Source organism: Bufo gargarizans, chromosome 8 (genome assembly GCF_014858855.1).
Source record: "Bufo gargarizans isolate SCDJY-AF-19 chromosome 8, ASM1485885v1, whole genome shotgun sequence".
In the NCBI taxonomy this organism is placed as follows: Eukaryota; Metazoa; Chordata; class Amphibia; order Anura; family Bufonidae; genus Bufo; species Bufo gargarizans.
The window spans coordinates 121,694,630-121,766,718 of NC_058087.1; positions in this window are offsets into that span (position 1 = coordinate 121,694,630).

The window sequence follows — 72,089 nt, forward strand, 5'->3', positions numbered from 1 at the left end:
TTGCAGCGTGCAAAGGGTACTACCACAGGGTCCTCCCAAAGTGTTATAACGCATATCCCAGGTTAGGAATGCCAGAGTGGTGTAATGGCCTATAATGTCTCTATAGGTGGTGGTAATTGTGTCAATGGTGTCTCCTACCTGGATACGGCTGGACTCCTGGCTCCTGGCTCACTTGCAATAAATTGAGTGTAGTGATAGTAGGAGTAATAGAGGAATTTTGCAGCAGAAATCATGTCTAGACCTTTAGATGAAATTCAAACTTTTCTTTACTGAGGGTAACTTGAATCCAAACAGAATACAGCTTTGGTCCCAGCAGGTTTTGGCAATGGTTGGCAGGAATAAATCTTCTGCACTATAAATCTGGATCTTGCAAGATAAGACGTCTGCTTAGTAGCTCTGAAACTGTGGCAGGAATTTATCTTCGGCTTTGAACTGTAACTTCTGACTAGTTGAGGAGGAATATGGCTTCTCCTAGGTCTCTGGACTTTTCTCACAGATATATTCTCGAAGAATGCTTTCATCCTGGAACTCTGGAGGTTGTCTGCTTTCTTCTCATCTAGCTGAGGCTGACGGTTCTCAGGCTGGGGAGGTGATCAATGTCTCAGTCAAGACAATATCTTGCAATTCTTCCCTATATAGGGAATCTCCTTACACAAAGACCCTACCCCTAGCAGGGGGTGGGCTACACTGACTCTAACTTCCTTCTTCTCCCATGTTGCAGGATGTGGGAACAGTCCACTCCTCCACAGAGGGGGAGCTGAGCTGGAATAATTCATTCCAGCCTAGATATACTAAACTAAGACTTGTACCTTACCAATGCATTGCTGCCACCTGCTGATCAACCTGGAAAATTGCAGGAGATGACAATGTAAAAGCTCTTAACAGATAGTAGCAGGATAGAGGCGTGTAGTAACACAACTCTGGGGTGTTACAGAAGGTAACAAAGACAACAATAAATTCTAAACACCAGATTTTTTCTTTAATACTGCTGCTTAAATGGAAACCAAGTGGTGATATTTCACATACCATCGCCTCTTTAACACAAACCTCGTTTACACCAACATTTCTCTACAACAGGCAGGTTTTTTTCCACCACTGCACTATTAACAGTAGCATTATTCCCATTAGGGATCCAGACATCAGACGCTGGATGAACCATTTGCGTGCTGGCAACACCCGCCAGCAGCTTAAGCAAACCAGACATTAAGACAGACTCAGACAAGGACGACACATAAAAGTTCTCACCATCCGCAGCTCCCTCCTGCACAGACCCAGAGGCAGAGGATGTTGCCGGCATAGCTCTTCTATGGGGGCCTGTAGATGGCTCAACCACAGAATGTAGGAACCTCTCAACAGGCTGCACCAACAGCTCTTCCCCTGCTTCTACTCCCATTCCAGCATCCTGACTGTCAGCTTCTTTTTCTTCCTGGTCACGTTGCTCCCACGTTGCTCCCTGCCGAAACCAGCCCTTCCCGTCCTGGCAGGCCGGCCGTTCTGTAACCCCACCTCGCTGCTTCTGGAGGACCTGCTCCACCAATTTCTTCCAGCAGGTGTCGCGGGTCACCTCCCCATGTGCCAGCTCTGCTCCGCTGGCACCACGCCTCAGGAGGAGAAGTATATGCGCTCCTAGCTCTTTTGGCTCTTTTGCAAGGGAGCGCAGCCAACGCCTCCTCCCTCCGCTGACAGGTGGCTGGCTGTTCATTGCGCACATCCGGCACGCCAAATCTTCCTTCCTCCGGCTCTTTCTCGGATGGCAGCGGCTGATCCAAGCACCGCTGCAAACCAGTCTTCTCTGCCGGCAACCTCCACCTTCTCCATTAGCTGGCGCAGCAGGACAACCATGTCGCAGGTCCAGCGATGCTCCTCTTCTTCTTGTAACTGGCTACGATCCTCAGAGGAACCTGCAATATAAAGGTGACAGGCTTCCCGCCACAAACATAACAACAAATCCCAGGGCTGTATTACTCCTCTAGCAACTGCCAGAAACCAATCAGAATTTTATTTCCAGACTCCAGTATTGACAGCCAAACTGGATCTAACCGGTTACCTCATAACCATAGCCAACTACAGGTAATTCTGAAAACTTTAAAAGAGCAGGAAAAAGAGGGGCAGAAAGCAACACCATAGCCCGATACATATATACATGTACATATATACAGTGTCACCCCCCCCCCCCCCTTGACTTTTTTTGTATTTTGGTGCCCACAACTTTGAGATTTTTTTTTTTTACAAGTAGGACAAAATAACAGAAAAAGTAAATGTGCATAACTATTCACCCCCTAAAGTCAATACTTTGTAAAGTCACCTTTGCGTTATCACAGCTCCAAGTCGCTTTGGATAAGTCTCTATGAGCTTGCCACATCTTTCCACTGGGATTTTTGCCCCTGGGGATCATCAAAGATTTTGATATTTTTTTTATAACCTAACCCTGACTTGTGCTTCTCAACAACATTGTCCCTTACTTGTTTGGAGAGTTCCTTGGTCTTCATGGCAGTGTTTGGTTAGTGATGCATCTTGCTTAGCTGTTGCAGCCATTGGGGCCTTTCAAAAAAGGTGTGTACAGTTTCTAATAAAAAGTATGTGAACCCTTTGGAATGATATGGATTTCTGCACAAATTGGTCATAAAATGTGATCTGATCTTCATCTAAGTCACAACAATAGACAATCACAGTCTGCTTAAACTAATAACACAAAGAATTAAATGTTACCATGTTTTTATTGAACACACCATGTAAACATTCACAGTGCAGGTGGAAAAAATATGTGAACCCTTGGATTTAATAACAGGTTGAACCTCCTTTGGCAGCAATAACTTCAACCAAACGTTTCCTGTAATTCAGATCAGACGTGCACAACATACAGGAGAAATTCTTAACCATTCCTCTTTACAGAACTGTTTCAGTTCAGCAATATTCTTGGGATGTTTTGTGTGAATCGCTTTCTTGAGGGCATGCCACAGCATCTCAATCGGGTTGAGGTCAGGACTCTGACTGGGCCACTTCAGAAGGCGTATTTTCTTCTGTTTAAGCCATTCTGTTGTTGATTTACTTCTATGCTTTGGGTCGTTGTCCTGTTGCAACACCCATCTTATGTTGAGCTTCAGCTGGTGGACAGATTGCCTTAAGTTCTCCTGCAAAATGTCTTGATAAACTTGGGAATTCATTTTTCCTTTGATAGCAATCCGTCCAGGCCCTGACGCAGCAAATCAGCCACAAACCATACCACCACTTCACAGTTGGGATGAGGTTTTGATGTTGGTGTGCTGTGCCTCTTTTTCTCCACACATAGTGTTGTGTGTTTCTTCCAAACAACTCAACTTTGCCTTCACCTGTCCATGGAATATTTTGCCAGTACTGCTGTGGAACATCCGGGTGCTCTTGTGCAAACTGTAAACGTGCAGCAATGTTTTTTTTGACAGCAGTGGCTTCCTCTGTGGTATCCTTCCATAAAATCCATTCTTGTTTAGTGTTTTACATATCATAGATTCGCTAACAGTGATGTTAGCATATGCCAGAGACTTTTGTAAGTCTTTAGCTGACACTCTAGGATTCTTCTTCACTTCATTGAGCAGTCTGCGCTGTGCTCTTGCAGTCATCTTTACAGGACGGCCACTCCTAGGGAGAGTAGCAGCAGTGCTGAACTTTCTCCATTTATAGACAATTTGTCTTACCGTGGACTGATGAACAGCAAGGTTTTTGGAGATACTTTTATAACCCTTTCCAGCTTTATGCAAGTCAACAATCGTAGGTCTTTTGAGAGCTCTTTTGTATGAGGCATCATTCACATCAGGCAATGCTTCTTGTGAAAAGCAATCCCAGAACTGGTGTGTGTTTTTTTTATAGGGCAGGGCAGCTGTAACCAACACCTCCAATCTCATCTCACTGATTGAACTCCAGTTGTCTGACACCTCTCTCCAATTAGCTGTTGGAGATGTCATTAGTCTAGGGGTTCACATACTTTTTCCACCTGCACTGTGAATGTTTGCATGGTGTGCTCAATGAAAACATGGTAACATTTAATTCTTTGTGTGTTATTAGTTTAAGCAGACTGTGATTGTCTACTGTTGGGACTTAGATGAAGATCAGATCACATTTTATGACCAATACTTTTTCTTGCAACTGTATATGTAATGACAGACCATGTGACACTTAGGTTGCACACAGGTGGACATAATTTCACTAATTAGGTGACTTCTGCTAGATAATTGGTTGCACCAGAGGAGCTTTGTATGCTTCCTAACAAAGGGGGTGAATACATATGCACATGAAAGATTTCTGTTTTCTATTTCTAAACAATTGTATTATTTATATATTTTTCTCATTTCACTTCACCAACTTAGACTATTGTGTTCTGATCCATCACATACAATTCAGATTAACAAAACAGTGAACTTAAGGCTGTAATCTAACAAAACACAAAAGAAGTCAAGGGGGGTGAATACTTTTGCAAGGCACTGTATATGGTGCCTGTGACCTCATGAATCCCCCAAGCTAAACGCTCTGGGGGATTATTCATTCACATCTTTGAGAAATTGCGGAAAAACATTCCCTTGCAGAAGGTGATAAACAGAAGGTCTTTAGCGATTAGCAAATAGGCTCCTTGGCATATGTTAAATAAAAAGTCTCCAGTAAAACTGAAAGAAAAAGCCTGCAGCATCACATAAGGGTCACAGATACAATGTATTTTGGCAGAAAGATAAGGCAGAATCAAAACTAAGAAGTCAATTTGTGAATCCGTTCTGGAGAATCCCATTTTATGTAAATGAACCAGTATTACACTGACAGATTGTTGGCCAGATTATTGTTGACAAGCATTCGTAGTAATGATGCGCGGCAGGGGTCATATTCAAATTTGTGATATTTAGCGAATTTGGATATATTAGTTATTTTTGATTTTTTTTTTCTACGTGAAAATTGGCAAGGTAACGATCGCGTAATATGCGAATATTGTGCGCTTAATACAGGCGTGGGTCAAAAACGAATATATAGCACTATAGAATATAGTGCTATATATTTGTTTTTAGAATATTCGTCATTTTTTCCATCTGAACACATGATTCCTCTCTGCTTCTTGCTTGTGGGCCAATGAGTCATTGGCCCATAAGCAACCTAAGCAGGGAGGAATCATGAAAAAAATTATGAAATTCTAAAAAACGAATATGTAGCACTATATTTAATATAGTGCTATATATGCATAATGACGAATATTTGTCATTGTTTTTCATCTGAACACAATTACTCCCTGCTTCTTGCTTGTGGGTCAATTAGTCATTGGCCCACAAGCAACTTAAGCAGAGAGGAATCATGACTTCAGATGGAAAAAAATGCTGAATATTCTAAAAAAGAATATATAGCACTATATTGAATATATATAGTGCTATATATAGAATATAGTGCTAAATATTTGTTTTTTAGACTATTTGTAATTTTTGTAATTTGTAAAAATCTGAAGTCATGATTCCTCCCTGCTTAAATTGCTTGTGGGCCAATGACTCATTGCCCACAAGCAAGAAGCAGGAAGGAATCATGTTCAAATGGAAAAAAATGACGAATATTCGTCATTACGAATATATAGCACTATATTCTAAATATTCACAAATTCTCGAAGTCCCGATATTCGAGATTAAAATTCGCTATTCTAATATTTGCGCTCAACACTACCGATCACCTGATGAATGAGTAAACACTCATTCATCAGGCAATCTAGATTTTTAAGCATGCTGTCTAATCATTAGTTGTTTGTCGGCAGCAAATCGTCATTATTGGGATGAGCGATGGCATTAACCATCTCCCCTCCCCATACTTTGGAGGAGATCGCTGCATGTAATGGTAGCGGTCTCCTCCACTAATGAGCTGACGATTCCTGGGAAGAAATGCTTCATCTGCCGGATCTTTTAATGTAATACATCCCTTACACTGTAGATTTCTGTGTATTAGTTACATAACATTTTAATAGGAGTTTTTTTTATCTCATCAGTGGCATCGCATACAGAAGTGGGTATCGTCACTATTGGCTAGGTTAAAGAAGGAGGATAACTGTATGCATGTGTCTGTCTTCAATTTAACATTCATAGAAAATTCCATGTACATGTACTTTTCATGTAATTATATTACTTTTTATCAACTGCATGACACTGGCTTAATCTCCCTGCACTGACGTGCACTTAAAGGGGTCTTAATCTGCTGCTTTTTTACACCACAACCCCAACACCTGCCTTCCTACAGCTCACTACCCCAACACCTGCCTTCCTACAGCTCACTACCCCAACACCTGCCTTCCTATTTGTGCCCTTTCTGCCAATCTCTGTCTATGCTTATCTGACTTGCTGCCAGCACTGACCACTGGCCGGTAGCCTCTATATTTGCTTATTCCCTGCACTTCTCTGTTAGTTACTGAGCACAGGGAAGCGAGAGAACAGAATTGTCAGCACTTAGCAGTGACACTAAGTACAGTATGTGTTCCTATTGCCAATGCTAATCACTGACAGTGCCATTCTTCTCTCTCCTCTCAGTAACTATCAGGGAAGAGAGAGCAGAACAAGACTACCAGTGCGTAGTGCTGACAATAAGAGTACTATGTTCCTGTAATCTACTGTGAGCCCTGAGCACTGGCATTCTCATTCTGCTTTCTCATCCCTGTTAGTTACAGAGTGCAAGGAGGAGAGAGAAGAACAGGACTGCCAGTGCTAATTCTGACTATGGGTATACATGAACATAGTACACTTACTGTCATTGTTATGCTCTGGCAATTTCACACTTTTCTCTCTTCCCTGCACTCAGTAGATAACAGATAAGCACAGGGATAAGATAAATGTTCAGGGCTGCAAGTGGTCAGCACTGGCAGCAAGTCATATAGTCAGGGACACATGCAGAAAAGGCACATGTAGAGAGACAGGGGGTTAGGTAGGGAGGTAAGAGGCAGGCTGAGAAGCATGTCTCTGCATGTTCCACATATTCATATTCAACTGTCACTACCAGAGCTTTGAGACGTTCTCACAGCTCTGTTTCTCCACCCCTGTGATGATGTCACTACTAGAGCTTGGAGGAGTTCCCTCTGCCCTGTTTCTCCGCCCCTGTGATGAGGTCTTTATTTTCTGTTTCCTTCCTCCCAGCTGTCTCTCCTGTGTTTGTTTTCACTGCAGCCGCAACTCCTTCAGTTAAGTGTTCAAACATTGTGTGTTTCTGTTTCTTTGCTGACTGGATCCGAGGCGACCCCGGTTCCGTCCATATACTGAGCAGGGCACCGGTGGCCGTGCCCCTTCCACTATTGTAGGGGTTTCAGTGGTCATCAGCCTAAGGTACACGGGCATGTCTCGATCCACCATATGGATCCGGACATGTGCATAGCAGCTTAGGGAGAGCTTTTAGGGTCTGACAGGGGTCACCCTTTATCCTCCCTAGTTTGGGTCCGGTCAGTCGCTATTCACTGTGTGTTGCTCACTTACAGCCGTGACATCAACACTCAATAGAAGATGGACTCTCCTTAGCAATGCTCACTTAGAGTTTTGCTAAGAAAACTCTTCTTACCCCGTTTTATAGTAAAAAAGAAACACATTTCACTAATAAGGTTTATTATAAAAATGCTTAACATCCCTGTCCCTACACAATATTAAAATAATCCAAAATGACAGTTACATTTTTCAGGGATATTGATGAATTGAGACCTTGCTGATCAGCTGTTTGAAGGGGTCGTGATGCTCAGACAAGCTCTACAGCCTCTTCATAATATACCAAGCACTCCGAGCCTGACTGTATATGTCTTTTAAGACTCATTTCTCTGCTTTTAAAGTCAATGTCCATCTTTTAATGACCCACATGTTGTCAAAATCCATTGTGTATACCATGGCAGAAACCCTGGAGCTAAGCCTCACATGGACAGATTTAAGTGGTCCTGGTTTTTAACCACTGGGCCACTAACTGCAGTGCTACCTACTGTTGAAAACAATGGGAGGCAGACACCACGTGAATACTGCCTTAATTTTGGGTCTGTGTCCACGCCAAAATTCTGGGGACAAAATCCTCCAGGATACATACACATACTGTATGCGCTTTGGATTTTCTTCAGCAAAATTTCCCATGTCAATCTACCCTTGAAGAAGTTTTCCCACTTCAGACATTTTCAGATCTCAGATATCATTTGAATGAACAAACTGAGTCCCCCTTGTTCAGCAAACCAAAACAGCAGCATATAGGAGTGTACATGTAGCATATAGTTGGGGGCCACATTGCCAGACTGAACCAATGACAAGGTCCGAAAATAAAGTTTAAAAGGGTCTTAAAAACTGAAATACTGTATTTATGCCTTATTGAACACACAGTATATACCATTAATGTGTAGTTAGAGTTCCAGGACTCTCATCTAATGGAAGAAATATATGAAAGACGCATCTTAGTATAGACATACATGTCTGTTACCAGATGGATGGAGGCCTCACATAATGGTATCAAAGGCTGCAGGTTGTGCACCCCGATAGAGGAGGACAGTGTATGTGAGGGAGCTGAGAAATTCTGCAGTATCCATGAAGCACAACTGCTCCTTACTAATACTTCTGGTCTCATCAGTGACTGTTGTGTTCATTTGAAGGATAATTTTATACAGTATCTAAAACTGAATTTAAAGTGTTTTGTGTATTCATTATGTACAACTTTTGGACTCCAATGTAAAAAATTTTACCGCACCCAAACATGTGGTATTTATAATATAGATGTATTCTCTGCATGTGGCAGAGGAACCTCCTCAGGCACCAGTACCCAGGTAAAAAACTGATACTTCTGCAACCTCTATAGCTACATTTCTAGAAGATTACAGTCACATCTTCTCCCCTTACTTTAATGGTCATAAAGAGGGATGAGCGAACTCGAACTGTATAGTTCGGGTTCGTACCGAATTTTGGGGTGTCCGTGACACGGACCCGAACCCGGACATTTTCTTAAAAGTCCGGGTTCGGGTTCGGTGTTCGTCGCTTTCTTGGCGCTTTTGTGACGCTTTCTTGGCGCTTTTTGAAAGGCTGCAAAGCAGCCAATCAACAAGCGTCATACTACTTGCCCCAAGAGGCCGTCACAGCCATGCCTACTATTGGCATGGCTGTGATTGGCCAGAGCACCATGTGACCCAGCCTCTATTTAAGCTGGAGTCACATAGCGCCGCCCGTCACTCTGCTCTGATTAGCGTAGGGAGAGGTTGCGGCTGCGACAGTAGGGCGAGATTAGGCAGATTAACTCCTCCAAAGGACTTGATTAATCGATCGATCTGCAGCTGTGCATCATTGAGCTGCTGAAATTCAATTGCTCACTGTTTTTAGGCTGCCCAGACCGTTTGTCAGTCACTTTTTTCTGGGGTGATCGGCGGCCATTTGTGTCTTGTGGTGCGCCAGCAAGCTGCGACCAAGTGCATTTAACCCTCAATGGTGTTGTTGTTTTTTGGCTAAAGCCTACATCAGGGTGAAGCTGTCACACCAAGTGCATTTAACCAGCAATAGTCTGTTTATTTTTTGGCCATATACTACATCAGGGGCAAGCTGCGCCTGTCACCAAGTGCATTTAACCCTCAATGGTGTGGTTGTTTTTTGGCTAAAGCCTACATCAGGGTGAAGCTGTCACACCAAGTGCATTTAACCAGCAATAGTCTGTTTATTTTTTGGCCATATACTACATCAGGGGCAAGCTGCGCCCGTCACCAAGTGCATTTAACCCTCAGTAGTGTGGTTGGTCAAGCTATCACACCAAGTGCATTTAACCAGCAATAGTCTGTTCATTTTTTGGCATATACTAAATCAGGCTCAAGCTGCGCCCGTCACCAAGTGCATTTAACCAGCAATAGTCTGTTCATTTTTTGGCCATATACTACATCAGGGGCAAACTGCGCCTGTCACCAAGTGCATTTAACCCTCAGTAGTGTGGTTGGTCAAGCTGTGACACCAAGTGCATTTAACCAGCAATAGTCTGTTCATTTTTTGGCCATATACTACATCAGGGGCAAGCTGCGCCCGTCACCAAGTGCATTTAACCCTCAGTAGTGTGGTTGGTCAAGCTGTCACACCAAGTGCATTTAACCAGCAATAGTCTGTTCATTTTTTGGCCATATACTACATCAGGGGCAAGCTGCGCCTGTCACCAAGTGCATTTAACCCTCAATGGTGTGGTTGTTTTTTGGCTAAAGCCTACATCAGGGTGAAGCTGTCACACCAAGTGCATTTAACCAGCAATAGTCTGTTCATTTTTTGGCCATATACTAAATCAGGGGCAAGCTGCGCCCGTCACCAAGTGCATTTAACCAGCAATAGTCTGTTCATTTTTTGGCCATATACTACATCAGGGGCAAGCTGCGCCCGTCACCAAGTGCATTTAACCCTCAGTAGTGTGGTTGGTCAAGCTGTCACACCAAGTGCATTTAACCAGCAATAGTCTGTTCATTTTTTGGCCATATACTAAATCAGGGGCAAGCTGCGCCCGTCACCAAGTGCATTTAACCAGCAATAGTCTGTTCATTTTTTGGCCATATACTACATCAGGGGCAAGCTGCGCCCGTCACCAAGTGCATTTAACCCTCAGTAGTGTGGTTGGTCAAGCTGTCACACCAAGTGCATTTAACCAGCAATAGTCTGTTCATTTTTTGGCCATATACTAAATCAGGGTCAAGCTGCGCCCGTCACCAAGTGCATTTAACCAGCAATAGTCTGTTCATTTTTTGGCCATATACTACATCAGGGGCAAGCTGCGCCCGTCACCAAGTGCATTTAACCCTCAGTAGTGTGGTTGGTCAAGCTGTCACACCAAGTGCACTTAACCAGCAATAGTGTAGTTATTTTTTGGCCATATCCCAGTCTAATTCTGTCACTAAATCCATACCGGTCACCCAGCGCCTAAATACTAGGCCTCAAATCTATATCCCGCTAAATCTGTCGTTACCGCTGTACTGTTGTGGCTGGGCAAGTTATTTAGTGTCCGTCAAAGCACATTTTTTGTTCAGGGTTGAAATACAATTCCCAATTTAGCAATTTCATAATTTAGTGGTTTCTGCTATATCAGAGCTATTTGAAATCTATCCCTAAAACGGTATATAATATTCAAGGTGCACATAGGGTCATTCAGAATAACTTCACACACACGCTACTGTGCATTTCCAAGTCTAATTCTGTTAGTAAATCCATACCGGTCACCCAGCGCCTAAATATTAGGCCTCAAATTTATATCCCGCTAAATCTCTCGTTACCGCTGTACTGTTGTGGCTGGGAAAGTTATTTAGTGTCCGTCAAAGCACATTTTTTGTTCTGGGTTGAAATACAATTCCCAATTTAGCAATTTCATAATTTAGTGGTTTCTGCTATATCAGAGCTATTTGAAATCTATCCCTAAAAGGGTATATAATATTTAAGGTGCACATAGGGTCATTCAGAATAACTTCACACACACGCTACTGTGCATTTCCAAGTCTAATTCTGTTAGTAAATCCATACCGGTCACCCAGCGCCTAAATACTAGGCCTCAAATTTATATCCCGCTAAATCTCTTGTTACCGTTGTCCTGTTGTGGATGGGAAAGTTATTTAGTGTCCGTCAAAGCACATTTTTTGTTCTGGGTTGAAATACAATTCCCAATTTAGCAATTTCATAATTTAGTGGTTTCTGCTATATCAGAGCTATTTGAAATCTATCCCTAAAAGGGTATATAATATTCAAGGTGCACATAGGGTCATTCAGAATAACTTCACACACACGCTACTGTGCATTTCCAAGTCTAATTCTGTGAGTAAATCCATACCGGTCACCCAGCGCCTAAATACTAGGCCTCAAATTTATATCCCGCTAAATCTCTCGTTACCGCTGTCCTGTTGTGGATGGGAAAGTTATTTAGTGTCCGTCAAAGCACATTTTTTGTTCTGGGTTGAAATACAATTCCCAATTTAGCAATTTCATAATTTAGTGGTTTCTGCTATATCAGAGCTATTTGAAATCTATCCCTAAAAGGGTATATAATATTCAAGGTGCACATAGGGTCATTCAGAATAACTTCACACACACGCTACTGTGCATTTCCAAGTCTAATTCTGTCACTAAATCCATACCGGTCACCCAGCGCTTAAATACTAGGCCTCAAATTTATATCCCGCTAAATCTCTCGTTACCGCTGTCCTGTTGTGGATGGGAAAGTTATTTAGTGTCCGTCAAAGCACATTTTTTGTTCTGGGTTGAAATACAATTCCCAATTTAGCAATTTTATAATTTAGTGGTTTCTGCTATATCAGAGCTATTTGAAATCTATCCCTAAAAGGGTATATAATATTCAAGGTGCACATAGGGTCATTCAGAATAACTTCACACACAGGCTACTGTGCATTTCCAAGTCTAATTCTGTGAGTAAATCCATACCGGTCACCCAGCGCCTAAATACTAGGCCTCAAATTTATATCCCGCTAAATCTCTCGTTACCGCTGTCCTGTTGTGGATGGGAAAGTTATTTAGTGTCCGTCAAAGCACATTTTTTGTTCTGGGTTGAAATACAATTCCCAATTTAGCAATTTCATAATTTAGTGGTTTCTGCTATATCAGAGCTATTTGAAATCTATCCCTAAAAGGGTATATAATATTCAAGGTGCACATAGGGTCATTCAGAATAACTTCACACACACGCTACTGTGCATTTCCAAGTCTAATTCTGTGAGTAAATCCATACCGGTCACCCAGCGCCTAAATACTAGGCCTCAAATTTATATCCCGCTAAATCTCTCGTTACCGCTGTCCTGTTGTGGATGGGAAAGTTATTTAGTGTCCGTCAAAGCACATTTTTTGTTCTGGGTTGAAATACAATTCCCAATTTAGCAATTTCATAATTTAGTGGTTTCTGCTATATCAGAGCTATTTGAAATCTATCCCTAAAAGGGTATATAATATTCAAGGTGCACATAGGGTCATTCAGAATAACTTCACACACACGCTACTGTGCATTTCCAAGTCTAATTCTGTGAGTAAATCCATACCGGTCACCCAGCGCCTAAATACTAGGCCTCAAATTTATATCCCGCTAAATCTCTCGTTACCGCTGTCCTGTTGTGGATGGGAAAGTTATTTAGTGTCCGTCAAAGCACATTTTTTGTTCTGGGTTGAAATACAATTCCCAATTTAGCAATTTCATAATTTAGTGGTTTCTGCTATATCAGAGCTATTTGAAATCTATCCCTAAAAGGGTATATAATATTCAAGGTGCACATAGGGTCATTCAGAATAACTTCACACACACGCTACTGTGCATTTCCAAGTCTAATTCTGTCACTAAATCCATACCGGTCACCCAGCGCCTAAATACTAGGCCTCAAATTTATATCCCGCTGAATTTGAATACAATACATTGGGCCAAATAATATTTTTGTTGTTGTGGTGAACCATAACAATGAGGAAAACATCTAGTAAGGGACGCGGACGTGGACATGGTCGTGGTGGTGTTAGTGGACCCTCTGGTGCTGGGAGAGGACGTGGCCGTTCTGCCACATCCACACGTCCTAGTGTACCAACTACCTCAGGTCCCAGTAGCCGCCAGAATTTACAGCGATATATGGTGGGGCCCAATGCAGTTCTAAGGATGGTAAGGCCTGAGCAGGTACAGGCATTAGTCAATTGGGTGGCCGACAGTGGATCCAGCACGTTCACATTATCTCCCACCCAGTCTTCTGCAGAAAGCGCACAGATGGCGCCTGAAAACCAACCCCATCAGTCTGTCACATCACCCCCATGCATACCAGGGAAACTGTCTCAGCCTCAAGTTATGCAGCAGTCTCTTATGCTGTTTGAAGACTCCGCTGGCAGGGTTTCCCAAGGGCATCCACCTAGCCCTTCCCCAGCGGTGAAAGACATAGAATGCACTGACGCACAACCACTTATGTTTCCTGATGATGAGGACATGGAAATACCACCTCAGCACGTCTCTGATGACGACGAAACACAGGTGCCAACTGCTGCGTCTTTCTGCACTGTGCAGACTGAACAGGAGGTCAGGGATCAAGACTGGGTGGAAGACGATGCAGGGGACGATGAGGTCCTAGACCCCACATGGAATGAAGGTCGTGCCACTGACTTTCACAGTTCGGAGGAAGAGGCAGTGGTGAGACCGAGCCAACAGCGTAGCAAAAGAGGGAGCAGTGGGCAAAAGCAGAACACCCGCCGCCAAGAGACTCCGCCTGCTACTGACCGCCGCCATCTGGGACCGAGCACCCCAAAGGCAGCTTCAAGGAGTTCCCTGGCATGGCACTTCTGCAAACAATGTGCTGACGACAAGACCCGAGTGGTTTGCACGCTGTGCCATCAGAGCCTGAAGCGAGGCATTAACGTTCTGAACCTGAGCACAACCTGCATGACCAGGCACCTGCATGCAAAGCATGAACTGCAGTGGAGTAAACACCTTAAAACCAAGGAAGTCACTCAGGCTCCCCCTGCTACCTCTTCTGCTGCTGCCGCCTCGGCCTATTCTGCTGCTGCCGCCTCGGCCTCTTCCTCCGCCTCTGGAGGAACGTTGGCACCTGCCGCCCAGCAAACAGGGGATGTACCACCAACACCACCACCACCACCTCCGTCACCAAGCGTCTCAACCATGTCACACGCCAGCGTTCAGCTCTCCATCTCACAAACATTTGAGAGAAAGCGTAAATTCCCACCTAGCCACCCTCGATCCCTGGCCCTGAATGCCAGCATTTCTAAACTACTGGCCTATGAAATGCTGTCATTTAGGCTGGTGGACACAGACAGCTTCAAACAGCTCATGTCGCTTGCTGTCCCACAGTATGTTGTTCCCAACCGCCACTACTTCTCCAAGAGAGCCGTGCCTTCCCTGCACAACCAAGTATCCGATAAAATCAAGTGTGCACTGCGCAACGCCATCTGTAGCAAGGTCCACCTAACCACAGATACGTGGACCAGTAAGCACGGCCAGGGACGCTATATCTCCCTAACTGCACACTGGGTAAATGTAGTGGCAGCTGGGCCCCAGGCGGAGAGCTGTTTGGCGCACGTCCTTCCGCCGCCAAGGATCGCAGGGCAACATTCTTTGCCTCCTGTTGCCACCTCCTCCTTCTCGGCTTCCTCCTCCTCTTCTTCCACCTGCTCATCCAGTCAGCCACACACCTTCACCACCAACTTCAGCACAGCCCGGGGTAAACGTCAGCAGGCCATTCTGAAACTCATATGTTTGGGGGACAGGCCCCACACCGCACAGGAGTTGTGGCGGGGTATAGACCAACAGACCGACGAGTGGTTGCTGCCGGTGAGCCTCAAGCCCGGCCTGGTGGTGTGTGATAATGGGCGAAATCTCGTTGCAGCTCTGGGACTAGCCAATTTGACGCACATCCCTTGCTTGGCGCATGTGCTGAATTTGGTGGTGCAGAAGTTCATTCACAACTACCCCGACATGTCAGAGCTGCTGCATAAAGTGCGGGCCGTCTGTTCGCGCTTCCGGCGTTCACATCCTGCTGCTGCTCGCCTGTCTGCGCTACAGCGTAACTTCGGCCTTCTTGCTCACCGCCTCAAATGCGACGTGCCCACCAGGTGGAACTCCACCTTGCACATGCTGGACAGACTGTGCGAGCAGCAGCAGGCCATAGTGGAGTTTCAGCTGCAGCACGCACGGGTCAGTCGCACTACAGAACAGCACCACTTCACCACCAATGACTGGGCCTCCATGCGAGACCTGTGTGCCCTGTTGCGCTGTTTCGAGTACTCCACCAACATGGCCAGTGGCGATGACGCCGTTATCAGCGTTACAATACCACTTCTATGTCTCCTTGAGAAAACACTTAGGGCGATGATGGAAGAGGAGGTGGCCCAGGAGGAGGAGGAGGAAGAGGGGTCATTTTTAGCACTTTCAGGCCAGTCTCTTTGAAGTGACTCAGAGGGAGGTTTTTGGCAACAGCAGAGGCCAGGTACAAATGTGGCCAGACAGGGCCCACTACTGGAGGACGAGGAGGAGGAGGATGAGGAGGAGGAGGTGGAGGAGGATGAGGATGAAGCATGGTCACAGCGGGGTGGCACCCAACGCAGCTCGGGTCCATCACTGGTGCGTGGCTGGGGGGAAAGGCAGGACGATGACGATACGCCTCCCACAGAGGACAGCTTGTCCTTACCCCTGGGCAGCCTGGCACACATGAGCGACTACATGCTGCAGTGCCTGCGCAACGACAGCAGAGTTGCCCACATTTTAACCTGTGCGGACTACTGGGTTGCCACCCTGCTGGATCCACGCTACAAAGACAATGTGCCCACCTTACTTCCTGCACTGGAGCGTGATAGGAAGATGCGCGAGTACAAGCGCACGTTGGTAGACGCGCTACTGAGAGTATTCCCAAATGTCACAGGGGAACAAGTGGAAGCCCAAGGCCAAGGCAGAGGAGGAGCAAGAGGTCGCCAAGGCAGCTGTGTCACGGCCAGCTCCTCTGAGGGCAGGGTTAGCATGGCAGAGATGTGGAAAAGTTTTGTCAACACGCCACAGCTAACTGCACCACCACCTGATACGCAACGTGTTAGCAGGAGGCAACATTTCACTAACATGGTGGAACAGTACGTGTGCACACCCCTCCACGTACTGACTGATGGTTCGGCCCCATTCAACTTCTGGGTCTCTAAATTGTCCACGTGGCCAGAGCTAGCCTTTTATGCCTTGGAGGTGCTGGCCTGCCCGGCAGCCAGCGTTTTGTCTGAACGTGTATTCAGCACGGCAGGGGGCGTCATTACAGACAAACGCAGCCGCCTGTCTACAGCCAATATGGACAAGCTGACGTTCATAAAAATGAACCAGGCATGGATCCCACAGGACCTGTCCGTCCCTTGTCCAGATTAGACATTAACTACCTCCCCTTAACCATATATTATTGGACTCCAGGGCACTTCCTCATTCAATCCTATTTTTATTTTCATTTTACCATTATATTGCGAGGCTACCCAAAGTTGAATGAACCTCTCCTCTGTCTGGGTGCCAGGGCCTAAATATATGCCAATGGACTGTTCCAATGTTGGGTGACGTGAAGCCTGATTCTCTGCTATGACATGCAGACTAATTCTCTGCTGACATGAAGCCAGATCCTCTGTTACGGGACCTCTCTCCTCTGCCTGGGTGCTGGGCCTAAATATATGCCAATGGACTGTTGCAGTGGTGGCTGACGTGAAGCCTCATTCTCTGCTATGACATGCAGACTAATTCTCTGCTGACATGAAGCCAGATTGTCTGTTACGGGACCTCTCTCCTCTGCCTGGGTGCTGGGCCTAAATATATGCCAATGGACTGTTGCAGTGGTGGCTGACGTGAAGCCTCATTCTCTGCTATGACATGCAGACTAATTCTCTGCTGACATGAAGCCAGATTGTCTGTTACGGGACCTCTCTCCTCTGCCTGGGTGCTGGGCCTAAATTTATGACAATGGACTGTTGCAGTGGTGGGTGACGTGAAGCCTGATTCTCTGCTATGACATGCAGACTGATTCTCTGCTGACATGAAGCCAGATTGTCTGTTACGGGACCTCTCTCCTCTGCCTGGGTGCTGGGCCTAAATTTATGACAATGGACTGTTGCAGTGGTGGCTGACGTGAAGCCTCATTCTCTGCTATGACATGCAGACTAATTCTCTGCTGACATGAAGCCAGATTGTCTGTTACGGAACCTCTCTCCTCTGCCTGGGTGCTAGGCCTAAATTTATGACAATGGACTGTTGCAGTGGTGGGTGACGTGAAGCCTGATTCTCTGCTATGACATGCAGACTGATTCTCTGCTGACATGAAGCCAGATTGTCTGTTACGGGACCTCTCTCCTCTGCCTGGGTGCTGGGCCTAAATTTATGACAATGGACTGTTGCAGTGGTGGCTGACGTGAAGCCTGATTCTCTGCTATGACATGCAGACTGATTCTCTGCTGACATGAAGCCAGATCCTCTGTTACGGGACCTCTCTCCTCTGCCTGGGTGCTGGGCCTAAATTTATGAAAATGGACTGTTGCAGTGGTGGGTGACGTGAAGCCTCATTCTCTGCTATGACATGAAGACTGATTCTCTGCTGACATGAAGCCAGATTGTCTGTTACGGGACCTCTCTCCTCTGCCTGGGTGCTGGGCCTAAATTTATGACAATGGACTGTTGCAGTGGTGGCTGACGTGAAGCCTCATTCTCTGCTATGACATGCAGACTGATTCTCTGCTGACATGAAGCCAGATCCTCTGTTACGGGACCTCTCTTCTCTGCCTGGGTGCTGGGCCTAAATTTATGAAAATGGACTGTTGCAGTGGTGGGTGACGTGAAGCCTGATTCTCTGCTATGACATGAAGACTGATTCTCTGCTGACATGAAGCCAGATTCTCTGTTACGGGACCTCTCTCCTCTGCCTGGGTGCTGGGCCTAAATTTATGACTATGGACTGTTGCAGTGGTGGCTGACGTGAAGCCTGATTCTCTGCTATGACATGCAGACTGATTCTCTGCTGACATGAAGCCAGATCCTCTGTTACGGGACCTCTCTCCTCTGCCTGGGTGCTGGGCCTAAATTTATGAAAATGGACTGTTGCAGTGGTGGGTGACGTGAAGCCTGATTCTCTGCTATGACATGAAGACTGATTCTCTGCTGACATGAAGCCAGATTGTCTGTTACGGGACCTCTCTCCTCTGCCTGGGTGCCGGGGCCTAAATATCTGAGAATGGACTGTTCCAGTGGTGGGTGACGGGAAGCCAGATTCTCTGCTATGGGACCTCTCTCTAATTGATTTTGGTTAATTTTTATTTATTTAATTTTTATTTTAATTCATTTCCCTATCCACATTTGTTTGCAGGGGATTTACCTACATGTTGCTGCCTTTTGCAGCCCTCTAGCCCTTTCCTGGGCTGTTTTACAGCCGTTTTAGTGCCGAAAAGTTCGGGTCCCCATTGACTTCAATGGGGTTCGGGTTCGGGACGAAGTTCGGATCGGGTTCGGGATCCGAACCCGAACATTTCCGGGAAGTTCGGCCGAACTTCTCGAACCCGAACATCCAGGTGTTCGCTCAACTCTAGTCATAAATAGAGATGAGCGGATCGAATCCCACAAATTTCCTCGTGCTTCGTGTAAGAAAATCGATTTAACCTGAAATAGTGTAAAAAACTAAAAAAATCATACTTATCTCCTCTATCTGCTCGCGACGGGCCACCATCTTGATTGAAGATCTTGGCCGAAATCCTGTGTGTGGTGACTTATGATGTCAGCACGTCGGCCCGACGTGATGACGTAATCTCACGCCGCGCAAGATTTCGTGCCAGATCTTCAAGCACGATGGTGGCGGCCTGCCCGTTGCAAGCAAATGGAGTTGGTAAGTTTGATTAAATTTTTTTGTATGTTAAAAACAGTGTAAAATTACACTCAGATGCTGCAATCATGTATGAACATGGCATCTGAAGGGTACCATAATGGGGCAGCACTATTGCAGCTCCCTGTCATCGCATTCATTACTTTAAAAAATAAAGTGCTTCGTGACAAAGTAATTTGTTACGAAGCAATTTTTTTATTTTTTTATTCGGCGAATCAGCCGAAACTAACTTTTAAGAAATTTGCTCATCTCTAATTATGTGCAACTTTTGGACCCCAATGTAAATTTTTTTTACCGGGTCCAAACATGTTGTATTTATAATATAGATGTATTCTCTGCATGTGGCAGAGGAACCTCCTCAGGCACCAGTACCCAGGTGCAACTGATACTTCTGCAACCTCCATAGCTACATCTCTAGAAGATTACAGTCACATCTTCTCCCCTTACTTCAATGGTCATAAATCCTGCAAGCAAAGTCATACATATTTTTTTCACGTAATATTAATTTCTGAGAGTTATCCATGTGCTTTGCATTATTGCCAATTACTACAGTTTACACATGAGAGGAAAAAAGTACTAATTATTATCTAAATTGTAAAACGAAAGGCTTGAGAGATGACGGAAGAACGAGATCTGTAGCATAAGCGTTTTCCAAGCAGTCTGCCACACTGTAATCTAGCCACCTGCTCTATCTGCGGCATAAATTAGTTGTCTCAGGAGAGCCAAGGCTGCCGATTGGTCTATCTTGTTTCTATGACAACCATTTCCTCTCAGCTATATGATTTACACAGCATTTTACAGCTCATCGGAGATTCTGTAGGCACAAACACACAGTGATATCCTCTGGGATATCAATACTTAATATCAGATTATTTACTGAGATAAAACTATATATGTCTAATGTGAACTAAAAATGACTACAGCCAGCAGAGTGCTTAGGAAGAAATCACGACCGACTACCTGTGATAAGCAATGTTTATATGAGGATAACATAATGGGGCATGGGCTGAAAATACAAACAATGGACACATAAAAGATGTCCGCTTTATAAAACGTTAACAGTTTTATGGAGAAGGATTAAGACGCAAATAAATCTATCATTGTAAATCGCCTGCATGGGTCAGACACCAGCAGCTCTACTAAGTAGCAAAAGAAACATATTCATTCAAATAAAAGGATGTAGCATGGGATATAATTGACGATTGATTGTCGAATCATAAAAGTATTCTGTAATGTCATATAATGCTTAAAGGTGTTGTCTCACTTCAGTACATGGCATTTATCATCTAGAGAAAGTTAATACAAGGCACTTACTAATGTATTGTGATTGTCCATATTGCCTCCTTTGCTGGCTGGATTCATTTTTCCATCACATTATGCACTGCTCCTATCCAGGGGTTATGACCACCACTGCAGCGCAGATTCGAGGTGGTCAGGACAGGAGCTCCTGCGCAATAGTGCCTACATATGTCTGCTTCCACAGTCCCAGACACCAGAGAGGCTGGAGATTTTTATAGTGTGCAAGCACAGCCACCACTGCAGGGATTGCAGGATGGTCATAACCCCTGGAACCGAGAAGTGTTTAAAGGAAAAATTATTCAAGCCAGCAAGGGAGACAATATGGACAATCACAATACATTAATAAGTGCCTTGTATTAACTTTCTTTACATGATAAATGCAATTTGCTTAGGTGAGACAACCCCATTAAAAGGTTGCTTGTACAATCTTAGAGTTTTACATTCAGTATTGTCAGGGATAACTCATGTGGATTAAAATCACTAATAGGGCTCTGCTACACATATGGGGTCATTTATCAAACCGGTATAAAGTATAGCTGGCTTAGTTGCCCATAGCAACCAGATTCCACCTTTCATTTGTGAAAAGCTCCTTTAGAAAATGAAAGGTTGAATCTGATTGGTTGCTATGGGCAACTAAGTCTGTTCTACTTTACACCAGTTTGATAAATGACCTACCGTAAATAGCTTTTTCCTGGCATTTTTTATGAAATTCATACTTTTTTTTTTTTTCATTTTTATCCCTGACAGATTTATCATTAACTTGGTGGGTGGAGAGGAATCTTCCTAACCTTCAATTATTCACTCAGAAGCAGCACCAGGAGGATATTACAGGTAGATACTGACCAGTGAATAAAGCACTTAGGAAGTGTATATCTCAGCCCTTATAGCTCCATCAGTCTGCTTGTCTGTATGTGTTCTTGCTCATTCCTCCTCCCCTCTCCATAGTCTTGAATTGATATGTGTAATATAATCCTCCTGTGAAGCTGGTCTGTCGTGGGTGGGATTAAAGGTTGCCAAACACATTAGATAGAAGAAGGTTTATGGTTGAACATCAGATGAACAAACAAACATCTTTTGAATGATCTGTTTGCAGACACAGCCATACACATTTTAGTCTATATTGGCCATTAGGGTCCCTTCACACGTCCTTAGAATGGGTCCCCATCCGTTTTGCAAATTGAGGAACAGGTGCTGACCCATTCATTCTCTATGGGGCAAGAAATTGATGTCCGCATCAGCATTTTCGGAGCGCACCCCCGATCTTCCAGTCCGCAGCTCTGGAAAAAAATAAAGCATGTCTTTATTCTTGTCCGCAATTGTGGGCAAGAATAGGCAGTTCTATGGTGGTGCTGGCCAGGTGTATTGCGGATCTGCAATTTGCGGATCCGCAATACAGTACGGACGTGTGAATGGACCATAACAGTTGCTAAAACTGGCCATACATCTTTAATGAAACTGATCAAAGGACAAAAAATCTTTCTGGGAAAGTTCTTTCAAAGTTCATGAACGATCTTTCTTTGAGGCCCCATGCACACGGCCGTTGTTCACAGCCGTGTGCGGGCCGTGGAACCGCGGCCTGGATCCCTCCTGAGAGCAGGAGCGCACGGCGTCACTGGTTGCTATGACGCCGTGCGCCCCCTGCTGCCGGCACAGTACAGTAATACACTGGTATAGATCATACCAGTGTATTACTGTATTGCAGCGGCAGCAGGGAGCGCACGGCGTCATAGCAACCAGTGACGCCGTGCGCTCCTGCTCTCAGGAGGGATCCAGGCCGCGGTTCCACGGCCCGCACACGGCTGTGAACAACGGCCGTGTGCATGGGGCCTGAATGAAAGATCTTTTAACCGACTATCTATTAAAAACTATAATGGTCTGTTAAATTTCATCTTTGATCAACTTTAGGCCTCTTGCACATGACCATGTGCCACTGTGGCCGTATTGCGGCCCGCATACGGCGGATCCGCATTACACGGGGCAACGGCCACGTGCATTCTGCAATCTCGAAATGCGGAACGGATGCACGGAACGGAACCCTATGGAAGCACTATGGAGTGCTTTCGTGGGGGTTCCGTTCTGTGCTTCCGTTCCACAAAAAAATAGAACTTGTCCTATCTTTTTGTGGGACGGACAGATCGCAGACCCCATTCAAGTGAATGGGGTCGCGATAAGCATGCAGCATCCCCATGGTCGGTGCCCGTGCATTGCGGACAACAATTTGCGGTTCGCAGCACGGACACGGCCAGCACACATTCGTAGGCAAGAGGCCTTAGACCCCTTTCACACGGACGAGAATTCTACGCGGGTGCAAAGCGTGAGGAGAACACATTGCATCCGCACTAAATCCGGACCCATTCACTTCAATGGGGCTGTGCAGATGAGCGATGATTTTCACGCATCACTTGTATGTTGCGTGAACATAGCAGCATGTTCTATATCCTGCGTTTTTTCACGCAACGCAGGCCCCGTAGAAAAGAATGGGGCTGCGTGAAGATAGCAAGCATCTGCAAGCAAGTGCGGATGCGGTGCTTTTTTCACGCATGGTTGCTAGGAGATGATAGGGATGAGCAACCCTGGACCCTATTAAAGTATATTCACTGTATTATTTTCCCTTGTAACATTGTTATAAGGGAAAATAATAGCATTCGTTAATACAGAATGCTAAGTATAATGTCAATTGAGGATTACATTTTTTTTTTTTTATGTACTCACTTCATCCACTTGATCGCGCAGCCTGCATCATCTTCTTTCTTCTAATTGACATTATACTTAGCATTCTGTATTAAAGAATGCTATTATTTTCCATTTTAACCATGTTATAATCTACAGAACACCTAACCCAAACCCTAACTTCAGTGACGAAGTCCGGGTTCGGGTCTGGGTACCACATTCCGTTTTTTCTCACGCGCGTGCAAAACACATTGAACATCAGAACATCGGAAAGCAATCGCAGACAAAGCTGACTGCATCTGCGTCCCTACTCGCGAGGGTTTCCCGCAATGCACCCTGAACGCATCCGGCCCTCACCCGCGACGCCTGTGCAAAAGAGGCCTTAGACTAATGTTTATGGCCGCCTTAACCACTTACCGCTAAGCTAACGCCGAAAGGCTTCATCTCCGCGGCGCTCCCAGGCTACGCTAACGCCGATTGGCGTCATCTCGCGTGAGCCGAGATTTCCTGTGAACGCGCACACACAGGAGCGCGCGTTCACAGGAACGCATAGTGCACAAGTTCATCTGCAGCCTGCCGGCCGCGATCATTGGCTGGCAGGCTGTAGATTTTTGAATCGTCCAATGAAATGGTTATGTCAGACGCTATTTTGAAATTAGCGTCTGATATAACTGCTGCCTGGTCCTCTGGTGGTCCCTTTCGCTTGGATCGACCACCAGAGGACACAGGCAGCTCAGTAAGTAGCACCAAACACCACACTACACATTAGATATTACCCTGTCATTTATTAACCCCTTATTTAGCACCTGATCACCCATATTAGACTCCCTGATCACCCTGATCACCCCCTTGTCCACCCCCCTGTCATTGATCACCCCCCCTGTAAGGGTCCCTCATCCCTGCCAGGTAGTTAGCTACTTGCTAGGTAGTTTAGCGCCCACCGCACCGCACCGCAGTCACCGATTAGTCGCTGATTAGCGTCATCGCTGTCGCTAATCAGCACTAGTACTATATAGTATCTGTAAGTGATCAATACTGATCGCAATCAGATCTATATAAGTACATTAGGGTCACCTTAGGTTCTACAAAAAACGCAGTGTTCGCCCGATCAGGCCTGATCTTGTGCGCACACTTGCGTTCAGTCCGCCCCGCCGCAGTGACAGAATTTTTTTTTTCTGATCACTGCAAAAACACTGTAAAATCGCTGCGCCGCTATAAAGATCACTTTTGAGCTTTTTGGATCTTTATTAGCGATCGCAGCTTTACTTCGCAAGCACTCCCTTTTACTAAGCAGGTAGTCTCAGAGGAATACCCCCTAAATTTAGTGAACCCAAAATGTCAAACAAGGGGTATTCCGCTGAAGAGGCCTACAGGATTCTGGCCGTGATGGATGAAAGCGATGGGGACGCCTCATCCGCTGAATCCAGTGGTTCAGAATATGAACCTGTAGACAGCAGTGGCACTCTAACGGCTAGTGAGGATGACGAGGTAGAGGTCCCTGCTACGGCCAGACGTACCCGATCCCATGTCAGGGTTCTGCATACCCTGCATGATGATCCTCATTTGCAGCAGAGTGGTGCTAGCGCTGATCTTGTTTATGGTGCGGCATACACCAGCAGCGCAGCACAGCCTGGACCTTCTACCAGCACTGCCGTATTCCCTGGTGAAGTGGCGAGCACCAGAAGGGCAGTTCCAGCTGGTACGGTGGCACGTGCAATAACTCCCCTGTCGCAGCCACCGCGTTCACAGGCCCGTAGAACCCTTAGTCTCCCAGAGGTGCTGGCAAATCCTAATTGGCAATCCCCTGATTCCGCCGCACCCGTATTGCCCCCTTTCACCGCCCAGTCTGGAGTTCGCGTGGAGACGGCTCATTTAGGATCGGCCCTTCAGTTTTTTGAGCTGTTCTTCACCGCGGATCTCTATGACCTAGTTGTGGCAGAAACCAACCGCTACGCTACACAGTTTATTACCGCCAATCCGGAAAGCTTCTATGCCCAGCCTTTCCGGTGGAAACCAGTCACCGTTTCCGAGTTTAAATTTTTTTTGGGCCTTCTCCTCAGCATGGGTCTAACTAAAAAAAATGTATTGCGGTCATATTGGTCTAAAGACCCAATACATTTCATGCCCATGTTCTCTGCTGCAATGTCTAGGGCACGTTTTGAGGCCATCATGTGCTTTATGCATTTTACGGACAATAGCACCTGTCATCCAAGAGGCCACCCTGCTTATGACCGGCTCCATAAAATTCGGCCCCTCATAGACCATTTGTCATCCAGATTTGCAGATGCGTATACCCCTAATCAAAACATCTGCATAGACGAGTCCCTAGTACATTTTACCGGGCGCCTTGGCATAAAACAGTACATCCCCAGCAAGCGCGCCCGGTATGGGGTCAAACTGTATAAGCTCTGTGAAAGGGCCACAGGCTATACATATCGTTTTAGGGTCTATGAGGGAAAAGACTCAAAACTGGAGCCGGTCGGATGTCCTGACTACCTGGGGAGCAGTGGCAAGATTGTCTGGGACTTGGTGTCACCCTTACTCCACAAGGGGTACCACTTATACGTGGACAATTTTTACTCAAGCGTGGCCCTCTTTCGGCACTTACATCTAGTCGGAATTCAATGCTGTGGCACCGCGCGACCTAGTCGCCGGGGCTTCCCCCAACGGCTCGTTAGTACCCGACTTGCACGGGGGGAGAGTGCTGCCTTGTGTGACCAAGAACTGCTCGCGGTGAAGTGGAGGGACAAGAGGGACGTTTACCTTCTGTCCACCATTCACGCAGACACGACTGTCCAAATTGAACGGGCAACTGGAGTCATTGTGAAACCCCTCTCTGTCCACGACTATAACCTTCACATGGGAGGGGTGGACTTCAATGACCAGATGTTGGCTCCCTATTTAGTTTCCCGCAGAACCAGACGCTGGTATAAGAAGGTGTCTGTTTATTTGATCCAATTGGCGATGTACAATAGTTTTTTTCTCTACAGTAAGGCTGGGAGAACAGGATCCTTCCTAAAATTCCAGGAAGAGATCATTTCGGAAATCCTGTATCCAGGAGGGTCCGTGCCCCAAGGCCCTGATGTAGTGAGCCGGCTACATGGCAGACACTTCCCGTCTGTCTATCCTGGTACCCCAACTCAACGTTCCACAAGAAAAAGATGTCGTGTCTGTAGCAGGGGTGGAATAAGGCGTGACACCACCTTTTTTTGTCCTGACTGTCCTGACCAGCCTGCCCTATGCATAGGGGAGTGTTTCCGCAAGTTCCACACTCAGGTACACTATTAGCATAGGGATTGCGTACACAGGACAGGCACACAGGGGTCTTAGGGCCCTTTCACACAGAGCTGCCACAAACCTCTCCTTTCACCTGGGACAAAGTGCATAATGTACTTCGCCGCATCTCTGGGCGATTTGCGCTTTGCACATTGTCCCATGGGGAAGGAGAGGTTTGTTCAATAAAAGGTAAAAAAAAAAAAAAAAAAAAAATCACCGGTAAGCAAAAAAGTTATTGTTCTGTTTCAAAAGTTTATAAAAGTTAATGTTAATAAATTTATTGCGTTGCGGCCTGGTTTTTTTTTTTTTTTTTTTACCTTCTAGGTGGACCAAGCGATCAAGCAGCTGCAGCACTGATGTGCATTCTGACAGAAGCATTGCGCTGCTGTCAGATTACACAAAGTCAGTGTATGCGGCGCTGCAAGACGAGATTTCTCCTCTGCAGTAACAGATACGTTTGCCAAGGCATACGAGCTGAGGAGGAGGCGGCGTTCCTATGCTTTGGCAAACACTTTGTATATATAAAAAAATATTAAAAATCCCGGCAATGATTTATTCATCCACATCGATTGATGTGAATGGAGAAATCGGGTTTGCCAGGGCATACGAGCTAAGTGGGTATGGATGTTGGGCGGAGCTCCTATGTCCTGGCAGACGCCTTTCCCCCTCCTTTTTTTTTTGGGCAGAGATTTTTTCATCCACATTGATCGATGCGAATGAAGAAATCTGTGCCGTTCATTTTTTTCTTTCAGCCCAGAGGCTGAACGGGAAAAAAAATCTCATTACCTGTATGCTCAAATAAGGAGAATAGCAGAAACTCCTAATGCTGGCCATACATGTAATGATTGCGGAGACCCTCAAATGCCAGGGCAGTACAAACACCCCACAACTGACCCCATTTTGGAAAGAAGACACCCCAAGGTATTCGCTGAGGGGCATATTGAGTCCATGAAAGTTTTAAATTTTTGACCCAAGTTAGCAGAAATTGAGACTTTGTGAGAAAAAAACTAAAAAAAAATCAATTTCCGCTAACTTATGCCAAAAATGTTTTTTCTATGAACTCGCCATGCCCCTCATTGAATACCTTGGGGTGTCTTCTTTCCAAAATGGGGTCACATGTGGGGTATTTATACTGCCCTGGCTTTTTAGGGGCCCTAAAGCGTGAGAAGAAGTCTGGGATCCAAATGTCTAAAAATGCCCTCCTAAAAGGAATTTGGGCACCTTTGCGCATCTAGGCTGCAAAAAAGTGTCACACATGTGGTATCGCCGTACTCAGGAGAAGTTGGGGAATGTGTTTTGGGGTGTCATTTTACATATACCCATGCTGGGTGAGAGAAATATCTTGGTCAAATGCCAACTTTGTATAAAAAAATGGGAAATGTTGTCTTTTGCCAAGATATTTCTCTCACCCAGCATGGGTATATGTAAAATGACACCCCAAAACACATTCCCCAACTTCTCCCGAGTACGGCGATACCAGATGTGTGACACTTTTTTGCAGCCTAGGTGGGCAAAGGGGCACACATTCCAAAGAGCACCTTTAGGATTTCACCAGCCATTTTTTACAGATTTTGATTTCAAACTACTTCTCACGCATATGGTCCCCTAAATTGCCAGGGCAGTATAACTACCCCACAAGTGACCCCATTTTGGAAAGAAGACACCCCAAGGTATTCCGTGAGAGGCATGGCGAGTTCCTAGAATTTTTTATTTTTTGTCACAAGTTAGCGGAAAATGATGATTTTTTTATTTTTATTTTTTTCCTTACAAAGTCTCATATTCCACTAACTTGCGACAAAAAATAAAAAATTCTAGGAACTCGCCATGCCCCTCATGGAATACCTTGGGGTGTCTTCTTTCCAAAATGGGGTCACTTGTGGGGTAGTTATACTGCCCTGGCAATTCAGGGGACCATATGCGTGAGAAGTAGTTTGAAATCAAAATCTGTAAAAAATGGCTGGTGAAATCCTAAAGGTGCTCTTTGGAATATGTGCCCCTTTGCCCACCTAGGCTGCCAAAAAGTGTCACACATCTGGTATCGCCGTACTCAGGAGAAGTTGGGGAATGTGTTTTGGGGTGTCATTTTACATATACCCATGCTGGGTGAGAGAAATATCTTGGCAAAAGACAACATTTCCCATTTTTTTATACAAAGTTGGCATTTGACCAAGATATTTATCTCACCCAGCATGGGTATATGTAAAATGACACCCCAAAACACATTCCCCAACTTCTCCCGAGTACGGCGATACCAGATGTGTGACACTTTTTTGCAGCCTAGGTGGGCAAAGGGGCACACATTCCAAAGAGCACCTTTCGGATTTCGCAGGCCATTTTTTACAGATTTTGATTTCACACTACTTCTCACGCATATGGTCCCCTAAATTGCCAGGGCAGTATAACTACCCCACAAGTGACCCCATTTTGGAAGGAAGACACCCCAAGGTATTCCGTGAGGGGCATGGCGAGTTCCTAGAATTTTTTATTTTTTGTCACAAGTTAGCGGAAAATGATGATTTTTTTATTTTTATTTTTTTCCTTACAAAGTCTCATATTCCACTAACTTGCGACAAAAAATAAAAAATTCTAGGAACTCGCCATGCCCCTCATGGAATACCTTGGGGTGTCTTCTTTCCAAAATGGGGTCACTTGTGGGGTAGTTATACTGCCCTGGCAATTTAGGGGCCCATATGCGTGAGAAGTAGTTTGAAATCAAAATCTGTAAAAAATGGCTGGTGAAATCCTAAAGGTGCTCTTTGGAATGTGTGCCCCTTTGCCCACCTAGGCTGCCAAAAAGTGTCACACATCTGGTATCGCCGTACTCAGGAGAAGTTGGGGAATGTGTTTTGGGGTGTCATTTTACATATACCCATGCTGGGTGAGAGAAATATCTTGGCAAAAGACAACATTTCCCATTTTTTTATACAAAGTTGGCATTTGACCAAGATATTTATCTCACCCAGCATGGGTATATGTAAAATGACACCCCAAAACACATTCCCCAACTTCTCCCGAGTACGGCGATACCAGACGTGTGACACTTTTTTGCAGCCTAGGTGGGCAAAGGGGCACACATTCCAAAGAGCACCTTTCGGATTTCGCAGGCCATTTTTTACAGATTTTGATTTCACACTACTTCTCACGCATATGGTCCCCTAAATTGCCAGGGCAGTATAACTGCCCCACAAGTGACCCCATTTTGGAAAGAAGACACCCCAAGGTATTCCCTGAGGGGCATGGCGAGTTCCTAGAATTTTTTATTTTTTGTCACAAGTTAGTGGAATATGAGACTTTGTAAGAAAAAAATAAAATAAAAAATAAATGGGGTCATTTGTGGGGTTTTTGTGGGGTTTTTCTATTGTCTGGGCATTGTAGAACCTCAGGAAACATGACAGGTGCTCAGAAAGTCAGAGCTGTTTCAAAAAGCGGAAATGCACATTTTTGTACCATAGTTTGTAAACGCTATAACTTTTACCCAAACCATTTTTTTTTTACCCAAACATTTTTTTTTATCAAAGACATGTAGAACAATAAATTTTGCGAAAAATTTATATATGGATGTCGTTTTTTTTGCAAAATTATACAACTGAAAGTGAAAAATGTCATTTGTTTGCAAAAAAATCGTTAAATTTCAATTAATAACAAAAAAAGTAAAAATGTCAGCAGCAATGAAATACCACCAAATGAAAGCTCTATTAGTGAGAAGAAAAGGAGGTAAAATTAATTTGGGTGGTAAGTTTCATGACTGAGCAATAAACTGCTAAAGTTGTGGAGTGCCGATTTGTAAAAAAGGGCCTGGTCACTAGGGGGGTATAAACCTGTGGTCCTTAAGTGGTTAAGGCATTTTTCTATGTAAAAAGCAAGAGGCAGAGGATAGGGAAGAGGAAAGTCAGAAGATTTATACAGCTGATAACATGAGAATTAGACATTTCTCACTGATAAGACATATTACAAAGTTTCTTGTGGTCAGCTTGTACTATTGATTTATGCAAAATTGTGTGAAAAGTTAGTGACCAGTTAATCTCTCAGCTAACTGTTGATTTATGCAAAAATAACCTTATGGACATAATATGGTACTCTACCACTGTACCAAATGCTGTATGTTCATAAGTAGGCAAATCTGCATGAACGGTTGGAAAAGTTGTAATGATAATTTGATTTTGAAAAATGGCCCATTTCTTTGAGATGTTTTTTTCTGATGTTTCTCCTGTTTTTTCTTGTTAACATAAGAAAATATAAAACACAGTATAAACTGTGTTTTTGTGGTGTTTTCCCTTGCTGTTGGTGCATTCTTTTGGGTCAGCAGCATTTTTTCTTATTCATTTTTCAGTAAATTACTTTTTAACATTTAAAAAGGCATTTAAAAACGCCTTCAAAAAACAGTCCAACCAATAAATGTTTGTAAAAGTGCATGGAATTCATCAAGTTGTACAAGCCAAATAAATGTGTGTGTGTGTGAAGGAAGCCTAAGGCTGAGTTCACCCGGGCGAGGGTGGAATGCGGGAGGTGAACGCATTGCACCCACACTGAATCTGGACCCATTCATTTCTATGGGGCTGTGCACATGAGCTGTGATTTTCACGCATCAGTTATGCGTTAGGTGAAAATCGCAGCATGCTCTATATTGTGCGTTTATCACGCAACGCAGGCCACATAGAAGTGAATGGGGCTGAGTGAAAATCACAAGCATCCTCAGGCAAGTGCGGATGCGGTGCGATTTTCACGCATGGTTGCTAGGTGACAGTCTATTCACTGTATTATTTTCCCTTATAATATGGTTATAAGGGAAAATAGCATTCTGAATACAGAATGCTTAGTAGGTGGTCAATTGAGGGTTAAAAAATAATAATAATGACCTCACCTTCTCCTCTTGATCGCGTAATTGCCGGTCTCTTCTTACTTCTTTAATGATGAGGACCCCCCACAGATCAGCTGTGTGGGCAGTCGCAGTGCCAGAAACAGATGTGCAAGGTTCCATCCAGTGTGAACTCGTTGTCCCTGGGTACTGCAGCTCAACTCTTATAAGTGAATGGCGATTGAACTACATGACTAGGGTATTGGTTAGACTGCTCGGGTCTTCCTATCCTTACCCCTCTTACCAACCCCCCGTTTACCAAATAAGAGTCAGACTCCAGAATCGGATTAAATTCGGCCACAGCAGCCGTTTTATTACATAACATAACAGCACATGAATAATTTAACATTAACTCCAATACCAAGTAAATGACGAGGGAAGTCCTAGAAGCCCACATAAGATAAATTACCAAACCAAATGGCAACTCCATCTTGCCCCCAGCCGATGAACGCCAGCTCGGAGGCACCAGGTGATGGGCGCCTAATCCTCGATTCCTGATAACCGATGAGAGTCCAGCCCCACCCGTGGGGGCCCTCCCATTCTCCACTAACACCATATCCACCAACTTCTAGGACCTCCCACCGCCACGACTGCCGCGACAATACCACACCATCTCCATGCCACCATTCATCAACCCTCGCTCACTATCCCCATGCTTTTATTCTTTTCATTTTTTTTTCTTTCTTTTTCTTTTTTTTTTTTTTTTTTTTATAACTTTAAAAATACCGTCCCCCCGATACCCAGCAAATAAGGGCGGGTGGGTGGGAGTTGGCTAAACCGCCCAAACAAAATGGCACCCGAACCCCTCTCCCCCCATACTATATATACCCCTCACCACACCCCCTTCTGTTACCCCGGCAACCCCTCCACCTCCCGGCTGCAAACCTAATTAACCCTTCCACCGCCTGACTCCTCGCCAACCAAACCAGCGTCATGCTGGCCTCCCTTAGCTCCGCTTTTTAGTCCGGCCTCACTTGACTAGGGTATTGGTTAGACTGCTCGGGTCTTCCTATCCTTACCCCTCTTACCAACCCCCCGTTTACCAAATAAGAGTCAGACTCCAGAATCGGATTAAATTCGGCCACAGCAGCCGTTTTATTACATAACATAACAGCACATGAATAATTTAACATTAACTCCAATACCAAGTAAATGACGAGGGAAGTCCTAGAAGCCCACATAAGATAAATTACCAAACCAAATGGCAACTCCATCTTGCCCCCAGCCGATGAACGCCAGCTCGGAGGCACCAGGTGATGGGCGCCTAATCCTCGATTCCTGATAACCGATGAGAGTCCAGCCCCACCCGTGGGGGCCCTCCCATTCTCCACTAACACCATATCCACCAACTTCTAGGACCTCCCACCGCCAACAGCGCGCAACTTGACCACCTTAAGAATGCGCGCTCCGCCACATCCTCAGAGCCACCTCAATACCAGTCTGGATTCCTAACGCCCATAAATCAATTCCCACCGCATTAAGGTGCACTCCATCAGCCCTCCAAAACTCGCCCACACCATCCTCAAGCTCAGCATGCCGCACCGCAACCGCCCCGTTCCTAGCCATAAACCTGCCGACCACCCTGTTTACCTTAATGCGGGCCTTGTTTAACCTATCCACAGACCGCGCACCCCTCCACGTCCTCCTAGGCACAATATCGGACCAAACCGCAATCATGCCTGGAAACAAAGCCCATAACCTCAGTAGGTCAAATTTAATATCTCTAATCAATTCCCTGAACGGCCGCGAACCCAAATCATTCCCCCCAACGTGTAATACCAAAACGTCTGGGGGGCGATCCAAGCGCACAAACCTATGCACCTCCCTCAAAACCCCACCCCAAAGCATACCTCTCATCCCGAGCCACCGCAACACCGCTACCTCGTGTGCAAATCCCAATTGCCGCCCGTTCTGTCGGACATCCGCTCTTATTGCCCCCCAAAACACGAACGAGTGTCCAAGTATCCACACCAAGGCCGCCTGTGAACCTAGAATGAAACAACAACAAAAAACAGCCGCATTAACAACCGAAACACCTCCTACACCCTTTACAATCTCCCAATCCTCACATACGAGCGAAAACGGATAGACTCCCAACGCCCTATCTTCTTTATCACCTCCTCACTCAATCCCCATCTTGCCGCCTCTGTCGCAGCGCCAATCCTGAAAGAGTGCCCCGTATAACCTACCGCATCCATCCCCAACAATTTCAAGCACCGCTTAAAAATTGCCAAGAATTGAAAACGAGACAGGAATGACCCGTCTTCGTGTCTCAGAAAAGGCTCAATACCTATGCCCCTCCCCCCAGCGTACTCCCGCAAACACCTGATCGGACAAAGCGGACATCCCGGAACCTCAAACAGAGACAACCGCCTTCCCCTGCCCTCACAGTCCGTTTTCGACTTCCGTATACGTATTTCCACCCGATCCACATACAAATCCACATCCTCCAACCGCAAACCCCCTGCCCTCGATACACTACTGCTTACCAACTCCCCTAACCGAAATGCCCCAAAAAAAGCTAAAGAAAAAGCCGCTTTAAATAAGCAAACCTCCCATCTAGACCTGCAAACTGCCTCCAACTGAGCCCCCATATCAATCAACAACTGAAAAGACACTGGTCTTCTAGCATCCTCCACCCGTTTATCCCTCCTCCACCCCTTCAATAGTTGTCTTACCAAAAACGTTTTTGTAAAATCCGAATAACCCCTCAACCGAAACCCGAAGGCCAACCCTGCCACACACCTATTCAACCGTGCAACAGACCAACCTTCCTCCCTAATGTGACCCAAAAATAACAATAACGCCATCTCCCAGTCCCCTTCCTGTAAACCTAACTGCACACACCAACTCTCCCAATCCTCCCATGCCTTACCATACGCAGCCCAGGTGCCAGGACACAAGGAAGCCCGAACCAGCCCCATTACCGTTCCTCCAAGATTTCCCACAGACATGCTGGACAATCCAACCCCTCGGCCTCCGCCTCCGGAACCAGCTGATGAAACCGATCCAACTGAAAACGAGAAAGGGCATCCGCAATACAGTTAGAAACTCCCGGGACATGGACCGCCACAATCCAAGCATTGATGGACAAACATTTAAGCACTAAAAACTGCAACAGCTTCACAACCGGCGGAGATGACGCGGAAAGACTATTAATTGCTTGCACCACTCCCATATTGTCACAATGGAACCGCACTTTTTTGTTCGCAAATTTCTCCCCCCACAGCACCACCGCCACTACAATTGGAAACAATTCAAGCAACGCCAAATTCCTGACCCAACCCTTAGCCACCCAAGAGTCCGGCCACTTTTTCGCGCACCATTTGCCCTGACAGTACACCCCAAAACCAACCCCCCCAGCCGCATCCGAAAACAGCTCAAAATCAACATTACTCACAACCCCCCCCATCACCAACGTCCTCCCGTTATACAACTCCAAAAACTGTGCCCACACCTCCAGATCTCCCCGTAACTCCTTACCCAGCCGAATAAAATGATGAGGAGACTTAACCCCTGCAGTCGCGAGAGCCAAGCGCCTGCAAAAAATCCTCCCCATTGGCATAATCCTGCATGCAAAGTTAAGTTTACCCAACAAAGACTGTAAATCCCTCAACCTAATTTTTTCTACCCGTTTTGCCCTACCGACTACCAATCTCAAATTCACCAACTTATCCTCCGGCAACCTGCATTCCATTCTCACCGTGTCAATAACAATCCCCAAAAAACACAACTCAGTACCTGGCCCCTCTGTCTTCCCCGCTGCCAGCGGAACCCCGAACTCACCAAAAACCGCCTGCACCGTGTGCAACAGCAACGAACACACCCCCGAACCTGCCGGGCCTAGACACAAAAAATCATCTAAATAATGAATAATTGAAGAGCAACCGGACACCTCAACTATCACCCATTCAAGAAACGAACTAAATGCCTCAAAATAGGCGCACGACAAGGAGCACCCCATCGGCAAACACCTATCCACAAAATAACTCCCCTCCCAACAACAGCCCAACAGGTGCATGCTCTCCGGATGCACCGGTAACAAACGGAACGCCGCCTCAATATCTATTTTTGCCAGCAACGTTCCCGGGCCCAACTTCCGTACCCAATCCACAGCCGCATCAAATGACGTATAAACCACCGAACATAATTCAGGATCTATCCCGTCATTGACCGACGTCCCCTTTGGAAAAGAAAGGTGATGAATAAGCCGAAACTTATTCGGCTCTTTCTTGGGAACCACCCCTAACGGTGACACCCTCAGGTTCACCAACGGCGGAACGGGAAACGGCCCCGCCATTCTACCCAACATCACTTCCTTGGCCAATTTCTCAGAAACTACCTCCCGATGCTCTAACGCTGACCTCAAATTCTTATGCACCCCATACCCCTGCCCCGAAACTGACGGAATAACAAAACCCACTCGAAAACCTTCAGCCAGCAACCTCGCCGCCTCCCGCCGCGGGTACCTATTTAGAAACCGTGCCATCTTTTCCACTTGCACCGGCGTCAGACCCTTTTCCAACATTGTCCCCCCCTCTCTGCCGGCCTCCCCTAAAGCATCGATTCGCTCCATGAGACCCTCCACAATTGGTACACTCGTGCTTGAACTTACACTTTGCACCAAATTTACAGTTTCCGTCATTAAACAAGAAACACAACCCTCTTGCTGAAGCTGCCGCGAAATTCCCCTGACCTGACCCCCCCGACTCCCCCCGAAAGGGCTGCCCAGACCGTACCGGGGCTGTTACCCTTAACCACAGCCCAATATCCTTGTGGTCCCACCGTATGTTAGGCCGGACCGCCTTCCTCTGACGGAATTGCTCGTCATATCGGAGCCAACCCGTACCCCCATAAACCCGGTATGCCTCCCCAATCGCGTCCATATAACAAAACAGCGCCGAACAACATTCCGGCGCCTTTTCACCAATGACACTAGCCAAAATTGCGAACGCCTGCAACCAGTTAGCAAACGTACGCGGAATCAAGCGGTAGCGCCGCTTCTCATCCTCCTCTTTTTTACCCTCATCCTTCCTTACCTTATCTAGCTGAAACCTTTCCAACGGGAGCAGGGAAAATATTTCCACATACTCCCCCCTCCAGATCCGTTCCCTAACCTCCTGTTTTAAGTGCGCCCCTAAAGGACCCTCAAAACACACGTACACCTCACCCCGTGCACCGTCATCCACTCTCGGCCTATCCTCCTCACCCCCAGCCTGCGTTTGCACTGACGCCGACCCCACTGACACCGAACTCGCCCCCGTGTCCGTCCCCCCGGCCCCAGGCCCCACCCCCCAAGCTGGCAGCGGCGATGCTCCTCCCGCCCCGACCCCCGACAACCACCCAGCTAGTCCACCCAAGATCTTACCCAGGCTCCTACCCACCTCCTCTGGCCGTCCTGCCCCCCCGACGCCCCCCGGACAGCCCAGTAAAGACAAAAAGGGACCCCATGATATCTCACCAGGGCGCGCGGGTGCTGTGAATCCCGCCGCCGCTAATCCGGCATCCAGACGCTCCATTTCACCAACAGGACGTTCCGCAGATGTACTTGCCGCGCTGCATCTGTCTTCAGGCCGCACTGTTACTTCTCCCTCAGCATCCCTCCAGCTTCTGCCTGGCATGGCAACAGTCAAATGGGGGGCGTGGCCATCTCCGAAATCACTGGAAGCATGGGGCCTGTGCAAATCCTGGGGAGCCTCCTGCACAGCCCGTACGACAGAGGACCCTCTCCCACGCTGAGCGGCCCCCCCACCGGAAACACTGGGGGAAACCGCAGACCCTGGTCCCGTTCCGGCCGACACTGCTGCAGAGAGCGGGGGGGGGGGTTACATCCCCGCTCTGCTCATGGGCCCGCCGCTGCACTGGATTCCTCCCACGGCGGGGACGCCTGACAGAAGCCTGCTGCGCCGCTCCCCGCCGTGAAGGGTCCCCGGAGGGGCTCCGCAATCGGCGTCTGACCCGTGGGGTTTCATCCGGGCTTAAGCGCGCCGGCGGTCGGGCCCGCCGCGGCCGTCTAGCCCCGTCCTCAGGAATCACCGCCGCCACTGGGGGTCCCTGAAGCAGGCCTCCTAACTGCTCCCTCAACCAGTCGGGTCCCCGGGCCTCCGCCTCCATCCTGATCTGCGCCAGCATTTCTTCCACCGACATGGTGAGGAGTCAGGTACGTCAGTTGGCTAAACCGCCCAAACAAAATGGCACCCGAACCCCTCTCCCCCCATACTATATATACCCCTCACCACACCCCCTTCTGTTACCCCGGCAACCCCTCCACCTCCCGGCTGCAAACCTAATTAACCCTTCCACCGCCTGACTCCTCGCCAACCAAACCAGCGTCATGCTGGCCTCCCCTTAGCTCCGCTTTTTAGTCCGGCCTCACTGTAAACTGGCTCCAGAAACTACACATTGGATGGGGCCTTCCATCCGATGTATAACATACAGACCCAGCATCTGCCCAGGGCAGACTAGTCTCACTGTGTAGAAGAGACAAGTAATTGCAGTTCTTGAATATAAAAGTACCAAATATTTTACAGCGCAGTCATAAACCAAGTCTTGAGGAGGAAAGGATTGCCTGTAAAGACAGGATTGTGTGGAGGCACAGATCTGGTGAAGGGAACAAAATATGTTTGCAAAAGCACCGCCATAATTCTTAGATGGAAAAAGTCTGGAACAACCAGAACTCTTCCTAGAGCTGACCTCAAACTAAGTACTCTGGGATCTTGGTAAGAAAAGTGACAAAAAATAGAGATGGCCTTGCGGTTTGCCCGGTGGTCATTTTTCAGCAAACTTTACTCGTTCGCTGTTCGCCAAACGGGCAAACATATGGGGATGATCGCCGGCGCCATATTATTTTACATTGTGAAAAACTTTGACCCATGACACATCCATCAGGTGGTACAGGACAGTCACTTGAGATGTTTCAGCACATGGACATACCCCCCACCTTATAAATAAATCTGATCTGGCCGCCATTTTATATTTAGTGCTTTTGCCAGTGTAGGGAGAGGTTGCTGTGTGGAGCAGGGACAGTCTGTTAGGGATACCAAAGGCTAGCTAATAGGGCTACAAAAGTCCTTTTAAGGCCTATTATAGGTGTGCTATCGATAGGTGTGATATAATGAGGGGTGTGATATACTTATAATATGCTTTCTAACATAGAAAGTATATTATAGTGCATTTGTATTGTGCAGCAGTTGTGTGCGTTGATATACCAGTTTCCCCCACAAAAATGTGATTGAGGCAAGGGTGTTCTAAACCAATAATATACTTTCTATACTTTATATATAGTGCATTTGGGTAGTGCAGCATTTGTTTGCGGTTTTGCTGTGTTACCGCAGCTACAAAGAGTGACAAACGCGATTGGAACAAATAACTTCTACTAGTTTGATATACCAGCTGCCCCCCCCTAAAAGTAATTGAGGCAGGGGTGTTATATACCAATAATATACTTTCTATATAGTGCATTTGGGTAGTGCAGCATTTGGTTGCGGTTTTGGTGCGTTACCGCAGCTACACAGAGTGACAAACGCTATTGGAACAAATTATTTCTACTGGTGTGATATACCAATTTCCCCCCCAAAAAAGTGATTGAGGCAGGGTTGTGATATGCCTTCTTCCACAAATACTGCTTTTCTATAGGGACTTTTGTCACAGAGTCATTTTGAAAATAACAGGAAGAGGAAGAGGCAGGTCATTCCGCAGGGGTGGTAGGGGTCGGGCAGGTGCACCTGGCCCAAGCCTAAGTGGTAAGTTGCAGAAGGTGCATGCGATTACGTCAAAAGATGCACCAGAGTCGGTTGAGTGGTTCACTCAGCCTGCCACTTCTGCACCCTCCTCATCCTCTCTATCTGCACCCTCTTCACTCTCTGCTGTGTGCACCTCCAAAGACACCACAACCACCACCATATCCCCACCGCTCAAGTAATAGGAATTATTTTCTCATTCATTCCAAGACCTTACTGATGTGCAGCCATTCTTGCATCGGATCAGGGAGAGGAGGTGTCAACGGTCGCCACCCAGCAGTCTGACGACAGTACCCAGATCAGCCAAAGGAGGGTGGTCCCCGCTGTTCTTTATTCAGGTAATATTAGTAGCCAATCACAAGGAAGAACCCTATCTAAAATGAAATTCTCATGGTTGATCCCAAACTGCCCGTAGCACTCAATGACCAACATTAACAGAATTGGCTTTGTATGCAAAGGGGGCCATTTAAATACAAACAGCTAGTTTCTCCAAGTTGATTTGTGTGCATATCACAGAAATTGCGGGTACTTTTTCAGAAACACTTCAGTGGACACGCACCTTTAACATAACTGGCAGATATGGGCAGATGATTATCAACTTGAGTTAGGTGTGGCTTGACCTGGAGCAGGTGTTGAGTTGGGACTAGGGACAGTGTCAGGCACTGGGATTACTTTCACTATTATTGGTGGGTGTTCCCTGGTCATCAAGCTCCTTGCTGAGCAGAGCAGCCAGAGAGCTGGGACTAGTGATAGTGATTAGCACTACTAGTACCTTCACCAATATTGATGGGCGTTCCCTAGTCATCTAGCTCCTTGCATACAAAGCCAATTTTTTCAGGGTGATCCGTGTCCACACCACCTTGACCACGCCAATTGGTCTGAAAACACTATAGTGGACCGTTGTGCCCATGTTAATGTTGGTCATTGAGTGCTGCAGGCAGTTTGGAATCAACCGTGGGAGTTTAATTTTAGATAGGATTCTTCCTTGTGTTTGGTTTTTTATATTACCTCGATAAAGATTGGTTTTATTTACAGGGTTCCTTCAATCAGTGAATGGTTCATAGTGGGACACAAATCACGTATACTTCATACTTTGAAATTGGTCCTCGCTGTTGCTGCCTACTCCGAGATCTCTAATGTCAGTGGTGGTGAAGGAGACGATGATGACGTGTCATTGGACGTCACGTGGGTGCCCACAAGAGAGGAAGAGGAGGGATGTTCAGAGGGAGAGATGGAGCAGCAGATAGGGAGGAGAAGGAGGAGAAGTATCTGGAACGAGCCATAAACCATGCACGATCACATCTGGCGTTCCCAGGACGCCGACACATGGCTCTGCAGTGTGTTTTATTTTTTTAACGTGTTCGCTGCTGACAATAGTGTTGCCATCTGCAGCCTGTGCGGTCAACGCATAAGTCGCGTTAGCCCCAACACTCACCTAGGGACGACCGCCTGAAGAAAGCACCTGGCCTCCTATCACCGAGCCCAGTGGGAGCAACACCGTCAAAACCCACAAAGCCACACTCCTGGCGCTCCACGTCCTGCCTCTTCTCCTTCTCCTCTCTCCTACCATTTGTCCTCCACTCTACCTTCCACCATTCGTCATCACGTTCATCTGGCAAAAGGCAGGCTTCCGTGGCCCAAATGTTCAAGCGTAAAAAGAGGATGACGCTGGATAACCCTCTTGCCCAACAGCTGACCTCTGGATTGTCGGAACTGCTAGCCCGCCAACTGCTGCCATATAAACTGGTGGACTCGGAGGCCTTTAGAAAATTTTTGGCCATTGGCACACCACAATGGAAGGTCTGCGGAAGGAAATATTTCTCCCAGAAGGGCATCCTGGAGCTATATGGCCACATTCAGCGGCAAGTGAATGTATATCTGGCACACAGTGTCGGTGAGAAGATACATCTGACCACAGCCACATGGTCTAGCAAACACAGGCAGGGATGGTACATAACTTTTACTGCCCACTGGGTAAACCTGATGGCCGTCAAGCATGCAACCCGTGGCACCTGTGTGGGTTACCGCCACGGATTGCATGCAGGCCTGCCTCTTCTTCTCCTCCTCCTACTCCATCCTCTGTCTCCTCCTCAGCTGACTACTCCTTTTCCACTGCTACTGCCTCTTCCACTGTGACCTCCAAGCTCCCCAGAACCTTCCCATGCTGTGCTGCGGCTGTTGTGCCTGGAAGCCAAGAGCCACACCGGCCCTGCACTGCTTTCAGTTTTGCGGTCACAGACCAATCAGTGGCTAACCCCATTCAATTTGACAGTTGGTAAAGTGGTGTGCAACAACGGTGCCAATCTGCTGAGCGCGCTGAAACAGGCATGCATGGCACACATCCTAAACTTAGTTGTGCATCGATTCTTTGCCAAATACCCCGGGGTCCAGGACATCTCATGGCAGGCCAGGAAAATCTCTGGTTATTTTAGAAGATCTTACATGGCCATGGCTCGCCTTGCTGATGTTCAGCGGTGACACCACCTGCCCGTCAGACATCTGATTTGTGACTGCCCGATGCGCTGGAACTCCACCTTATATATGCTTGATAGGCTGCTCCAGCAGAAATGCACAGTTAACGACTACCTGTACAAACTCTGCGGCAGGACAGGTTCTGTGGAGCTTGTTTTTTCTTCACCGTGCCAGTGCTGCTAATGTGCAATGCATACAGACTTCTGCGGCCATTTGAGGAGATCGCCAAACTGGTGGCACCATTAGTGACATCGTACCTTACGCCTTCTTTCTGGAGTGTGCATTGTGTTGTTTCATTGATCAAGCTGTCGAAGAGCAGGAGCTGGAAGATGCAATGCTGGATGAATTCCCTACTCCATCTGAGACAGGTCAACAGGAGTCTGAAGAGGAGCCAGAGGAGGATGGTGCCGGGGCAGAGGAGGAGCAAGAAGAGCATACTTTACATTTTTATGGTATCCCTGGTGTTGTCCGTGGCTGGGGAGAGGGGACCAAGGACGACATTATCCTGGACTCCACCCCTTCCAGTTTATGTATATGTAATGACAGATCATGTGGCAAACAGGTGGACATCATTTCACTAATTATGTGACTTATGAAGGTAATTGGTTGCACCAGAGCTTTTTATGGGCTTCCTAACAAAGGGGGTGAATACATATGCACATGCAAATTTTCTGGTTTCTATTTCTAAACATTAGTTTTATTTATATATTTTTCTCATTTCACTTCACCAACTTAGACTATTGTGTTCAGATCCATCACATAAAATTCAGATTATCAAAACATTGAAATTAAGGCTGTAATATAACAAAATAGCAAAAAAAAAAGTCAAGGGCGTGAATACCTTTGCAAGGCACTGTAGATTATTGTTCAATGCAACACAATCGTACTTTGCTGAGCAATCAAACACCACTCTAATTTTATCTGGTTTCTTTGAGTGGTACACACCTTGATGCGGCATTTACCACACTTCTCCTTCTTTAGGCTTATTATTATCTTTGCATGTCCTTCTTCAAGGATGCCTTCAATTAATTTTAAATAATCATTCTCCAGTTTGGGATCTCTTACCATCTTTTTCTTCAAACATTTCAATCTTGCTAGGGTAAGATTTCTGTTATTTGGCAGATAAGGTCCTTCTCTAAAAGGTAAGGGCATTTCAAGATGACCTTCTTGATTCTGCTGAATACTTTCTTCTACAGTGTGTACGTACTTTGTCTTCTTGGGATACACTCTTTTTTTTAGAACTTATGTCTGCAAAGTTGGATTCAAGGATCTTGATTACTTTTTCTGGACTTACAGTTGGTAACTCTTGGACAGATATTCGATGACACAATCCTGTCATCTGTCTTGAGTTTGCGATCTGATGTTTTCGTCCAACAACACCCCATCCTAGATCAGTTTGAGCAGCGTAGGCTTCACCCTTTCCTCCTGCTATTACCTTTTGTGGTAACAAGGCTTCAGGACAATCGTAAGAAACCTATATATAGCCCAAACAAGGTTTAGGGCTCATCCCTAATCAAAGCATATATAACCAGCCAAAAGGAGTGAGAAAAGTATAATGCAAATAAATCTAATGATACTAAAATAGTCCAAAAGTCACATAATTTATTTGAAAATCACAAAAGGACACATGATCAGCACTGGTCACACAAAAACAGTAGACACAGGTTACAATACACATTAAAAACCAAAAGGACCGATGGTGAACTGCCGATATATAAATAAAGTGCATGTGCATAAATATTACCGATTGGTCATCAATTAGGGGATATATAGTATCCACAGGCTATGGCTCATAAACTACCAAAAGTTACCTACATGCATTATATATCAGCATTTGCCACAAAGTGAGCATGATAATACACACCACATTTGTCATAGCTGAAGCAGTAGGCTGATTGGAGTTATAATCGGCACATAAAAAGAAAGATACTGACCACTCGGTTTGAATATACCGTGCAGCAACACCACCGGTCCACTCCCCAACGCACGTTCCGCATACAGCTTTTTCAAGGGGTACCCCTTGGTAGTTTATGAGCCATAGCCTGTGGATACTATATGTCCCCTAATTGATGACCAATCGGTAATATTTATGCACATGCACTTTATTTATATATCGGCAGTTCACCATCGGTCCTCTTGGTTTTTAATGTGTATTGTAACTTGTGTCTACTGTTTTTGTGTGAGCAGTGCTGATCATGTGTCCTTTTGTGATTTTCAAATAAATGATGTGACTTTTGGACTATTTAAGTATCATTAGATTTATTTGCATTATACTTGATTTACTTGCATTATACTTGTCTCACTCCTTTTGGCTGGTTATTTATTCAGGACAATCGTAGCCTATGAACAGTCCAACACCAAACTCCCTCAGTGGGGACATTTCATGAGATATGACAGATAGGTTTTCCCATTTATTGGCTGTTTCACAGGTAGGTATGCGATCTCAATCTAGAGGTATATCGTCTTTTGTATAAGCTGGAGGTAGATATAATGTGAAGTTTGAATGAATTCCTCTAACTCTCAGTCCTTTTAACCTTTGACTGTTCACTACTGTGTCTCTCCACGTCATTGTGGTGAGTTTGAGTTTCGCTGGTTCGGTAGCCACTTGTAATTTCTTGCGGATTTCTTGATCAATAAAGGTGATGTCACTCGGGGCATCCAGTAGCGCATAGGCGTATACCTTCTTGTTCCTCCTTTTAGGATTTGAAATGAACACTGGTACAACCATTGATGTGCCATTGCTTTCTCTTTCCTCACTCTGCAAGAGAATACTGATACTTTCTTTCCTTCCTCAGTATCTTTAGGTATTGAGGATTTATGTTTCTTTAGACATTCTTCATGTAGTGGTGTAGGATGGTGTCCTTTGCAAATGCTGCATGTGGACTTTTCTTACGCTCCTTAGTAACATGGCCTTTTCTTAGACATCTGAAACACAGTTGGTTATCCAGTACAATTTTTTATTTTCTTCTGGGGATTTCTCCTTCAATTGTTGGCACTTATGTATGGACTGGTTCTCTCCACAGAATATTTGAAGGTAGTCTAAAGATTTGTCGGTTGTCTCTCGCTACTGATCCCAGTAGTGACTTTGAACTTGCTCTCGTAGGGATCTGGACCTTTAGCTGCTGTGTTGGTTGCAAAGCTAGTTGCTCTGACAAGTCTTATCTCTCTTGCAGGCCTTTCTTCTAAGGATTTTAAGACGTAAGATGATGTTACTGGATTACATGCTATCCGTGCTTCCTCATTGACGAACTCAGAGAACTCTTTAAACCTTAGGAAGCTCATACCTAGATCTAACTGTTCAGTCACATTACTAGCATAGTCTCTCATAAAGTGCTCGTTCATTCTCCTTCTTGCTTTAACTTCATCATAGTTTTCTGCAGATGATAGTTCTCTCTAAATGTTTAGTGACCACAGTACATGTGTCCATGTTCCTTACAATGTCCTGGGAAGATGTCGTAAGCGACCCCAGGTTCACATATGCTGCCATAAGCTTTGATTCCGATTCTTCTACTGTCTCTACCACACCACTCAAGTTCCCTATTATACTTTCTTGTTTTTGCTTTCCATAAATGGCTCTAATGTACAATCTCCTCTTCTCATACATTCTTGCAAACCTTTTTTATTTTAATACTGCTTCTTGCCCAAATTTTCCAGCATCTTTGGGGTCAGTTTTCTGGCACGTGATGAACGTCTTAGCTCATCTGTTTGGGCTATATTTGTTTGAGGCAAGACTAATGCTGCATCAGACTCTTCTAACTCAGACAGGTTATCTTGCTCTTCACCTTCTATCTTCTCTCTTTCTATCTTCTAACAGTGGCATGGTAATAAAATGGTGGATTTATTTTTCTCTTGAGTATCTGTACTCTCACTTTAAGTTATTTAAGCACTTTATGATCTCTCTGAGAGGTGCATCTGAGGTCTAAATAATAGTATCACTTGCAAAATTTGGTTGCAATTTTCAATATGCAGTTAGCAGTAACTATTTGCAGATTGGTTGAGTATGATCTGGTATGGTTGTATGCAATTTGGATTGCAATATGGAATTTAAATTTGGATTGTGAACTTTGTAGTTTGCGATTGGTGGAACTGTAAGTAAACACACATATAACTGGTTCAGTATACAGTTCTAATCACTATATTAACAGTAGGAACATTATATAACTGTTTTACCTATTTTGGCCTCTCTGCTTCCATAAAACACAGCTCTTAGTGGAGTAAATATCTGTTCAGTTTCTCTCTCTGGTGAATGAGTACTCCTATCTGCTTGCATCATCAAGAATCGGTCCAACATATGGAGGGTGGAATTCCAATGGGTGGAAATGTTGCATATTATCCTATGTTAGGGGGTGCCGTTCTGCCGCTGCAGTTCAAGTAGGGTGTATTTTGCAGTGTTCAAATGGCTGAAGTGCATGCAAAGTTTCCTGGCCATTTTGGTCTCGGAGAAGGGTGGAAGACTTCAGGAACTGCTTGACAACCAGACTGAACACGTGTGCTATGTAGAGCGCATGGCTCAGCCTTCCTTGACGCAGCGGCCACACCATGTTCTTCCCGTTGTTGGTCAGCATGATTCTGATTTTCAGTTGTCGCGGAGAAAGCCAGGATTCGATTTCTTGATGCATTACACAGAGCAGTTCCTTCCCTTTGTGACTCCGTTCGCCAAGGCAAACCAGGTGCAGAACAGCATGACACTGCCGAGCCCTGCACATGTGGTATGCTGGAAGGGCACTGTGACTTGTCCCTACAGTAGAGGATGAGGACATGGTGGAGGATGAGGAGGCAGAGGCGGACATTGTCGCAAGACCAACAGCGTGACAACGTGGAGGCGGAAGCGGCGTGACCTGGTCAAGTTTCTGGTGTGGCTGTGCAGGAACCACATTCACCCAGTGGGCCATAATGGACATGTATTGTCCTTGACCGTAGTTACAGTTCCACACCTTTGCGCTGCCATGCACTTTGGCAGACACCGACAGGCTCAAGGACTGGCTCACCTTCTGTTCTACATGTGTGTGCAGTGCTGGTACTGACTTTTTCACAAACAAATGGCGGCTTGGGAATCTCCACCTCGGCTTGGCATAAATCATTATCAAAGTTTCAGAGTCCACCACTTGAAAAAGGAGGGACTGAAGCACCATCAACTTGGACAGGAGCAAGTTCAGCTTCTCCGCTGTTGGATGCGTGCATGCATACTGTTGTCTCTTGGCAATCTCTTCGATGATCGATTGCTGATGGAATGACTGACGAGTAGTAGGAGCAGGAGCATCTGGATCAGCAGAAGATGGGATTGACAGACAGCTCCCTTCGGCTGAGGTGGTGGAGCCTTGACTGGCTGAAACTGGGTGCGTGCGACTGGATGATGTAGCAGTAGCTGTGGAAGGCAGGACCACCACATCAGAGCCACGATTCTCCCAGGCCACTTTATGGTGACGCTGCATATGTTGACGCAGGGCCGTGGTGCCAACACTGGCACCCTGCCCATGCTTCACCTTCTGCCACATATACTACATATGGCCATGTTAACTTCCTCTGGAGGCTTCACAAAAAGCCACACCGCCGAGTACCTAATTTTCCCCCCAACACTACTCACTGGCTGACTGCTACCGCCGCTGTTTCCGTGAACCAGTGCACCACTCCTTTCCGGGCAGGTAGGCTGCTGCAAAGTGGGTGGTCTACCCCATGCCCTTTTGGCTCCCGACCTACCACTGCTGCCACCCTGCTGACTCCTGGCCATTCTAGCGACTTGCTGGCTTAGTGCGATCGGCTTCATCATCATCGAGTAGTGTATGCACATCACTGATGTCCTCCTCAACGGTCTCTGTTTCAGGAGTCTGACCGCTCGCAACACAAGCTCCCACGCCACTCTCCTCTTCACTACATGCCCACCTAGCAGAGGAAGCAGTGTATGTCTCCTCCAGATTTTGGCTGGGCAGTAGCTGCTGACTGTCCTCTAGTAGCTCTTTCTCGCTGAAAAGTGAAGCTGAGCCCACTGCATATAATACTTCTCACGGTGAGGGAACAGAAAAGGACAGAGGCAGGTTGAGGAAAGGTGGGGGCACAGGGACCGCTCCTGGGCCCTGCCAACTAAGGGTTGAGTCTGACAAACCCACCGACTGTTGGCTGGTGGTGTCTGATGTAACTTGGGATGACGTGGATGACCGAGTTAACCAATCAAGAACTGCTGGGTTGCTGGTCAAGACATGACCGCTAAATGATACCAGGAGTATAGGCCTCTCGCTGCGACTCCTGCTGCCATGCACCCTTCCTCTGCTGTAACCTCTGCTTGCGCTAGAAACATTCAGGCCTCTGCCACACCTCTGTGCATTACCTGGCACTTCTCTGTCTGACATACTTGTAGCTGAACTAAACAAATTAAACGGAAATTAAAACATCTCTAAAAGCGACAAATATATTTTTATTTTTGTACTGAAATAGTCCACTAAGCACTTTCACCACAATTAACTTCAGAAATGCAATGAGAATATATTTTTCTTGTTGTACTGAAATATGACCCTATACGCTTTGACCAGAAAAAACTATACTTAGTGTATAATGTGATGGAAAAATGAATATAGCCAGCTAAGCAATATGGACAATTAGAATACATTAGTAAGTGCTTCTATTAACACCTTAAGGACCCGGCTCATTTTCACCTTAAGGACCAGGCCATTTTTTGCAAATCTGACTAGTGTCACTTTATGTGGTGATAACTTTAAAACGCTTTAACTTATCCAGGCCATTCTGAGATTGTTTTTTCGGCACATATTGTACTTCATGACACTGGTAAAATGAAGTTAAAAAAATAAATTTTTATTTATAAAAAAATATCAAATATACCAAAAATTTGTAAAAAATTGCAAATTTCCAAGTTTCAATTTCTCTACTTCTTTAATACGTAGTAATACCTCCAAACATATTTATTACTTTACATTCCCCATATGTCTACTTCATGTTTGCATCATTTTGGGAATGATATTTTATATTTTGGGGATGTTACAAGGCTTAGAAGTTTGGAAGCAAATCTTGAAATCGTTCTGAACTTTTCAAAAACCCAATTTTTAGGGACCAGTTCAGGTCTGAAGTCACTTTGTGAGGCTTATATAATAGACACCACCCAAAAATGACACCATTCTAGAAACTAAACCCCTCAAGGTATTCAAAACTGATTTTACAAACTTTGTTAACCCTTTAGGTGTTCCACAAGAATTAATGGAATATACAGATACAATTTCAAGATTTCACATTTTTGGCATATTTTCCATTTTAATAATTTTTTTCCAGTTACAAAGCAAGGGATAACAGCCAAACAAGACTCAATATTTATGTCTCTGATTATGTAGTTTACAGAAACACCCCATATGTGGTCATAAACCACTGTACGGGCACACGGCAGGGCGCAGAAGCTAGACAGTTAGACAGTTTTTCTTTTGACAACATGTCCCATTTGAAGCCCCCCTGATGCACCCCTAGAGTAGAAACTCCATAAAAGTGACTCCATCTAAGAAACTACACCCTTCAAGGTATTCAAAACTGTTTTTTACAAACGTTGTTAACCCTTTAGGTGTTTCACAAGAGTTATTGGTAAATAGAGATGACATTTCAGAATTTCAATTTTTGGGCAAATTTTCCATTTTACTATTTTTTTCCAGTTACAAAGCAAGGGTTAACAGCCAAACAAAACTCATTATTTATGGCCCTGATTCTGTAGTTTACAGAAACACCCCATATGTGGTCGTAAACCACTGTACGGGCACACGGTAGGACACAGAAGGAAAGGAATACCATACGGTTTTGGAAAGGCAGATTTTGCTAGACAGTTTTTTTTTGGACACCATGTCCCATTTGAAGCCCCCCTGATGCACCACTAGAGTACAAACTCCATAAAAGTGACTCCATCTAAGAAACTACACCCCTCAAGGTATTCAAAACTGATTTTACAAACATCGTTAACCCTTTAGGTGTTCCACAAGAGTTATTGGCAAATAGAGATTACATTTCAGAATTTCAATTTTTGGGCAAATTTTCCATTTTACTATTTTTTTTCCCAGTTACAAAGCAAGGGTTAACAGCCAAACAAAACTCATTATTTATGGCCCTGATTCTGTAGTTTACAGAAACACCCCATATGTGGTTGTAAACCATTGTACGGGCACACGGTAGGACACAGAAGGAAAGGAATGCCATACGGTTTTGGAAAGGCAGATTTTGCTAGACAGTTTTTTGGGGACACCATGTCCCATTTGAAGCCCCCCTGATGCACCCCTAGAGTAAAAACTCCAAAAAAGTGACCCCATTTTAGAAACTACTGGATAGGGTGGAAGTTTTGTTGGTACTAGTTTAGGGTACATATGATTTTTGGTTGCTCTATATTACACTTTTTGTGAGGCAAGGTAACAAGAAATAGCTTTTTAGGCACCGTTTTTTTTTTTGTTATTTACAACATTCATCTGACAGGTTAGATCATGTGGTATTTTTATAGAGCAGGTTGTCACGGACGCGGCGATACTTAATATGTATACAATTTTTTTTATTTATGTAAGTTTTACACAATGATTTCATTTTTGAAACAAAAAAAAATCATGTTTTAGTGTTTCCATAGTCTAAGAGCCATAGTTTTTTCAGTTTTTGGGCGATTATCTTCGGTAGAGTATGATTTTTGCGGGATAAGATGCCGGTTTGATTGGCACATATTTTGGAGTGCATATGACTTTTTGATCGCTTGCTATTACACTTTTTGTGATATAAGGTGACAAAAAATGGTTTATTTAGCACAGTTTTTCTTTTTTCTTTTTTACGGTGTTCATCTGAGGGGTTAGCTCATGTGATATTATTATAGAGCTGGTCGATACGGACGTGGCGATACCTAATATGTATACTTTTTTTTATTTATATAAGTTTTACACAATAATATAATTTTTGAAACAAAAAACAAATCATGTTATAGTGTTATAGTGTCCCCATAGTTTTTTTTATTTTTTGGGCCATTGTCTCATGTAGGGGCTAATTTTTTTGCGGGATGAGGTGACGGTTTGATTGGTACTATTTCGGCGTACATGCGACTCTTTTGATCACTTTTATTACCTTTTTTGGGAAGTATGGTGGGCAAAATTTCAATTTCCTGATAGTTTTTTTTTTTTTTTTTTATTGCGTTCTCCGTGCAGGGAAAGTAACATGACCGTTTTATAGATCAGGTTGTTACGGACACGGCGATACCTAATATGTGCAGTGTATTTTTTATTTTTTTTATTCAGTGATAAATGTGTTTTTATTATCTTTATTATCTTTTTTTCACTTTTTTTTTCATTTTTTGGACCTGGACCTACTTGGTTCTTGAAGATCCAGTGGGTCTGATGTCTGTATAATACAGTACAGTACAATATATATGCTTTTAGCATAGATCTGTTCAGCACCATGGACAGCAGGACACCTGTTGCCATGGGAACCTTCCTCGTCTGCCACAACTGAGGAGATGGGGAAGGGGAAGGAGGGGAGCTCGTACGGACCGCGGTATGGAAAGGGTGAAACGGCTAAACGGCTGACATCGCAGCGATGTCAGCCATTTATACTAGAGTATCAGCAATGTGCTGACACTCTGGTACCACTGACCACCAATGAATATTCAGCGGCAGGCGGGCGGGGGATCGCGATCCCGCCTGCCGCACCGCCCGCCTCCCGCAACTGCCTGCACCGCCCGCACCGCCCACAAACCGCCCCCCTGCACCCCACCAACATAAATGCATTCAAGGGTGCAGGGGGGGGTTAAAAAAAATTAGACTGGCCACTTTTTAAGTTTCTGATCCCTGCGTTCAGGGACCGCAGGGATCAGAAACTACATAAAGAGCTGCAAACCGCAGGTCTGAATTGACCTGCGGTTTGCAGCGATCGCCGATATGGGGGGGGTCACAGTAGCCCCCTTGGCATTGACCCTGGGTGCCTGGCTGTGTATAACAGCTGGCACTCAGCGCTGTCACCATGTCTGCAGACATGGTGACAGTTTAATGCCAGGACAAGTATACTCGTCCTGGTGCGCTAAGTACCGTTGCTCCAGGACGAGTATACTCGTCCAAGGTCCTGAAGGGGTTAACTTCCTCTACATAATATATGCTATTTGCTGAAGTGAGACAACCCCTTTAAGTTATTCACTGTTTCCACAATTGTGGAATGTGAAACTTGTATGTCTCTATTAGATGAATTGAAGGCATGTCAAAGTTGCAGGTATTGATAAAAGTGGGAGTGTGGTAGAGCATATTCCTGTTGTAATTGATTAAACTGCCTCACTCCATCCCCATTCGATATATGGGTCATTCGTTTGATCCCTTTGGACCTTCATTTTCCAAAACCATGAAGAAAATACAGCTCTTGAAGCCATGATGCATCCCATAAAGATGTATAGGGATTTGGGAGTGAGATTTTAAACCCCAAACCAGTGGCATAAATAGAGAAGTATGGGCCCCATAGCAAGGATCAAACCTGGCCCCCCACACAGGACAGAATGGTCTCTGCTTAAACCTTTTTCGATGACCTTTGGTCCATTTTTCCACTGCTTCATTTGCTAAAAGTTGTTCCTTTAGAGCCGCGTTTCTCAACTCCGGTCAGGATTTGACAATATCCATCAGAATGAATACTTGTGGTAAGTCCTGATGCATGGAGACTAATTATATCACCTGATGAATACTAAGGAAATCCTGAAAACATGACTGGTAGGTGGGTCCCAAGAACCGGAGTTGAGAAACCCTGCTTTAGAGGGTAGAGTCCTGACCAAGTTTTCACCCCCAGTAGAAGAGGAGATGATCCAAACTGGGCCCCCTCCTGCCCTGGGCCCCATAGCAGTCACATGGTCTGCCGCTATGGTAGTTACGTCCCTGCCCCAAACATATCTTGCAACTTCTACCATAGTTTAGCTTTTGTATAAGAAGAACAGTGGGTAGGCCTCTTCCAGGCAAACATTTAGATCCCTGTACCTCATGTGGAACGACACATCGCTGTCACAAGCAGAGCTGCACACAGACTGGATGTTCTACCTCCGGAGAACCCAGGAGCCCTCTCACCGAAGGTGTAGACTCGGACTAGCAGATGCCTGTTCCCCATGCAGAGTTAGTCAATGGGCGAACAGACAGCTGCACACTAGAACCAGACTAAGTGACCTTGATGTCTCACTAGGTGACCACACAGGCAGGGCAGATGGAATATCCCCAGGTCAGATGCATAGCTCCTGCACCCAGCAAAGCTGGAGATGGACTGGCCCCCAAACCCACAGCACAAGTATATTATAGCAGAGTGATGAGATCATTAGACCACCTAGCAGACACACCCAAATCAAAACATTAACCCTACAAGAACCAAACAGGGAGGGGAGCATGCATCAACAGAGAACAGTACACACACAGACTGCCATTACTACACATCGCCCCTGGCAATCCAACTACACAGAATCCACCATAGCCAGTAACACCAGAGCACAAACGTGAACAACACAGCAACCCATGTCATAGTGAACCACACTGTGACAGTCAGTGCACGAGAATATGATGCACACAGCAATATATTACTCCTGCCCTTAATAATGAGGCACAGGAACTGTATCACTAAAATAATGGACTAACTCTGAATCTTTGTGCACTAAAATGTGATGCATGACAGTATATTCTCCCTGCAGTCTGCCTACAGTCTCCCTGCACTTTCCCTGTGCTCTTCTTCTCCAATATTCTCTTTTTTTAAAACACTTGCAGCAAGATTGTACATTGTATTTGAGTGCTTGCAATGTCTCTCCCTATGTTCAGCTTACAGGACAATGGTGGAGACCGCGTGTGATAAGGGTTTTATAGGGCTGTGACATCATAGGGGATGGCTACCTGTGGATTGGCTGGATGCATGACATTATGGATGATGTTGCATTCCCAGGCTTCTTACTTTAACATCTATTCACCATTTTAGGAAAAAAGGATTCGTTACCATGAAGTGCAAGGAGATTTGGGAATCCAAATTTTCCTAAACTTCTGACTGAATTCCACTTTGAAGTCTCGGAAAACCCCTTTAATAATGATATTGGTCTATAAGACTCCAATTCCAGGGGATCTTTACCCTTTTATAGTAGTACAGTTATGATGTAGTCTGACTAAAGCCCCATTCACACATCAGTGTTTGGTCAGTGATGGTGAGCCAAAACCAGAAGTGGAGCCTCCACAGACATAAGTTATAAGAGAACGATCTGCATCTGTTCTATGTTTAGAACCGCACCTGGTTTTGGCTCAAAATCACTGATGGAAATAATTGACCAAACACTAAGGGCTGTTTCACATGAGCGGGTGCCGTGTGTGACATCCGCTCCGTGAATGACAGCCAAGACCCGATGCAGACTGCAGAGGCACGGAGCATTAACATGATTGATAATGCTCCGTGCCTCTCTGTGATCTCTTTACTACGAAATCACAGTGAGATAAAGTTGTCACTGTGATTTCGTAGTAAAGAGGTCACAGAGAGGCACGGAGCATTATCAATCATGTTAATGCTCCGTGCCTCTGCAGTCTGCATCGGGTCTTGGCTGTCATTCACGGAGCGGATGTCACACAAGGCATCCGCTCGTGTGAAACAGCCTTAAGAGGAAGAAAGCCTGTCTCCATGGATTTGTGTAAAGTCTTTAGCAAATAGGGGAAGATAAATGATCCATATTGTCTTCCATTTTCCCATTTTTAAAATGAGATAAATATTAAAAAATAAATATCATTAGCATTGCCACGTACCAAAACACTCATACTATTAAAATATTTATCTCATACATTGAACTAATAAAAATCCTTCACCTCACAAAGAAATTGGAGAAAAAGTAATGAAAAAGTTATTGTCATGTTACACATGCATGGTTTGCCTTTTTATACTGTGTCCCTTCTCTCCTTCTCTTCGTACTGTCCTCTCTGTATAATCGCCTCCCCTCCCTCCTTTGCATTCTGGCTTCACCCTTTATCTCAGCCACATGTATTCTGTTAGTTGCTCACAGCATGATTTTTTACCTATCCATTTGTTCATCAGTGTATGATCTGCACAATTTGGAATAAACTTCTTCACGAGCTACAAGGTGTCGTTTGGATTGAGTCACTGTCAGCCAATGCAACTAAGATTGATGTTTACCACCATGGGCGTAGGAACCGGGAGGGACGGGGGGGACGGATCTCCCCCAGGTAATAATACGGGGGGGGGGACAGGTATGGTGAAGTCCCCCCCAGCGGCTGCAGCGGGGCACTGAGGTGAGCGCTTCTATTGTGGAAGCACTCATCTCCATAGTGATCTGTTTGTATCGCCGTCCTCAGGACAGCGATACAACCAGAAGGCTGCGGAGGAGCAGGGAGGAGGTGTGTCCCTTTCCTGTTCCTCTGATAGGCTGCCGGCACTAGGCCAGCAGCCTATCAGAGGCCGGCATAGGCGGCGCAATGATGTCATCGCGCCACCTGAGCCGCACAGCGCGGGACACAGGCCGGAAGAGGCCTGCATCGCATCGCTCTAAAAAGGTAAGTATAAGTGTTATTTTTTATTTTTTTATATATACAATACTTAGTTTTACTGGAACATGATTGGGGGGGCCGGGCCCTGTTATTACTGGCACATAATGGGGGGGTCCTGTTATTACTGGCACATAATGGGGGGGGCCCTGTTATTACTGGCACATGATTGGGGGGCTATTATTACTGGCACATGATTGGGGGGGCTGTTATTACTGGCACATGATTGGGGAGCTGTTATTACTGGCACATGATTGGGGGGCTGTTATTACTGGCACATGATTGGGGGGCTGTTATTACTGGCACATGATTGGGGGCTGTTATTAGTGGCACATGATTGGGGGAGCTGATATGACTGGCTGAGAGGCGCTGGGGGGCTGATGAGAGGCACTGGGGACTACTATGAGGCATGGGGCTCTTATCTGAGGTCTGATTGGGGTCATTCATATTGGGGTCTATGTGAGCTGAGGTGTGAGCTGAGGTATTATTAACATTGGGGATCTTATTGGGGCTGTTAGCTGAAGTCTGATTAACATTGGGGGTCTGATTGGTGATCTGACCTGAGGTGTAATGAAAAATATTTTTTCTTATTGTGCCCACTTCCACCCCGGAGCCCAGCTGCCCAGAGCACTGATCCGGAGCAGCTTGGAGAAAAAGGCCTCACAGTCTCCCACACTCCTTCTGCCCGGCCAAGCCAGCCAGCAGCCCTGAGTCTTCAGAACTGTAAGTAAAATATACATAAGGGGAGATTATTGTTTCGGCGGGGGGGGGGGGGGGGGGCAGAGAAAGTACCTGGAATAACTGAAATATATGCCAAACGTTTGGTTAATTTCTGTGACCTGATAAACAAAGAACTGTTCCTTTTGCATATTTTTTTTGTTGTGAGATTTTTCACACACACACACACACTTAAAATGTAACGATATAAATAACTTGCAGTTTGCTGAATAAGAATATGCAGCGTCCCACTACGTGTGTGGGGGCACTGCTTAAAAATACTTTTTGATCATAACAATTTCATTGTACTGTAATGTATAACTTTGCATTTGTATATCTGCAAAATCCCTATTAACAATTAGGTGCAATTTATACATCCCACCACTAGATGGGGATAAAGTTTAGGTCCTATATATACTCAGGTCCGGCCTAGTCAGACAGGACAGTAGTTCAGTTGAGACCAGAGGAGCAGGTAGGAACAGTTAAGCTCAGGTCAGTGGTTAGAGCAAACCACAGGTCAGTGTGAAGTTCAGAGAGAGAAAAGGTGCAGATCCAACACTTCGTCTCTAAAGAAAAGTTCTAGTCCAGAGAGGGACAAGAGAAAATAACAAATTTAACTTCATCCAAAGGATAAAAGCCTTAACCCAGGCATAAAGGACCTTTTGGATATTTTAGGTGAAGGATACACTAGCCTCCGGCAACCTCTCCAAGATTCCACTGAAAGTGAAGTAACCCACTGCTCCAAAACCCAGCACCTGACCAGCCTTAAACAGTGGATTAGCAGTATCGTCTCTGTAACATCTAAAGACTGCATAATTGTACCACAGCAACTGAAAACCCACTAAAGTAAAAGTTGTGAGTTGCATCTTAGCACTGTCTACCTCGTTATTACTACCTATGGTTGTACCACCATTAACGGTACTGACGTCACAACAAAAATCATCAAAGGACTCAGCCGCAACAAGCACCCTAAGCACCCTTAACATCAAGGGCACCTCAACCACCATCTTCGCTGATGCTTCCTACCACAGAGCGTGCCCTGGAGGATTTTGTGCTGTCCACCTCAACACTGTGCTGCCAGCCCAGGGAGGCTATCTGCTAACTGTGAGTAAACTGATGAACTGGGTGTTGTACCATTTGACCCCTCATCGGTCTACCGTGAACATCATGTGTACCCCCTGTGACTGGCTGGCTGCATATCTTTTATTGGCGTCACGAACAGGATAATTAACCTCTGCGTCATATTTGAAAGACTGTCACATGTGAATAAGCCCCTTTAGCATATTGAGAGACTTTTGCTTATTGTGCGCTGTTTTGGGGTCCAGGACTGTTCAAATTGATTGAAAAGTATATGGAGGTGCTATACTAGTCCCTAGCATCAAAATCGCAGTGTCAAAAGTGTGAAAATTCAACATTTGTGTGTCACTATAACGGATTGATGTCAGTGAATAGTCTGTTACTGTGAAAATAATATGGCCGCCGGAGCTCCGATAAAAAAAAAATAACACTGCGCCATCACTGTGCTAATTAGCGACACCCGCTGCAGAGCGTGAAACCTGTGTGCCGCCCCTTTATGCAAAGTTGTCCAGTTAAAGCCCATCCTACCTGTACTGTGTGGGTTCTGAGAGGCGGGCCCTGTATACAAGCGCAGCGCCACCTCCTCTGCTTGTGGCCACATCAGATGGATATGCCGCGCACATGAGGACGGTGTGATGTGCGTGCATCCCCAAGGTATCGCAAGATTTCCACCGGCAAGCTGCCGTATCGCATAGCATTGCCTGTCTGTCCCTAAGCAATCATCGCGAACTGTAAATCACTATTGCTACTTCAGGGAGATGCACCGCTAGCCAGGAGAGCTATTGGAAGCTCAAGTAAGCGCTGCCTGAGAGTTGTATTCAGCCGGCATCGAACATTTAAAGGGCCATACACTGGTCGCCCAGAGCAACGCTAAGTAAAAAGTATTGCAAATCACAAATAACTGATCTGACTGTAATCTACCCATTATCAGCATGTCTGTGCAGGAGGATAACGTGCAGGCTGACCTCCGCGGACCCACTGCGGCAGCCGCAGCCGGTCCTAGCGCAATGCCAAGTTTAATACCTTTAACTATGCCTTATTATTTTGGGGCCCCCTGGTTCCCACGTTATTCTGGTGAAATGCATACTTTAAGGGATTTTAAAGAAAAAATGTTTGCTGTGTTCAGGTTGTACCCTGTATCCCCAGAACAGCAGATGGAGATTCTTCTTGCACAATTAGAAGGAGCTGCTCTCAGAGAAGTGAAATCCTGGCCAAGCTCAGAAAGGAGGACACTGGAGCAGATATTTGAACGTCTCTACACCACCTTTGAGCCCAGGACCATGTCAGAGGTCAAGATGAGGTTCTTCAGTAAGAAACAACAAATGGGTGAGTCACTCAGAGACTTTGCATTATCTTTACAAGAAGCCCTTAAACTGTTGTACAAGTAGACCCCCGTGAGGCAGAGAATCAGGACAAAACCCTGAAAGAACAGTTTATTGAAGGTGTTAATACAGACAATTTAAAGAGCCAGCTAAGAATGTTAGCCGCCCAGCATCCAAGTGCTGCTTTCCTAGATTTTAATAAACTAGCTATCAGCCTACTGGGAAAAAGTTCACCAACAGAACCCGTTGGATCCGCTGTAGTGCCAGTAACACAGCCGGTCACCCCTGTCAAACCTTTACCTGTCGTCAGTCAGGCAACTCAAGCCCCAATTCCTGACGCAGTTGCTGCCCTTACTGAGCCAGTTCAATTCCTAACTAAAAGCCTAGAGAAAGTTCACAAAAAATTGGAACAATGGGAAAAGCCACTATTGCTTGAGGATGAGAAACCAGTATCCAGAAGGCTCTTCTCCCCTGATTACAAAGGGACTTACTCCAGAAATTCAGGCGGACGCCCACCAGACCGCACTAGTACCCCTAAGCGGCCTATATGTACATACTGTCACAAACCAGGCGATACTGAAGCCACCTGCTGGCAGTTAAACAGACGACCCCCGAGGTCAGGGACCACCCCTCGGGAGGTAGATCAATATGTCCAGAAGATCCTTATTGGATGCCAAAATATGTAGGATCCCGTCCAGAAGTGACTCTTCAGATAAATGGAGTTCCTTTTGTTGCCCTAGTTGACACAGGATCCCAAGTCACTACCATACAACAAACAGCCTTTGAAAAATACTGGGACCAAAATCAACTTACCCAGCCACCAGAATCCTGGCTGAGTATCATAGCTGCAAAACGGCAAACCAGTACCAATACTGGGTTACTGGGAACCCACCATTCAAATAGTGTCTACTGCTTCTTTTGCTTCTAAGAAGGTAATCTAACAAACTATCCGTGTACTGAGTGCGCAACAGAAAGTTGCGAATGAAAGAGGAAAAATTTGCTGTGTCCGCATCCGAGACAATCAACCAGTGATTATCAAACCCAACACTGAAACTTTCCTATGGTGCCGAGCTGTAGTCGTAATTCAAGGTCAAAACTACAAAGACTTGGTGGAACCAGTTGTTTTGGAAGACTATCCTTTAGTCAGAGCTGCAAGAAGTCTGGTAACCATCACGGAAGGTAAAGTGCCTATACGTCTCCTGAACTTAAGTGATCACAATGTCACCTTAGCTAAGTACTGTCCTATTGCACAGCTGTTCCAAATCACCTTCCAAGATGTAATCAGTGTGACCACAGATCTCAAGAAAACACACCCACAGGGCCAAAACTTAAACACCCCCTGGTGGAAAGAACTTCATGTGGGATATGCTTCCACACTAGAACATCAAATAGAAGGAGTATTGCAAGTAGTGAAGGAACATCACCGTGCCTTCAGTAAACATTCTACAGACTATAGAGGAGTAGACATTATCAAACACTCCATCCCTACAGGTTCACACCCACCGATCAAAGAAAGGTATTGGCCTATACCACCTACTATGTACCAATCCATCAAGCAAATGATTCAAGAAATGAAAGACTCAAACATCATCAATGACAGCCATAGCCCATGGGCTGCACCACTAGTCTTAGTCCGGAAAAAAGACGGCAACATCAGATTCTGTGTGGACTACAGAAAAATCAACCAAATTACCCACAAAGATGTTTATCCTTTACCACGCATAGAGGAATCCTTGACAGCTTTAGGATCTTCAGCCTACTTCTCTACAGTTGATTTAACCAGTGGATACTGGCAAGTACCAATGGCACCAGAAGATTGTGAGAAGACTGCATTCACCACCTCTATGGGCCTATTCGAGTTCAACTGCATGCCTTTTGGACTTTGCAATGCGCCTGGAACTTTTCAGAGACTCATGGAGCGTTGTCTGGGCCACAAAAATTTTGAAACCGTCCTGCTGTACTTAGATGATGTCATCATCTATTCCAAGTCCTATGAAGACCATTTGAAACATCTGGCCGAAGTTTTCCAAGTTCTTATTAAACATGTACTAAAAGTTAAACCAAGTGTCATCTATTGAAGCCAGAAGTTAAATACTTAGGGCATATCGTCAGCTCTGAAGGTGTTAAACCGGACCCAGATATAGCTGCAGTCCGTAATTGGCCTACTCCCACTATGGTGAAGGAGGTAAGAAGTTTCCTCAGTTTTGCAGGATATTACAGACGTTTTATTCCTCACTTTGCCCAAATTGCAGAACTAATCTTGGAACTTTTGAGAGGGCATCCTAAAAGATACCAGAAGACTCCCATATCAGTGGAACGGAACACTGAAATAGAAATTGCCCTCCAGCTCCTGAAGAAGAAATTAACTGAACCACCAATCTTAGGTTATCCGGATTATCAACAGCCGTTTCATCTTTACACAGACGCAAGTAAGAAAGGTCTGGGAGCTGTTTTGTCACAAGTACAAGAAGGTAAAGAGAGAGTGATTTCCTACACCAGTAGATCTCTTAGAGGTAGTGAAAAGAATGACTAAAATTACAGTTCCTTCAAATTGGAATTCCTCGCACTCGTGTGGGCTGTCACAGAAAAATTTAAAGACTACCTTGCCGCAACCCCCTTCGTGGCCTTCACCGATAACAATCCACTAGCACATCTTAACACCGCCAAGTTAGGAGCGTTAAAACAAAGATGGGCCTCACGCATTGCTAACTACAACTTTACTGTAAAATGCAGAACAGGAAAACCAAACGAAAATGTGGATGCATTATCCCGTCTGCCAACCAAAGAAGACCCTACTTCACAAGAAGACATTTGGGAATAAGTAGAAATGCCATCCTTCTATAACAACTTTGCCCATCAAGGCATCATCACTGTTAAAGGGAAAAAGGTCTTCAACTCTCAACTGCAAGTGGATCCAAAATCTCATGTAGACCAAGAAAGATGGATCAAGTTACAAAACGAAAGCAAAGTGTTAGGAGAACTACAAATTTCTTCACTAGTGGAAGAACCCCAGAAAGAATTTGCAGAAAGAATGCAGACTTAGAATTCTCCAAATTATGGAGACATAGAAAACACCTTTTCCTACAAAAAGGCCTACTACTAAGAAGAACTCTAGACCCAGTTACATGGGATCATCTATACCAAATCCTAATACCACGCTGTGATGCAAGAATCATCCTGGAAATGTATCATGACCAATCAGGACATTTTGGCGTGCAGAAAACAGAAGCCACCATCCGTAGAAGATTCTATTGGATCGGAATGAGAGGAGATATTGAGAAATGGTGTTGAGAATGTTCCACCTGTGCTGTTGGAAAAGGTGAGAAGCATGACCAAAGAGCTCCCTTACATTCCATAGTGAGCAAAACACAGTTGGAAATAGTCGCAATCGACCATGTGAAATTAGAACCAAGTAGCTCAGGTTATACCTATGCTATGACCATCATTGACCACTACATAAAATTTGTTGTAGCTGTCCCTGTAAAAGACTTGACCGCAAGAACAACTGCAGATGCTTTCTGGAAACATTTCTTGTTACCGTATGGATGTCCAAAGAGAATCCTCACAGATCAAGGATCTGCCTTTGAATCCCAACTCTTTAAAGAACTATGCACTTTTCACAATTGTCAAAAAACCAGGACCATAGCGTATCATCCCCAAGGGAATGGACTTTGTGAGATGAATCAAACTCTTATCGAAATGTTAAGAGCAGTACCACCTGCTACAAGAAATGATTGGCCTACTTTATTGCCTCAGTTGATATATATCTACAACAACACTGTCCATTGTTCTACTGGGTATACATCCTACTACCTTATGTTTGGCCGACAAGGTACCTTACCTGCTGACCACACTTTGGGTGTACAAGTGCCTGATGCAATCAACCCCCTACCAAAGACTAATTGGGTGGCTGAACACCAAAGGCATTTGATTAACGCACAAGAGATTGTTCAACAACATATGGAACATGCCCAAGAGAAACAACTAAAATACTACAATCAATCTGCCAAGGCACAACCACTCAAAATTGGTGATCGTGTCTGGTTAAAGAATAACCACAGAACCAGCAAACTTGATAGCAAATGGGAGAGAGAACTTTATACCATTTCTGCTATTTTGAATCCAGAAACTGACCCATATGAGATTACCCAAAAGGATAAATTCCATGTAGTACATAGGAATCACCTAAAGTTGTGCCTTAAAGAGGACATCCCAGAAGAAACTTCTCAAGAAGAGGCTGTTCCAGAGGAAACTCAACCTATTGAGCCAGTAATGGAAAAACCATCTGAGCCAGAGGGAGCAATACAGTCCTTGGAAAAAACATTGCTAGCTTCTGATCCTTTGCAATGGTTCTTAACCCCATGGCTCAACATTCTAGTGCCTGCTAAAACTAATGCCCCAACACTTCAACCTGAAACTGAAGTAACTGTTACTCAGGAAATCCCAAGTTCCCCGGAAACAAGATCTGAAGAATCACAGCCACTCTGGAGATCTGAGAGGAGCACAAGAGGACAGCCTCCAGTCCGTTATGGAGATTTCCTGCTTCAGCAGCCGAGAAATTAAGATCCCTGCAATGTTAATTCAGACAAAGGACTAAGAGACTGTTTATCTTGTTCTATTTTCCTTAAAGGACTTTTTAAGGGACTATTTGCCTGTTTTGCAACGTTCAAGTCCGCACCCGGAGATAGAATTTCACGTACCTGAGCTTCTGTCCTATTCCACTTTGATATTTATTGTGCCCAGGGAACGGACTCATACCCTGCGAGCCTCCTGAGACATTTATTTGTGTTTTCCTCATCTTTATGGACTATCTTAGTTGCCGGTATCATAGCAGTATTCAGAGATAAAATAATGTGTTACCCCATTTGATACATTTTGTTGTTGCCTGAGATATGCTTGCCTAACCCGTTTTATTCATAGGTACAAGAAGTGCAAGAATGTTAGTTATGGCATTATTTCCCTATGCATGCATGCTTCTTCTTTTTTATATCTTTCAGGATGAAACAACATCGAGTCAAGAATGTGTCGAAGGTCGACTACTATTTTACCATGGGGGTATGCAGCGTCCCACTATGTTAGTGTGAAGTTCAGAGAGTGAAAAGGTGCAGATCCAGCACTTCATCTCTAAAGAAAAGTTCTAGTCCAGAGAGGGACAAGAGAAAAAAACAAATTTAACTTCATCCAAAGGATAAAAGCCGTAACCCAGGCATAAAGGACCTTTGGGATGTTTTAGGTGAAGGATACCCTAGCCTCTGGCAACCACACCAAGATTCCACTGAAAGTGAAGTAACCCACTGCTCCAAAACCACCCCAGCACCTGACCAGCCTTAAACAGTGGATTTGCAGTATTGTCTCTGTAACATCTAAAGACTGCATAATTGTACCAAAGCAACTGAAAACCCACCAAAGTAAAAGTTGTGAGTTGCATCTTACCACTGTCTACCTCGTTATTACTACCTATGGTTGTACCACCATTAACGGTACTGACGTCACAACAAAAATCATCAAAGGACTCAGCCGCAACAAGCACCCTAAGCACCCTTAACATCAAGGGCACCTCAACCCCCATTTTGGCTGATGCTTCCTACCACAGAGCGTGCCCCGGAGGATTTCATGCTGTCCACCTCAACACTGAGCTGCCAGCCCAGGGAGGCTATCTGCTAACCGTGAGTAAACTGATGAACTGCGCGTTGTACCATTTGACCCCTCATCGGTCTACCGTGAACCTCACGTGTACCCCCTGCGACTGGCTGGCTGCAAATATACCAGGCGAGCAAAAATGTTGTCCCCCCTAGATTTTTGGGGGTTCCTACACCCATGGTTACCGCTATCTCACCACAACTGTAAGTTACAGATGTCACACTTTCAATGCTTAGATTGAAGAGGCAGAACATTTATGCATAGTGTTAACTGGTATGAAAATAGACAATAGCAGCGGTGCCCTTAAGGGAGTAGGGTCAAACTCCTAAATAAGATAAAGTTAAAGGGTGCGGGAACCGCGCTCTAAATACAAAGTAAATGTCAGTGAGTCTCTCCTGCAAATATAAGGAAAAAAGTCCAGTTACTGAAGATGGAAAGTTCACCGGACCAAGATGTTCATAAGATGTTTGAACAGTTCCCCTGCTACTGATCCATGAGTGGCATAACTGACCAAAATCCAGACCAAAAAGAGAGGTGAAGGCTGCTGGAAAAATGTCAGTAATTCATCCACAGACACCTCCTACTGATCCACAGATCTCGTGCTGAGTCTCCAGCCTCTGAATCCAACCACTGAACCTTCAAAGGAATAAAGACAGATGGTGCAGTACCCTCGGTATCTTCAATAGTAAGGTTTTTATTATACTTACAATCAAGAAATGTAAAATTTGCACATAAAAAAGGCCCGACCCGGGTTTCGCTGTTCGCTTCGTCAGGGGCTGCAGTATACTAACCGCTGCAAACCACGAGTGGAAATACTCTCCCACCCCGGAACTGAAACGGACTTCCGTAATCAGTCACATGTCAATCACAAAGTCGGCTATTCAAACTATAAAAAGTGCATTCAAAATCACAAATAACAATCACATATAAATACAAATTCATATATAAATATAAATAGACACATAAAATGTTCATGGTATAAAATTCAGTATAAAAATCCATATATAAAAATTGAATATATAAAACGGAAATAAAGATATCATCTGGATCAAACCATACAGACTGATTTAATGTCCCACTCAATATTCAGCCCTCGCGGTTGTAAAGTGCCCAACTCAAAAATCCACTTCGCTTCTATTTTATTAATTTGTGTTGCGGGATTACCTCCTCGCCAGTGTTGTTTAACCAGTTCAATACCACAAAATTTCAAACCACTGGGGTCTTTCTGGTGCACTCTCTTAAAATGGGCAGAGACACTATGCGTCTCTAAACCTTTTTTAATATTTCTAATGTGCTCTGCCACCCTTACTTTAAGTTTCCTTAGAGTCCTACCTATGTATTGGAGCCCACAGGGGCATTCCAACGCATAGATGACCCCCTTAGTTTCACAAGAAATATTACCTTTGATTTTTAAGACAGTTGCATTGGAGGTAGACACAATCTCTTTTATCTTTGACTTTTTCTTTTCGTCCCTAGAGCGGTTCTTACAACATGGGCAAAAACCGCACCATGTGAACACACTGCAGGCTTTAATGGTGCTGGGAACCTCTTTCACAAAACTATGTATAATGCGATTCCTAACAGTGGGGGCTCTTTTATAAATAAAAGGTGGTTTCTTGGGGATAAGATCTCCAATAATACGGTCATTCTTCAGAACATTCCAGTTCTGATGTATGATCTTTCTAATTTGGGGGCAAATAGCAGAATAAGAAGTGGAAAAAGCAAATTGATATTTATCCCTCATAATTTCTTTCTGTTCCTTTAAATCATTATTTTTATTTAATAGCATATCACTATCCAATTTTATTTCTTCCTTTTGCTCATATAATACTTCTTTTTTATATCCCTTTTCAATGAACCGATCTATGATAATGTTACTTTGATTGTCATAATCTTTAATATTGGTACAATTTCTTCTAATGCGTTTTAGTTGGCCTTTCGGTACATTACATAACCAAGGCTTATAGTGACAACTACTACTTTCAATGTACCCATTACGGTCAGTTGGTTTAAAGTAGGTTTTGGTTACGATTTCGTTCTCCTCTAATCTGATTTCAAGGTCTAAAAAATGAATAACGGTGTTGCTTATATCCTCCGTGAATTTTATGTTCCATTCGTTTAAATTCAAATGCGAAATAAAATCCAGCAGACCCTCCTTTGTGCCATACCAAATGCCAATGCAATCATCAATATATCTCCTCCAGGATCAGTGTATGGCGATCAGTGATGGTCAGTTTGCAGTGTTCACCAGCAAACACATGCGGGCTGCCATCTTTAGTAATGTAGACTCCCCCGTCCGGTGATGCACAGGTAAGTTAAATGCAGTCACCGGGAGCAGGCAGTTCCGAGAACAGCCGCCGGGGGCCTTCATTGGGCTGTTCTTGGAACTGCCTGCTCCCGGTGACTGCATTTAATTCCAGACTGGCTCCTGTCACAGGCACAGGTAAGGGTTTACCTGTGCATCACCGGACGGGTGAGTCTAACTTACTAAAGATGCCAGATCGCATGTGTTCGCTGACGAACACTGCGAACTGACCATCACTGATGGCGATGCAAACCAAAAACTTTTTTTCTAAATTTAAAACACAAGACTACTGAAATGGCACTGACCCAGAGAATAAAAGTAACAGATGACAGTGAAATGCAGCAACGAGTAATATCTGATATTTATGTTGTAATTATCAAAGAAAATGAAATTGCATCTGTGAAGAATAAATCAAGGCAACTGGACGTCCAGTTGCCTTGATTTATTCCTTACAGATATATACCATGACCTGGATAAATGAGAACCTTCACAGACAAAATGAAACTGGATTCTCCAGGATAACACATCTACAGTTTTTGAATGCAGAATCAATTGGATTAAAAAATTATAACAAAAATACATTAATTTAGCCTCTGTGTTTCATTGTGAGGTAAAATGTAATAGAAAAATTACATATGTTTTTGCAGAAACTGCAATAAATGCATTGTCACATGTGTGTTATGTTTAGGGGGGAGCAAATTGATCTTCGGATCCAAGTCGATTTGTTCCCCAACTTGGTATTAATGTCTCCTTACAGCATTAAAATTTATGTGTTTCTCGGAAGCAAAATTTGCTAAGTCCGAAGTCGCACGAGACTTCGGTGAATAACTTCAGCCTTCGATTCTATAACTTTAAAAATATTTTAAAGCAGGAATCCGAAGTTGGCTTTGGTACCGGCTGGTACCTCAGTACCAAAGCCAACTTCAGATTCCTGCTTTAAAATCTTGGATCCAAAGCTTGATTTGCACACCGCTAGTTATGGCATTGGTAATACCTCTAGTGCTTCATCTTTTCACACTCTCATTTTGGCTTTCCGTTTTTGAGATCTGTTCAGGGCTCTCACAAGTGGTTTAAAACAGATCAGTTTTGCCCTAATGCAATCTGAATGGAAAAGGATCCGCTTAGAATGCATCAGTTTGCCTCCGTTCCGTCTCCATTCTGCTTTGGAGGCGGACACCAAAACGCTGCTTGCACCATTTTGGTGTCCTATCTGACGAATCTGAGCCAAACTGATCCGTTCTGACACAATGTAAGTCAATGGGGACGGATCAGTTTTCTATGACACAATCTGGCATAATAGAAAACGAATCTGTCCTCTATTGACTTTCAATAGTGTTCAAGACGGATCCGTTTTGATGATGTTAAAGATAATACAAACGGATCCGTTCTGAACGTATGCAGATGGTTGCATTATCTGAACGGATCCGCACAAAACGCCAGTGTGAAAGTAGCCTAAATATTGGTGCATGCCAGCGGCCAATTGGCCATAAACTCTACAGGCAAACTTTTGTGCTGCTGGGGCAGTATTTTGTGGTGGACTGTGGTATTTGGCTCTGCTGGGGTGGTATAATGTGCCACAATAAGGTATTGCCTTCTATAAATTTGGACCCATCTACAAAATGGGACCACTTTTAGTTTTTTTCCAGGGCCACTTTAAGTTCCCAGTCTGCCCCTGGTCCATATTGTTATCACGTTTTTTTCCACAGTGAAAAGTGTATAATTCAGGAGTGCCTTAATAAAGCATTTTCACATGTAATCATGGAAACAATCATAGGCACATCCTTTGGGAGATAAACATTCGCCAATCTCCACTGCATTTATTACCTTATATAATGTATACAGAATTCAGCATCTTTGTATATATTAATACCTCAGTAATTCTGGCAATTCTGACTCAGGCAATTAGAAAAGTAGTAGTAAATTCAAAGGCTCAGAGAAATGCATACCTAAATAACTTATGTTAAATGTCAGTTTCCATGGAAACCAAAAGGAGCAATTGTATAATTTTGTTTGCATCATTCTTGTAATTTAGTTGCCTAGACAACAAAGCTGAATTTATTAATATATGACACTATTGTTGTTTAAGTAAGATTTTTCATGGATGTATGATGGTAATTTTATAAATTATTTGTCTGGATATGCTCTTAAGCATAAATATCAATGTTTTTCAACATATGAGCGTTTTCTACCCCAGTCTTGATGGTGAGGCACAAGCCCCTACATAAATTAGGCACATCTCCCAGAACTCCTAGCTGCAGTAGATTTCATTCTTCATTTATGATAAAACTGGCACAAAACTGGCCCTGCTCCATTCCCATCATCACCATGATCCCTTTTTGTGAAAGCCACTTTACAAAAAATGTTTTCACTTTGTTGTTTAAAAAGTTGCAAACATAGGGGGAGATTTATCGAAAATGGTATAAACTAGAACTGGCTTAGTTACCTCTAGCAACCAATCAGATTCCACCTTTTAATTTTCAGTTATTTTGGAAAATGAAAGGCGGAATCTGATTGGTTGCTATGGGCAACTAAGACAGTTTTTCTTTACACCAGTTTTGATAAATCTTCTCTGTGGTGTTTGTTACATTTTTTACACCATAAAAACTGCCTAGGAAGATTATACATTTCTCCCCTATGTGTTTTTATATTATACAGATATATACAGGTGAAACTCGAAAAATTTGAATATTGTGCAAAGTTCATTTATTTCAGTAATGCAACTTAAAGGGCTTCTGTCACCCCCCAATTGTTCAATTTTCATTAGCCGACATTAGCTATTTGCTAATGTCAGCTGTGTGCAATCATACATGTCCTACCTTTGTCTGTGGCTTATTTCTTGTAAAAATCATACTTTTATCATATGCAAATTTCTTCACTACCAGCAAGTTGGGCGTGCACTTGCTGGTAGCTGCCGCATCTGCTGCTTCTAGACACGCCCCATTTCCTCTTGATAGACAGGGCCAGTGAGTGCTCTCCTCCTCCCGCTGGCCCCGTCTGCTGCTGAATTCCCGGGCCTGTGCCGTAACGTTCCTCAATCGGCGCAGGGTTTCTGAGTGAAGGACGCACGCTTGCCAGCTCCTTCCTCAGTTTGCCTGCGCCGATTGCGTCACAATACACCTGGACCTGGAAGAGAAGACTGCCAATTATCACTGATGTCGGCAGTCTTCTCTTTCAGCTGTAGTGTGACATAATCAGCGCAGGCGCACTGAGGAAGGAGCTGGCAAGCGCGCGTTCTTCACTCAGTACGTCTGCGCCGATTGAGGAACGTTACGGAGCAGGCGCGGGAATTCAGCAGCAGACAGAGCCAGTGGGAGGAGGAGAGCGCTCGCTGGCCCTGTCTATCAAGAGGAGATGTGCGGCTACCAGCAAGTACACGCCCAACTTGCTGGTAGTGAAGAAATTTGCATATAATAAAAGTATGATTTTTACAAGAAATAAGCCACAGACAAAGGTAGGACATGTATGATTGCACTCAGCTGACATTAGCAAATAGCTAATGTCGGCTAATGAAAATTACACAATGGGGGGTGACAGAAGCCCTAAAACAGGCATCCTCAAACTGCAGCCCTCCAGCAAAACGACAACTTCCAGCATGCGTGAACAGCCTACAGGTATCCGCCTATAGCAAGGCATTGTGGGAGTTGTAGTTTTACAACAGCTGGAGGGCCGCAGTTTGAGGATGCCTGCTTTAAAAGGTGAAACTAACATATGAGATAGACGTATTACATGCAAAGCGAGATATTTTAAGCCTTTATTTGTTATAATTTAGATGATTATGGCTTATAGCTTATGAAACCCCAAAGTCACAATTTTGAGGTCCCCTTTGCTTAGGGGGATATGAATTAATTAGCTGACTAGAATGTGACACTTTGAGCCTAGAATATTGAACCTTTTCAAAAAATTCTAATTTTAAGATGCATTAATGCAATTCCTTTTAATTTGCATTGCTGAAATAAATGGACATCTGCACGATTCTCAATTTTTTTTGAGTTTCACCTGTAGTCATCATCATTGTTACTCACTTTGTACTTTTACATATTACTAGACTTGAGCGAATCAATCGTCGGATCATAGATTGGAATTTGATCAAATACTTTTATTTTAATGCTGTTTACATACAGCATTAAAATGTATTGGCTCAGTGAAGGCCAAGGTCTTCTCACTCGAAGTAGCACAAGACTTTGGTGAATTCCTACTGTATTCATATCTGCATATTTATAAACAATTTGAAATAGCAATCTGAAGTAAGCTTTGGTACTAAGGTACCAGCCAGTTCAAAAGCCCACTTTTTAAATATGCAGATATGAATACAAAAGGAATTCACTAAAGTCTTGCGCAACTTTGGATGAAACGAACTTTGGCTCCATGGAGCCAATACATTTTAGTTCTGTAAGGAAACAGCGTTTAAATTGAAGTATGTGAACAATCTGACTTCCGATCTATGATTCGTTCAAGCCTACATATTACTTTACAGAGAAATATTTTTCAGATGTTAAAATTAAAGTGCTAGCATTAGTTGGGCAACAAAGATAAAATTATGACTACATATATGTGTACAATATATACACAGTGTTAAAGGGGTTCTCTCATGAATAGCATCTATCACCAATCCACAGGTCAGGTTAAAAATTGTATGATTGCTGGTATTCCAACTGCTGGGACCACCAGGAGTTCAAAGAACAGGTGTCCCCAAGTACCCTCTCTGAATGGAGCAGTAATGCACATATTGGTCCATCGCTCCATTTGCTTCTTTAGGACTGAAGTAGACAGCCCCTCATCAGTCTCAAAGAAGTGAATGGAGTGGTGGACCCACATGGGCACTACTGTATCATTCAAAATAGGGACATGGGAATTTACATAGTGCAAGTAGTGTAACGTAATTGTCACTATTCCCATGTGAGCTCCATGGTGGATTTTGAATTTTTATGTATACTAGTAAATCCTGACAAATGGTTAAGCAATTTTTCAGTGTACTACATTTTGTTTTATATTAATCTTATACTTTTACAGATTTTATGTATACAAGTGTTATATACCAAATCTTTCCTATTTTACGCTACACTTAAATAAATGCTTCTTACTGCCTCTTACCTTTGAGAGGGGGGTCATGTTTTATTAAAATATTTCATGGGGTTGGAAACTCTTGTAACTGAATTTAGTTTCATTTACTGAATACTGATAAATGTGTTGGCTTGCGTCTGAAGAACACTTATTTATTTTTTTAAGTCTAGGAAGATTTTCCTAGAATCTGCTCAGGATGAGGGAGTAATCAAGAATAAGTGCCAAATTAATTTTAGATTGCTAATTTGTGCTATCAGTCTAACATTTGCCACATGTTTAGAATCACATGTCAGATGCATGTTTGCATACGGTAGCTTGTTTATGACTTTAAGTTTACTTAAAGAGGACCTTTCCCACTTCTGACATTTAATAGCTTTATGCGTTTCCGATGTAATAACAGTTCTGGAACATCTATTATTATGGATTTATGTTGTGCCATTTCTTTATTGTTTCAACTAGAAGTTATGAATGAATTGCTAGCAGTCTGCAGTAAGGGTACAGAGGGGTGGAAACCAGTTAGAGGTGTGTACCTGCACAGACTCACTCCACTTTCAGACTGTGCAGGTACACACCCCAACTGGTTACCACCCCTCTGTACCCCTCCTGCAGACTGCAATCAATTCATTCATAACTTCTAGTAGAAATAATACAAACTGGATTCCAAAAAAGTTGGATAAAAACTGAATGCAATGATGTGCAGGTGCCAACTTCTAATATTTTATTCAGAATAGAACATAAATCACGGAACAAAAGTTTAAACTGAGAAAATGTACCATTTTAAGGGAAAAATATGTTGAATCAGAATTTCATGGTGTCAACAAATCCCCAAAAAGTTGGGACAAGACCATTTTCACCACTGTGTGGCATCTCCC